Source organism: Pyrus communis, chromosome 15, assembly GCF_963583255.1.
Source record: "Pyrus communis chromosome 15, drPyrComm1.1, whole genome shotgun sequence".
In the NCBI taxonomy this organism is placed as follows: Eukaryota; Viridiplantae; Streptophyta; class Magnoliopsida; order Rosales; family Rosaceae; genus Pyrus; species Pyrus communis.
Window position 1 is genome coordinate 11647695 of NC_084817.1, and position 60948 is coordinate 11708642.

The 60948-nt window shown below is 37.4% G+C and overlaps 5 protein-coding genes and 1 pseudogene across 7 annotated transcripts in view; all 6 read right to left on the reverse strand.

Annotated features, from left to right (window-relative positions):
• Positions 1–2742, reverse strand: part of LOC137717334 (topless-related protein 1-like) — a 6954-nt gene extending 4212 nt beyond the window's left edge. Inside the window, exons 1-9 of one of the 3 annotated variants that reach the window (XM_068456652.1) lie at positions 2518–2742; positions 1924–2032; positions 1643–1822; positions 1403–1516; positions 1154–1312; positions 742–919; positions 524–641; positions 323–393; positions 105–249 (exon numbers count right to left, since the gene is read on the reverse strand). In XM_068456652.1, coding sequence (XP_068312753.1) covers positions 105–249; positions 323–393; positions 524–641; positions 742–919; positions 1154–1312; positions 1403–1516; positions 1643–1822; positions 1924–2006 — 1048 coding nt within the window. In that variant the 5' untranslated portion in view covers positions 2007–2032; positions 2518–2742. The remainder of the gene's footprint in view (positions 1–104; positions 250–322; positions 394–523; positions 642–741; positions 920–1153; positions 1313–1402; positions 1517–1642; positions 1823–1923; positions 2033–2517) is intronic. The other 2 variants (XM_068456653.1, XM_068456654.1) reach the window with 2 other exon arrangements.
• Positions 2743–21854: 19112 nt separating this feature from the next.
• LOC137718242 (major strawberry allergen Fra a 1-3-like) lies at positions 21855–22586 on the reverse strand (annotated as a pseudogene).
• A 2683-nt stretch (positions 22587–25269) lies between these two features.
• On the reverse strand, positions 25270–37165 carry LOC137717069 (uncharacterized). Its single transcript, XM_068456383.1, has 5 exons — positions 36052–37165; positions 35637–35780; positions 35278–35546; positions 34096–35145; positions 25270–25437 (listed from the first exon to the last, which is right to left on the reverse strand). The coding sequence occupies exons 1-5, from the start codon at positions 37163–37165 to the stop codon at positions 25270–25272; spliced, it is 2745 nt and encodes a 914-aa protein (XP_068312484.1).
• Positions 37166–41367: 4202 nt separating this feature from the next.
• On the reverse strand, positions 41368–42125 carry LOC137718255 (major strawberry allergen Fra a 1-3-like). The gene has a single exon (XM_068457772.1). It carries the CDS (start codon positions 42067–42069, stop codon positions 41590–41592), a length of 480 nt encoding a protein of 159 aa, XP_068313873.1. The 5' UTR covers positions 42070–42125; the 3' UTR covers positions 41368–41589.
• A 3281-nt stretch (positions 42126–45406) lies between these two features.
• Positions 45407–46142, reverse strand: LOC137717937 (major strawberry allergen Fra a 1-3-like). The gene has a single exon (XM_068457447.1). The coding sequence runs from the start codon at positions 46049–46051 to the stop codon at positions 45572–45574; it is 480 nt and encodes a 159-aa protein (XP_068313548.1). The 5' UTR covers positions 46052–46142; the 3' UTR covers positions 45407–45571.
• A 2662-nt stretch (positions 46143–48804) lies between these two features.
• LOC137717070 (uncharacterized) lies at positions 48805–58540 on the reverse strand. Its single transcript, XM_068456384.1, has 4 exons — positions 58049–58540; positions 57384–57824; positions 56819–57247; positions 48805–48978 (listed from the first exon to the last, which is right to left on the reverse strand). Exons 1-4 carry the CDS (start codon positions 58538–58540, stop codon positions 48805–48807), a joined length of 1536 nt encoding a protein of 511 aa, XP_068312485.1.
• Positions 58541–60948: the final 2408 nt, after the last annotated feature.

Here is a 60948-nt window from a genome sequence, read left to right on the forward strand (position 1 = left end):
TACTGCTTAAATCTAAAAAGTAATATTTTTTTCTCTTTGGATTGAAAAAATGATCGTCTTGTGTTCCAACAACATCAATTAAAGGAAAGCTCAAAGAAACCAACCTAGAAATAGTGTATGCTGAACAGGATGGAAGTCCATGCTTGTGGGAACTGACCCCAGATTCAAGGTCCGAGCAACAGTCTTTGGGAAATCTGCTGCGCTGAATGCGGTGCTACTTTGTCCTAGATTGATCCCTTGCAACATACCCTACAGAGTGTATAAACAAGTATGGCCCAAATTCAAATTCTGTGCTCATCATGTAGACGGACTTTAAGCTTACCGTTTCCGAAACCTCGGTTAATCGCGTTTTGAACAAATCATCAGAATCCCCAGGACCCCTCACCGATGAAGCTTGACCAGACAATAGAATATCATCAGAAATGACAATACAAGCTTATTCCTTCTCCAAAAAGCATAATATAATAGTGGCCATTACTCCGAGCCTTAGAGAAAAAACTTATAAATAAAAAAGAAAAACTACCTGGATTTGTTAGACCACCAAAACCATTACCTCCTCCCGAAGCAGCTGGATAGTTTGGGGGAATAGATATCCATGTGGATAAAGGTGGGTGAACCAGTGCTGGTTGTTGTTGGAAGGGCTGATAGGAGAAATTCAAATGATAAATAAAAACAATTTTTCAGTTCAAAAATTCAGCACTCTGAAGCAAAATCATGAATGAAGTAGTCTAAGGGCAGTACCCCATTTGCATCCACAGGAAGAATACCAACAACTTTCGGTACAGAACCCATCAGCTGACTGTTTGCGGTTAATTGAGCGAGTGAATCATTGGAATTCTTACAAGAGTGATCCACAAATAGGGTGCTTATATCAGGATTCTGTCTAGGATTTGGACAAAGGGAATGCTGCCAATTGAAGCTGCCATATTCATTCTGAATTCAGTTCAATTACAATTTAAAAATATAAAAATAAAAATAAAGAACTGGTAAATGATCGAAAACATCAAACTCGAAGCTGGATATATGAGAACCTTTTTCTTTTTCTGGCCGTACACAAACCAAATTCCATAAAACAAATCACAGGAAAAAAAATCCGCCCACTTGAAGGAAACACAAATTCTCTCATTTTTCTTATGGCGTACTACTATTGTACCTTTGGTTAATGAGAATCCGCAACCTTGAATGTCTTAAGTGAGGAAACTGTGTTTTATCACGGAAAAGAGGATTGGCCTCAATGAGCTTCTTAAGTTCCATGACCATAATTGTTCTCGCAGTTTTCGCATCTCTGTAACTAGCGAGTTGAGCGTTTTCCCTGCATAACCCCAATCAATTCCATAATCCCAGTTGAGAGAATCACACTGCAAGCGACTCGAGGCTCACAAAATTTGTGCAGAACACATACCTAAAATTATTTAATGTGAGGAGTTGAGTGATTTCCTTGAACAATTCTTCATTAAAACCCGCAAACATCTTCAGATCCTTAACTAGGATATCCACTGCTGTGGCTCTATCTTGCCTGATGAATTCCAAATGATTAAACCAGATACAATGTCATAACAAATTCAAGAAAAAGAAGGAAAAAAAACAAGGCAGTGCAGCTGTTTATAAACAAAGCGTAAATCTTAACGATTCAAATGCTTACTTATCCAATGCCTCAAGGTACTTCTGCTTACGAATTTCAAAGAAGACCTTCATTGAGTATCGGTTGTCATCTATTTTCGTGAACCCCAAGAGATAACGCTCTACCTCATCCCACTTCCCATCGAGCACCAATTCCTCAAAATACTTCATATTGAAGTACAGTCCAGATTCTTGCTCAAGCCTATAATTAAAATTAAAAAAATTAATTAATTTTAGAGAAAAGCATGAGCTGCAAAAACATTTACAAATATGAAGACACGGTAATTCAGATCAGTAAATTACTTATGACGAGCTTCTTGGAAATTTTCCTCATCAAGTAACTGCATGATCAAGAAGATAAGGTCCTTACTGAGAGAAAACGTCATCGCAACGGCTTCTTCTTCTCTTCAACCTTCGAATAGGCCAAGGAAACAAAAATTATACATATAACAAGGAAAATGTTTAGAAAAACAGTCATGGTCCATGCTAGATTATAAAAAAAAAACAGGTTCAATCCTTGCAAAAATTTGATATTTCTCTGAAAAATACAAGGCTCTACATCAACAAAAATATACTCTAGGTGCAGCAAAATCACATAAAAGCATCAATATTTCGGGTAAAAAAAAAAAAATACTCGTTTCTGTAGTAAAATCGGGTTAAAAGATATGGGTTTTTTTTATGACAGCTCGGAAATCATTTTTCATCCAGATTTAAGAACATGCAAAATATGGCAAAATTAGGGTTCTCACAGAACAAAAACAGTAAAGTAGCCATAACCCAGTAAAATTCAAGAGGGTAGAAAGAAGAAGGTGAAGGGGATGAAAAGCAGGCATAAATGAAGCAAAAGATTAAACCCTTTTCAGAGGTGAAGGTAACAAAAAACACACAAATATTTACCTGCAAAACAGAGAAGAAACAGAGCCAGTGATGGAAACAGAGGACTGAAAACTCTCTCTCTCTCTCTCTCTCTCTCTCTCTCTGAGAGAGCTCGTTCCTCACGCTGCCGATAAATGGTAATGGGAATAAGCGGAGGGGCAGAGAGATATTATATATAATTGGGCGGACCGAGGTATACGCTACTGTACTTATCATAAATCCCCTCTGCGCCAGTTTTGAGAGAGTGTTTGTCACTCTCTCAAACACACACTCTCTCTCTCTCTCTCTCTCTCTCTCTCTCTCTCTCTCTCTCTCTCTCTCTCTCTCTCTTACTTAAAAGCTAAGATTTCCAGATAAAATTCTATATAAGATACTACCTTTTTTTATTTTAGAAACCTATTTTAGATGAGGAATGGTACACGGTTTACATTCTTCATACCATATTTATATTATTTTTAATGAATTATGTGTCTCATATATTTTTAAAAAGTTGTACGAATATGAAAAATGTGGTAAAAGTAGTATTTTTGGTATTCAAAATATAAATTGTTGCCTTTACCGTATTTTTCATACCATATTTGTATCATCCCTAATAAAAAGGGACTCACGGATGTTGGTGACCTCTACCTTTGTTAGAAAGATGATACAAATGTAGTATGAAAAATGTGGTACTCCTTGAATTCATAATTAAGTAAAACATTCACCACAAATATGTATATTAACTAAATACGAAAAAGGGGTAATTCTCTTTTATAGAATTTTATTGGGAAAAGGGTGAGTAGGCATAATAAGTAAAAAAAAAAAAAAAAAAATCACCGCTTGGTGTTATGACATTCAAAAATATATAAAATGTTAATGCATCGTCATTTTTTACTCCTCAAATAGTATATGCTAAGAAAGGCACAATAAAGGCTAAAAAACAATCCAAAGAAGGAAAGAAAGACCAAGGCCCAAAGAATGAAAGGAAAATCAAGGCAAGAAGGGAAAGAAAACCAAGGCCTACAGAAGGAAGGGAAGACCAAAGCCCCCAATAGAACTAGAAAAGGCAACTCCGAGCACCAATAAAGAAGTCGATCACTTTCCAGTAAAGTACATTCCAACCGCTAGTGGCAAGTTAACATACTGACAACTTTATAACACGAAGTCCCAGGGGCAGGCCTACACCAACACCAACCTAAGCCACGTGTTCGCCATCAGAGAACATAATCCTATAAAGGGACATAAAGGCTGTCAGATCACATGCTCGGGCGTGGTTTTCCTCAATCCCCAAGACCGAGTAAGGCACTCGATACTTGTTGGCCCAGAAAAACATGCAATTAGACCTAAATGAATGTTAATTTGTTACCATGTGTAGACTATAGAATGTAGGAGTAGCTAGCTAGTCATGTCTACATAGTTGGTTCTTTAAATGTGAATACGGTGGAGTATTAGAGGCCAGGAATTTTGGGGTTCACTGAGGGCCTATATAGTATGTAAAGGGTGAGTATCTCTTATGTAAGGTTGGACGCAAGGAAAAAAAAGAGATTAAACTACACCAAGCCTTCATTCTAACCTTCATTCAGTATATCTAAGCACGTCATTGGATGTAGCTCAATTTTTAAGAGTGAACCACTTAATCCTTATTGTTAAGTCATTAAAGCTTTGTCCCCAGCTCACCAATGGTTGATCATTTTGGTCTTTGTGAACCTCCCATTTTTTAGGTTAACAATTTTGCACCGTATATGGGAACTGCATACAATTTAGTTGTTTTTTCTACCAAGCAAGCATAAAAACAACCTGTGCCAGGAAATCATACACACTCCCTCTAAGTATCACGATGAGCAGGAGAACGAGAGAGAGGTCTTCCTCCTGTGGCCTTGAGGGGGGAGGAGAAGATAAGAGAAGGCCAGGTTAGCCAATCTGGAGGAAAAGATGGAAGCCATTTTGGCAGAGTTGGAGAAACGAATGAGGTGGGAAACTTCCTCCATGCCCATAACACTCTCCTCTAGGAGAAGCACGCTGACCTCTTGGAGTAGATCAAACAGACCAACGAATGGATAGAGAGCACCTTTTGATAAGAGGCAGACCACCCGAATGGCCAAACACTTGCGAATCCTCCCCACCTCCCATTGAGGAGAGGTGCGCCCTCAAAGTCATAAACCAATGAAAGATCCTAGTAGCGGATAACACTCAAGAGAAGGAAACACAAACTGTCGAGCCAGCAATCCAAGGTCCAAACGAGAACCCTCACAACCGACCTGATCTACAGGTCATTCTGAAAGAAGTAATGGGTAAGGATATGAAGAGCGTTTGAGATAGATTAGGGGATATAGAGAATGCCTCTAAGCCCAAGAATCTCAATTACTCAGAGTTGCAAGTTCCTCTCACTTTCTCTAAAGCCCTACTCGACGAACCAACGAGCGGTGACACCCAGGTCTCAAAATGTAGATCTATGAAAGACTTACCGACCTGTACGACCACCTCGACAACTTCATCTATGTTGTGGAGGGCAGGGGGAACAACGACACCACCAAGTTTCATCTCTTCCTAACCACCTTGAGAGGAGCAGTTCGAGACTAGTTCAAACAAATCACTTCGAGATCAATCATCTCCTTCTTCGGACTCAGGCAAATCTTTCTTGACACTTATATGATTATTTCTAAAAGGCAATACACATCGACCGATCTTCCAGTGTTACGCTCATCTAATCCTCATCTCTTTCAATCACATCTTGTTCTATCTTTGTACTAAATTTCTCAATTTGATCAATAATACATTATCAATCTTTTCTTAAAAAAATTAAATAAAAGTTGTATTACATCGTTATCATCACTACTTAGATCACCACTATTTATCACTACCCATCATCACACTAAACTCATTGTTACCCGTTTAAACCTAATGGGTTTAATTTGACAAGTCTTTGACGTTTCACTTAAAGCTAATTAGTAACTAGGAAGCGGCCTAACTTTTTTTTTGGTATCGCAACATTTTTTAGTTTCCTATTATGGGATACACACATAACCAACAATAGATAAACTCTTCAATTCAACAACCAATATGACAAGGGCCATCAATAAGATCGGCCACAAGTCAACATAACCTGACAAATCACTTGGTAAATTAAACTCGCCTATAACAAGAACACAAAATTCGCCTGAAGTGAGACTAAACAACACAAACAACTCAACATGTACTTCTAAACTTATGAATAGAGAACATGATTGAAAAGGCTCTCGAAATGTTCATCAGGGATGCATTTAATTAAGCTAGATATTGTAATTAAAAATCGTATCCAAATAGATAAGTGGCATTAAACACAAAGATCCAAAAGAAAAGTGTATAATAAAAATGTATTTACCTTTTTTTTTTCTTTTTCTTTTCTTTTCTGTGTTTGTTAAAAAGAAATAATTACCTTTCTTTTCTTTTTGTTTTTTCAGAAAGAGTATTTACCTTTCCATTTAAGGTTTTTGTTTCCATTCCTCCTTTTCTACAAGTCAAATGCAGCCAAGATGTAGAAGATTGGTCCTTTTTTCCCACACAACTTTCCACATAAATGAGAGTAATGCATGTAACACAATTGGCCGTGCGTTTTATGAATACGATCTGCAGTTCTTAATTAGTGGCACAATTTGCAATTTGCAACTAATTTGAACCTAATTAGTGACATGGAAACCCTTGTGGTAGGTGAAACACAAAGCCACATTAAGGGCCTTCACGCGCCAAGCCAGTTTAATTTTTCCTTCCGTTACAGTGTCCACGTGGGCCGCAACTGTGTTGCGTTCACACTAATATGAACTTTTTTTAGATTGACATATTCTTAACATGCAGGCCAAGAGTTAGCAGCTTTTTAGCCTTTTATTGGCAAAACAAGTAAAGCGTATTAGCAGTTACACGTTGAAAGAGTCAAATTTTTACCTCAAAAGAAGATAAAATATTAGTGAATGTTGCACTGTGGTTGGACTCACAAAAATCCAATTTTGAACTCCATTAGTTTCTTTTTCCTTATTTTTTTGTTTCATCATTTATTTTTCTTATTAAAGCAACATCAAGTGTATATTACGGATACAAGAATAAAAGATTTTTTTTTTACACATACAAGTAGCTTAGTTGGTTAATTATTTGTTAATTTGTAACTTATGTAATATGTGTCAAATTACATAAACTAATGTTGAATTTGATTCCAATAAAGAAGTTCATGTGTTATTTTTTTAGTATGTACATATATAGGTGGTTTTAGCCCTGAAAAATACAAATGGTTTGAAATTGAGCTACTATGAGAGCAATTCCAGTGTTTACGGGCTTCTCATGGCAATTGGCAATTGAATCCCCTCCAGTAAATAGTAACTACCCTTAATGAACTGTAATTGTCTTTTGCATCTTCACCCCTAAACTGAATAGTCATGGCAATAAGTAATAAAATAATAAAAAATAATTTAAATTTCGAATAAGATTTTTAACCAATTCTATCACACGACATGTCCTTGTCTATTTAGAATTGTTGAAAATATTGAAATGTGGTATGAGGTGGGAGAAAATGGCAAGGTATTTATATTAAATAATAATAATAATAATAATAATAATTTATATTTTAACTTTTTCGGATTTTTAATTAGTTTAAAAAAAAACTTTAACTAATTAATCTGGACTGTCATATTACAAAAAAAATTGAAATCCAACAGTCCAAAATGAGACATGTGGCCCACCCAAACTGTCATATCCCCGCTCGAGCCCCCACCACATTCTGGGCTCAATTCCGCCATAGCACGATTTTATCCGCTTTGGGCCCTGACCACGCCCTCACAGTTTTGTTGCTGGGAACTCACGCGAGCAGAACTTCCCAAAGGGTCACCCATCCTGGGAATACTTTGGCCCAATCTCGCTTAACTTCGAAGTTCCTACAGAGCCCGAAGCTAGTGAGCTCCCAAAAGGTATCGTGCTAGGTAGAGATGAGAATATACATATAAGGTTTACATGATCCTCACCCTTGGGCGTACAATCCACCCCCCTTAGGGGCCCGACGCCCTCATCGACACACTTACGGCTAGGGATTGGCTTTGATACCAAATTGTCACATCCCGCCCTGGGCTCCCACCACATCCCGGGCTCGACTCCGCCGTAGCACGATATTGTCAGCTTTGGGCCCTAACCACGCCTTCACGGTTTTGTTTCTGGGAACTCACGCGAGCAGAACTTCCCAATAGGTCACCCATCCTGGGAATACTCTGGCCCATTCTCGCTTAACTTTGGAGTTCCTACAAAACTCGAAACTAGTGAGCTCCCAAAATGCCTCGTGCTAGGTAAAGATAGGAATATACATATAAGGCTTACATGATCCTCACCCCTGGGCGATGTGGGATCTTACAACAACCGGCACACCCCGACCCGAAATATCCACTAGGACTCCGAATCTAGCTGTGCTGGCCGACACCTGGAAGGTAACGAAGCCATAAAGTGTAGTGATGTGGAAAATGTGAGTGAATTTAAACCTAAAGGGCATGGTCGGGGCCCAAAGCAGACAATATCGTGCTACGGCGAAATCAAGCCCGGGATGTGGTGGGGGCCCGGGCTAGGATGCAACACAAACATTTATGATTTTTTTTCTTTTTCTAAAATTTTTTTAAAGTCGAAAAAACTGGACCGTTGATCTGGAAATCAAATGGTCCATATTCAAAGTGACTGGGTGGGGGTGACACAAAGACCCCATCGTCTGGAAAATATGCCCGAGACGCGCCCCTACGTGTTGCCCACGCACCTGACACAATTTTTTTTTAGAACGTGGCTGACGTCGTGATGATGTCAGCCTAATGTCACTTCCCCTTAGGCACTCAGGCCTTGGACTCCCGCCTACCCTTTCCCACAGGCTCCCTCCTTAGCCCAATAGCCCGAATGGGCTTGAGGTAGCTAGTTTGGGGGACAATTGGATTGGATTTGTTACCAATCCCCATGGCTAAATACCATAGTGAAGCTGCTCTAATAGCATCATTTAGTAAAAAATTCAATTGTCAAGGGAAAGTAAATATAGAATAGATTACAAATTTGCCAAGTTTTAGCAATGCAATTATGTTAAGTTTAGCTAAAATAAAAGAATAGTCATCATATGTAAGTGGTGGATTGCCCTGGTGGTTATGACTTTTCTCTTCAATCCACTGCATTTTAAGTTCAACTTCTCTCCTCTCCTAATGTAGAATATTGCTTGCAATAAAAAAAAATACTTGTCAAAAGAGATGGAAAAACTAACCAGCCGTGTCAAGAACATAGCCTATTTTTAATCGTTACAGGCCTAACAGTAGACTAACTTAAGGTATAGTGCGCCCACATAACTAATTACAAATCTTGCCCAGTTGAAAAGCTACATCTTGTACCGGACCAATGGAAAGCTATGTCCAGTACTGGCCCAATGAAGGTTACATACAGTACCAATGATTTAATTGATGTTTATTTTTTTAAATATAAATTTACATTAGCCCAATAACTAACTACTGACTTGAATTGGCATGCCTACTTGTGCACGATTTGAAGTGTGTTTCCATAACTTTATCAGCGAACTTAATATTTGTTTCTTTAAAAGCAGTGGCGGATCCAGAAAATATTATTGGGGGGTGAATAAGAATAGCGCGCAAAATTTTTTGGACAGAAAACATCTAAATTAGTATTTCATCGAGCCTTGGTAGACATAAGGTCATTTGCTAAGTCATACTGCACATCTGTCAACATGTGCCAATAGCTTACGAGTGAGCATGTTGACTAATGTCAATAAATTTCGAACGAGCATGCCGACAACTGCCAACATATGTCGAGTAAGCCTATCAAAAGATGCACATAACAACATATACAGAGGCATGAGGCTAGCAGCTACTCTACTTAATACCTATAGAGGAAATTCATCGAGCAGTTGGAGGTCAAAGGGCGTCACCCAATTTTCCATGAAGGGGGGCAGAGGTGTCAGCTAACCCACATTGCCCCAAGGTGGATCCACCCCGACTTAAAAGAAATTTTCTTATTACTACACAAAGATGTATGAAATACTAGTAATCTTGAAAATGATTAGTCACTAATTTAGCAGATTATGAATATTTAAAATAAACTATTTTTGGCAAAATTATTTAATAATTTAATGAAGTATTACTAATAACCGATTGACACGCTACTTAATCGTGAACTTCACGTGAGGCCTAATACTAATATTCAAATGTAATATTTATATATTTATTAACGAATAAATGTAAATATTTGTATGATTAAATAGGAGGAAGATCTTAAATTTATCACTCTAGTAATATTCATCTAATTGATAATTCATTTTTAAATTTATTAAACAAAAATCTATGCAGCGATTTCACTTATTATAATATTTTTCACTGTATTATATAAGTTCACATTCAACTGATTTTTTTTTTTTTGTGTTATGTCAACAAAAATGAAGAGAGAGAGATTTACATTTTGTACTGATTTAATATTTAACCAATTGGTTCTAATAGAAGAGTGCATGAGATGAGTGTAAGAACGCTTTCACCTTAGTCTTTTACCATTTTTACCTTTTGTAGAGCGTGTTTCACAGACCCCCTTCTTGAGTCTGGTGGTGGATAGCCAACAAAGTATGCTCAAGTAAAATGACCAAATAGTCCCTGCTACCCTTAAACCCTGACAAACGTGGCCATGATATCCCATTTATATAACGACATGTGATATACCACGTGTTTTTATGTAAATGGTGGAAAATTTTATTTTTTAAGTTATTAATTTTTTAACACACATATCTCACTATTTATATAACGACATATGATATACCATCCCGTATGACGATTACATTGAAAAATCTCTCGATACCCCTCGCCATTCGGCCTCTACTATAAATTCAGGCCTCTCCTAAGCCATTTCATGCAGTCAGTGATAATTCGAGCTTCAGAGTAAATCAAGGCAGACATCAAGTTCAGAGAGTTTAAGAAGTGAGAAACATTTTACTCTCTTCTTCTAATTAAGAAAGTTTGCTCCTTTTATGTAGAAAATTATGAGTTTCTTTTTAATTACCTTTCCTAATACAATACATGTCTAGATCTACACCGTATTCATCTATCCATCTACACTAGTTATTAAATTCATACTCTTTCCTTAAAGTTCAATTTTTTATTTATTTATAATTTTTTGGATTCACCAAATCCTACTGATTTTAATTCAAGGGATGGTTGGTAAGGTGAATTGTTGTTGTAAACGCAGTATAAAGTGCTTCGGTACTAGAGCATAAACTCACACAAATCTTATTTATTTTGGTTTAATTCTAGGCTTCAAGCTTCTCTTAAAAAAATAAAAATAAAACATTCCAGGCTCCTTGCCAGCTTGCATGTAGATGTCATGGTATATTTTATGGTGGATGTCATCATTTTACATGCATGTGTTTGGTTGTTGATAAATTGATTTTGAATGTTTTTTGCTGTGTATGACATTATTTACTAACCTCTCTAACTTATTTTGACATTTAGGAACCAAAGAAGAGGTGCTGTATTGACGATATGGCTGCTATTTCACAAAGAGATGCGATTTACTCCATTTTGCACTACCTTGACCTCAACAATCTTGGAGAAACAGCTCGAACGTGAGTTTTCTTTCTCAGATTAATTTCCCCTCAAGCCAAATGCCAGGAACGACAATCTCTATGCATAAGAGATGACTGTTAGCCATGCGTCTGTGGATGACTGTCATGGTCTTTGTTTTTGGGGTTGATATTTTTTTACTGGTCTTTCCTTTTTATTTATCAACTTTTATGATCGTAATAGCTACTTTATTCTTTATACATGTAGACTTGAGAGGGAATCCGGCTTGTTCTTCAGCTTGCCATACTTTGAAGAATGTTTCATTCACGGAGAGTTTGACGAGGCAGAAGAGTACTTCAACGGCTTCACCACAGTGCATGACAACATCTACTCTACGAAGGTCATTTTTGAGCTTCGTTGGCACAAATTCTTGGAGGCATTGGAGGAGTAATTAACAAAAACTTTACATTTAATGAAATAAACGAATTATTAGTTCTTTTTAGCAATGTTAATTACGTTTACTTATGCTTCTGTGACCATGCAGTAATAACTATGAGGAGGCAAATGAACTTGTCCATGAAGAACTCACAACCTTCCAACCGTACAATCAAAATTTGATTGCACAGGCGACCGAGATTATGAACCTACATGACGTTAGGTAAAGAAAACGACCACTTCTGCTATTTGTACCATCTTAATTGATTATCTAATGAGGGATATATTCCCAATGTAATTTTTGTTTTATTAGAGAGTGATAGCCAGTTGAGAAGGTTTGTACGAATAATTTTTTTTTTAAATGAACAATTTTGATCGTTGTGATTGCACATACACTACTTCAGTTACTGCTTTATAAGGTGATGTACTGACTGAATTTTTATTTTTCATATGTCGCGCTTTGGTTGCTGCATGCAGTATCTACCTACGACTTCAGGGCTATGGAGACCTTATTGAAGCAAGAACTGCGGCAATGATTAATATAAGGAGATGTTTAGGGGCCAATCCACGTCTGGTTGGGAAAATCCGATATCGAATTCCAAACCACTACAGTAGTGGTGGCCTTGCCAATCTAGCACTCCCTCCTCCACCCGTAGTTCTGCAAATTCCACGAGCATCTCCAGCAGCATTGCAACCTCCAACAACTCCATTGCTTGTACAAGTCCATTTCAGGCTTGTTCCAGGCTTCGGATATTGGGTTGTTATTAATGTAATTAGGAGGCAGGACATTGTTTGATGTGATCATGTCTTGCTAATTAGTGTACATGGAACATAAATGTATTTTCTGTCAATTAATTCAATTTAGTCATTTGCCAATTGCCATATGAAAGCATGAGTTATCTCCTTCTCCTTCCGTTTCCTCACCCTTCTCTTCCTTACCCTCTCCTATTTTCTCGTTTACAGTTTTCCTTTTTCGTATCTCATCTGGCAAACAAAAGTGCCGATCCATTTTTTTTTCCCTGAAATAAATCTGCCCAAACGGAATTTAGGAAAAAATTCTGGAGTCATAAAGCGTTTTCAAGTTTATTGGATTCTGTAATTTCCGAAAAAGAGATAAAGCAAACCGAATTAAGTTTCATCTCCATACATAATTATTGTTGCAAAGAGAGGGTGAGAAAGATGAACTAAAAAAAATAGGAGGAAGACTGTTAGACAAATAAGGAATATGGTTGGAGTTCTTGTGTAATTGTATATAATATTATTATTGGAAGAATAAGCCGTCCTACAGCCGTCAAGCCGTCCTACAGCCGTCCTACCTTGTCCTACCTACACACTAGGACGGCTACCTTGTCCTCTACAGCCGTCCTACCTTGTCCTACCTACACACTAGGACGGCTACCTTGTCCTACCTACACACTTGTATCATGTATATATATCCTTGTAATCTTGTAGAGAAACACAATGAGAAAAAAAGCATTCTCTTCCATTTTTCCACATTTACGTATCAATATATTTTTTAGCCTACATACCTTTTTCTACATGGTATACAGAGCAGGTTTATAACCCTAGCCCTAATTTTTTTTCGGCAGCTTTCTCTGCCGTTCCCATGGCTGACTCTTCTTCTTCCGATGGTGTTTTTTCCCTTCATCATTCCGACCACCCGAATCTTGTCCTTGTATCCAAGAAGTTGAATGGTGATAACTACACATCCTGGGCCCGTGGCATGCAGCTTTCCTTGAGTGCCAAGAATAAACTTGGTTTCATCACTGGCGATATCCAAGAACCTTCTTCCTCCGACGACCCTGATGCTCACGCGGCTTGGCGTCGTTGCAATGACATGATTCTCTCTTGGCTTCTGCATTCCTTAGAACCTGACCTTCAAGAATCTGTGCTTTTTTCCACCTCTGTCCAAGCTGTATGGGATGATCTTCGCGAACGCTTCTCTCAGAGTAATGCTCCACGCATCTTCCAACTCAACCGGGAACTTGCTATAATTTCTCAAGGTTCTTCTATCTTCGCCTATTTTACTCGCCTGAAAGCTCTCTGGGATGAGCTTGCTTCTTATAATGATGGTTGCACGTGCTCTTGCAACGCCAAGCATGACCGTCAACAACTCATGCAATTTTTAATGGGCCTCAACGAATCCTTTGTTGCTGTTCGTGATCAGATTCTTTTAATGAATCCCCTTCCCACTGTTTGTCAGGCCTGTTCCTCGGTGTCTCAAGCTGAAAAACAACGCTCTCTGGGCGTCCTCCGCTCTGTCGATCAACCTGCTGCCATGGCTGTTCGTGGCCAGTCCTGTCCCTCCTCTGCTCGTCCTCCCCTCCACTGCACCTACTGCAATTTTGATTATCATACCCGAGACACCTGCCATAAACTTCATGGCTATCCCGTTGGCCATCCCCTCCATGGCCAACCGTGGCGACCACGGCGCCGTGCCACTGCTTCCAGTTCTTCCCGCAGCCATGCACCTTCCAGTCCTCCCCGGCAGCCACGGTTTTCTGCTTCCCGGCCCCATAATTTCACCCAGGCCCATCACGTGCAAGGCACCCAGGCCCCCACCTCCTTTTCTACTCCAGCGACCCACCAAGTGCACGGGGCCCAGCCCACTTTGCATGACTTGTAGCTTGCCATGTCTGACCTTTCTGCCGAGTAGCATTCCCGTGTTCTAGCTGCTCTACGTGACACCACCACCCTCCTCAGGCCAATGCCGTGCTCACTATTGATTTTGCACAAGGTTTGTTACCTGTCACCTCTCGTCATGGTCAATGGATTCTTGACAGTGGTGCTACGGATCATATTACTTCTTCCGCTTCATATTTGGTTAATCGTTCTCCTTCACATTTGCCGCCTGTTTCTTTGCCTAGTGGTGCTTCAGCTCCCATTACTTTTACCGGCACTCTTCCTTTAAATTCATCAGTTACTTTGAAGGATGTTTTATGTGTCCCTAATTTCCGAGTGGACCTTTTATCGGTTGGTAAACTTACAGATGGATTATCGTGTTCCATAACCTTCTTTCCTTCTTGGTGTGTTTTGCAGGACTTGGTTTCGAAGGCAATGATTGGTGTGGGTAAGCGACGTGGCGATCTGTATTACCTTGTGGCCCTTACCTCTTCTCTCCCCACCCGTCAACCTCTCTGCAACATCATTACCATCCCCTCCTCCCTCTGGCATAGGCGTCTTGGTCACCCCTCCTCCACTCGTTTGCAAGCTTTAGCATCTAGCTCTCTTAATTGTCCTTTTGATTCTAGTCATATTTGTGATGTTTGTCCGTTGGCAAAACAAACTCGTCAACCTTTTCTTTTGAGTTAAATTTCATCAACTTTCCCTTTTGCTTTAATTCATTGTGATATTTGGGGCCCGAATCGTCAATCTTCTCTTTCTGGTGCTCATTATTTCTTAACCATTGTGGATGATTTTTCTCGCTTTACGTGGGTCTTCCTCATGAAACATAAATCCGACACTCAACAATTAATTAAGGATTTTTTTGCTTATGTTACTACCCAATTCCGCACTACCATCCAATGCATTCGTACTGACAATGGTGGTGAATTTTTATCTCTTCGTAGTTTTTTCTCTGATCATGGGGTTCTTTTACAAACTTCTTGTGTTTATAACCCCCAACAAAATGGCGTTGTTGAAAGAAAACATCGTCATCTTCTTGAAACCGCTCGCGCCCTTCGTTTTCAATCCCATCTTCCTATCAAGTTTTGGGGGGAATGTGTTCTTACCGCTTGACTATTCATTGTTTACTAAAAAGTCTGGTATTTCTTTCACAGCTTTGCTCATTTATGTGGATGATATTGTGATTACAGGCAATGATGCTAGTGCCATTAATTCTCTGAAGTCTTTTCTCCGTGATCATTTTCGGATAAAAGACCTTGGTGATTTAAAATATTTTTTGGGTATTGAGGTTTCTCGTTCCAAACAAGGGATTTATATTTCTCAACGCAAGTATGCATTAGAGATTCTCAAGGACTATGGTTTTTTTGGGAGCACGACCCATTGCTTTTCCTATGGATGACACAAAATTATCTGATAAAGGAGAACTTCTCAAGGATCCTGAAAAGTATCGACGAATAGTAGGTCGGTTAATATATCTCACTATCACTCGGCCGGATATCACCTATTCTGTGCATGTTCTAAGCCGTTTTATGCACGAGCCAAGGATATCTCATATGGATGCTGCGCTTCGTATTGTTCGTTATTTGAAGGCTACTCCAGGTCAAGGTTTATTATTTCGTTCTGACAACCAGACCAAGTTAACTGCGTTTTGTGATTCTGATTGGGCAAGTTGCCCTATCACTCGCCGTTCGACTACTGGGTATTGTGTATTCTTGGGCGGTTCTTTGATTTCTTGGCGGACGAAACGACAGAAAACCATTTCGCTCTCTTCAGCAGAGGCGGAATATAGGGCCATGGCAGGTGATTGTTGCGAGATAGTTTGGCTTCGTTTTTTGTTGAAGGATTTGAACATTCCTTTGGATGGTCCTTCCATTTTGTTTTGTGATAATCAAGCAGCGTTACATATAGCTGCCAATCTTGTTTTTCATGAACGAACTCGTCACATTGAGATGGATTGTCACTTTATACGAGATAAGATTGTAGATGGCACAATAGAGACCAAGCATGTGGGTACGACACAACAGTTGGCAGACTTGTTTACCAAACCTCTTGGGAAAGAAAAGTTTTCGGGTATGTTACGCAAGTTGGGAGTTCTTGACATCCACTCTCCAACTTGAGGGGGAGTGTTAGACAAATAAGGAATATGGTTGGAGTCCTTGTGTAATTGTATATAATATTATTATTGGAAGAATAAGCCGTCCTACAGCCGTCAAGCCGTCCTATAGCCGTCCTACCTTGTCCTACCTACACACTAGCCGTCCTACAGCCGTCAAGCCGTCCTACAACCGTCCTACCTTGTCCTACCTACACACTAGGACGGCTACCTTGTCCTCTACAGCCGTCCTACCTTGTCCTACCTACACACTAGGACGGCTACCTTATCCTACCTACACACTTGTATCATGTATATATATCCTTGTAATCTTGTAGAGAAACACAATGAGAAAAAAAGCATTCTCTTCCATTTTTCCACATTTACGTATCAATATATTTTTTAGCCTACATACCTTTTTCTACAAAGACGACCTGATGCAATGAATTATTAAGTTATAAATTAATGGTATTATCCATGACAAAATAGTGGAGGCCGTGATTTATTCATAGGTTTATTGGATTTCAGGTTTGATTGTTATGAATGTTGTTATGAATATGATATAATCATAGAACATAAGGGAAAAATCGCAGGAGATTGGGAAGGATTAGCAAAGGGAGAGAGGGCAAGATGGGTGAGTGATATTGTGTAAATGGTTTAATACAATTATGCTGACGTGGACCGATTGAAATTCGGTAGATAAATCTAACGGGTAAGATTTTACTAAATGCGAATAAATACACCGATGTTAAATGCGGAGACTCGGGATCCAATACTTTTCATTACAATGTTACCTATAAGCAAGGTTGAAATTGAACCTATATATAGAAATGAGAGTTATTATTAACCTGAACAGGGGATGATGATTCATAGTGACTCTCCCATTGAAATTGACAAAGACAAAATAATTTTGAATAACCGTAAAATTGTTTGTCGAGGCAGAGTGACATCATAAACCAGTTAATAATAACTTCAACTTTTATGTTACTTCTCTATTTAACCTTTAATGTGAAGATGGTGATATTTGAAAATTATGAAGACAACACTTTCATTTTTTAACTTATTTCTGTATCTATACCCAAGATTTAAACAATCAAGAGAAAATTGAAATATATATGCTCAATTAAATAAAAAGTTAAAGATTTTTTAATTAAAAAATGAAAAGAAATTGGTTTGCAGCCATGAGAAAAGAAATTTTAGAAAATAGAAAGCAAATCTTGCTTGTAGCGATGAGAAGAAGTTGAAGTACAAAGCAATTCTTACTGAACTTCGGCATGACAAACAAGCGTGTAAATTTCTTTCAGCCACATCTCCAACCGCGCCAAGTGGGGACCCACCACTTTGGACAGTAGCCTGGAGAAAGCTGAGCCTCTGTAACGTACTTATATAAGTCCTCGGTCTAATCAATGCCACTGTCATGTTCTCTGTTGTATAAGTCGAACAACTTATCCCCTTGTTAAATTCTCTACTCTTTATCAGTTAATTTAACGTAATTTGGATAAAAGTCAATAAAAACTTTACCATTAAGCCATATATCAATGATATATTTTTGTTTGCACTTAATGTAGAGAACTTTAACGAAAAGCTAACAGTACTGTTCATTTTAACAAAAATCATATTTTTACACTAAAAAATCAATTATGGTATTATTCATTTTACCCTTTATTTTGTCCTTATCATTAAAACTCAAAGTTTTCAAGCACTTTTATTGGTTTTCCTCTTAATCAATGATATATTTTTATTAATTAGACATAGGTCAATGATGAATGTCACATAGGTTTTAAGTCATTTATAACTACTTAGAATTTGATTATTCTATCATTCTCTTTTTCTCTCTTTATAAATGTCATATGGGCTTAAGCTATTATAAATACGGATTTAGATCACGGGTCTCATCCATTGATACAAATCCAACGGTCAAAATCTCTTATCTTTCCTTTTTTTCCCCTCAGCTCTTCTCTTTCTCCTTCACTTTGAAGCTCTCAACCTCAAACCACCAACTCCCCAAATTCCAAATTAAATTTAACCCCACCTCAAAATCAAGCGCAACACCACCACAATCCACCCAATCCACAACCACTAATTGCAGGCCCCTCACCTTAACCTCTCAAAAATTAGCCCCAACACTGCCACATCCCTTAATTGCAAATCCCTTAACCTTAAAATCTTAGCTGATGTTAAGAAACAACAAAGAGAGGGGTTGTGCAAACCAATGTCTTTTCGTTGCAGAGATCTTTTTCATAACTATGGAAGAATTATAGAAAGAGAAATCTCAAAAATGAAGAAGAAGAAAGAGATATGACAAATAAAAAGCTAAAAAACAATAAGGGTGTAAACACAAAAATCCTACGACAAATGAGACAAGAACACGCGTACAAAGTATATGTTTGTATTAATGAATTTGTAAGGTTAGAATCTCTTTACTACTTGATCCTCTGATTCGATCTCCGAAATGTGTAGATGTGTAGTGTTATTGATCCAAGGGTCGCGATGACTTGATCTTGGATGAACAAATGTCGTAAGGTTTTGGCTCTTAGCAATGGAGGAACCGACATGTGTAGGGGTGCTTGGTAGTTCTTCACAGGATTTGACGAAGAACACGAATGATTTTTCAAGTTTTCTTGAGTGTTTGAGTGTTTGCGGGGTTTGAGTGCTTGAGAGCTTCAAAATTTCAAAGCTTCAGTGTCTGGGTGTGAAATGATTTCTAGACCCATTTCTTTGTCTTGGAGCCTCCTAGTTATAGACCTTCCAAGCCTTGACTACGGATGGATATTGGGACTTCTCATAATTCAATTTTCGTTGTCTACTACTGTATAGTTGACAATTTTGAGTCATTTTTCATTTGGCTGTGTGCTTAAATAGGTTAACAGGGACGAGGACTGTGCATTGGGATAACAGCATAAATCATACTTGTTACAGTTGAAATTATTTTGAGCCATTTCCATTTGGAGAGGTGAAAGCCTAAAGGAAAACGGTGGCCAATCAATGTTGACAAATTGCAACTAGCTAATGCTGAAATGCAAGTCAAGTCGCCCTAATTTGAACGTCTGGAGTTTGACGAAAAAAAAAATTGAACTTCTAGAAGTGCATACTATTTGTAAGATACGTACTAATATTAACTAATTAACCTCCGTAAAATTTATTGGAAAATCTAAACAACTTGGTTCGTTTTTATGTTAGGGTGTTTTTGATATGGTGTGTATTATGGTTTTGTAGTCGGATAAGAATTATGATTACTTTCCCATCTTTAATAAAGGTTTAAGATTGCTTTATTATTTTTTAGTATATTAAGTCTTTATAAGTACATCTGTTGTCACCTTGGAGGTATCAAGTCTTAGCAAGACTAATGTTTTCGTTACGTAGCATGCTTGTCAATTTGGAGTGTTTTTCTTTCTTGTAGGTCTATGGAATAATCTTTATTTTTCAATAATTTTTTTTTTTCGTCCTTTGATTTGTAAACTAAATTTCCTATTCTATTGCCATTCCTTTATGCAATGCATGTGCCTATTGTTGAAGAGTAAATCTCGCCTAATCATTTTCCACTATAAATATATATATATATATATATATATATATATATATATCAACAGCTAATTACGTGTGTGAAGCTTTTACAATGTTGCGATTACTAATATATATGTTGAAGGTAAAAGAATTATCACTTAAGTCTTGTGCAGTATAAGGGATTGGGTTGCAATGGATAAACCACTATTGTCAAGGTATGTTGAAGGAATAAATGAAAATTTTGTAGCAAACTTGGAGTAGAAGATGAATTACTTAGAAGAAAACTCATCTATTTTAATCCTCCTCAAAATGGTATAGAAAGGAGAAGTTTTTTTTCCATTTCTAACCTCCTTATCCCCTTAAAAAAAAAAGTAATAATAAATAAATAAATGAAATCATTATTCTCTACCTTCATTGTACCTTAATTTGTTAGTTATCATTCGAATGAGGCCTTAAAGTAATTGCCTTGTTGGAACTCCATTGTAGTGAGTATGTTTGGCAGAACTTTACCAAGGACAATTCAAACAGAGTCTATTAAATTAATAGAGTATATAGGTAGCTGAGAGCAAGGATTCTTATTCAAATATATATGATAATATATTATTTTTGAAACTCAACGAGACCAGACCGATACATTTATTAGTCTACAAATATAAAGGTCGCCGAGAGCAAGGATTCTTATTCAAATATAAAGGGTTGGGTCAACTCATGCAAAAAGACTATGGCATATGTATATTCATTTGTCATACCATGATAACTGTAAATGTTAAATATGTGTGGTCAACTCGTGTAGTTAGAAAATATGATGCTTTAAATTAAGGGAATTTTAACGAAAAGTTTCCGGTGCTGTTCATTTTAACAAAAAATCATATTTTTACATTAAAAAGTTAATCCTAATACTATTCACTTTACCATTTATTTTGTCTTTATCGTTAAAACTCAAAGTTTTCAAGTTTCATTGGTTTTTCTTTAAATTGATCACATATTAGGTGGTAGATAAGATTCATTTGTTTTCTTAAATTAGTTAGGCTTTTTATCCAAAATGGTCCCTGAGATTTACATCACACATGACTTTGGTCCCTGAGATTGAAAATCAATAGAAATGGTCCTTGAGATTGTCCACTATTCATTATTTTAGTCCTTCCGTTAAAAACTCTTATAAGTGTCCTGAATCTCTTGGCCAGAAGTTTGGGCAATCTTCAAAGTTTCGTAACTCAATCGTTTCATAACCAAATTCAACCCATAATATATCACAATGAAGATAGGAAAGTGTAGAACAAGATTCTACCTATTTGGAAGCCCAATGTTTGACGAAGATAGCCGAAAAATAGCCTGAAATGTGACTGGTCCGCGGAAAAACTGGAAAACTCGCCTGAAATTAGGTAAATTTTAAACGTTCATAACTTCTTCAATACTCAACAAAATCGATTGATTAAAAATGAAAATCATACTCCTCAAAGAGAGGAAGATAATGGTACCTTTTTCAAAGGCTAACTTGCCGTATTTTGGCCGGTAAACTGATCGAAAGTGGCTAACTCAACAACCAAGATAGCCACTTTCAAACTGTTTTTGGGCCAAACCACAGCTAGTTAGCCTTCGAAAAAGGTACCATGCTCTTCGTCTCATCGAGAAGTATGATTTTTGTTTTTGAATCACTTGATTTCATTGAGTATTGAAGAAGTTATGAACGTTTAAATTTTACTCAGTTTTCAGCAAGTTTTCTAGTTTTCCATTTTTCCCACGGACCAGTCACCCTTCAGGCTATTTTCCGGCCATCTCCAACAGCCATTAGGCTTCCAAATGGTATAATCTTGTTCTACACTTTCCTATCTTCATTTTGATATATTATGGGTTGAATTTGGTTAAGAAACGATTGAGTTATGAAGCTTTGAAAATTGTCCAAACTTTCGGCCAAGATCTCCAAGACACTTAACGGAGTTTTTAACGGAATGACCAAAATAATGGATGGTGGACAATCTCAAAGACCATTTCTATTGATTTTCAATCTCATGGACCAAAGTGAAGTGTTATGCAAATCTTAGAGCCCATTTTGGCTAAAAAGAAAATTAGTTATCATGTGATCTTTTGGTGTGATTGACATGACATGTCACATGAAATAATAGAAGTCAAGTTAGAAAAATGAAAATTGAAAAAGAAATTTGAAAATATATCATCAAATATGATTTCTTCTTATTTATTTGTAAATGAAGGGAAACACAATATTCACTCCACTCAAAAGCTTCAATTACAAGCCAAAACACTGTTTCAAAACTTAAAGAAAAGGGAATGAAAACCACACCAATACATTGTTTGATGCCAAAAGAGGACACAACTACTTAATAATACTTCTTCTGGCAGTAGACAACATTAATTTAGTTGTAGGCATCCTGGTGCTCCAAGAGGTAGTTCTCAATCAACTTGAAGAGGTGGGAGGCCTTCTCTTTACCAGCCTTAACGTGCTCTTCCTTGATCTCAATGTCACCTTTGGTGTGGTAATGGCTAGTGCTCTTGATGACAGAACCGCTGCTAGAAGCAACCAACTTAGTCTCATAAGAGATCTTCTAAATCGTCTCAGAGATAGCATCTCCTTCAATCACACTGTACTTATAGACAAAGTTGTCCTTGTCAACCCCATCAATTCTGTGCTTCACATAGCTGTATGTGCTACCTTCACCGAAGTTGATCTTCTTAATGGTTCCAACTCCGCCATCTCCTTCGAGGATCTCAGTGCTCTTCACTGCTTGTGGTGCAATCTTGGGGATGAGGTTGTCAGCATCAAGAACAAAGGCATTGAACAACCTAGCAGGAGGAATGGCGGAAGTGAACTCAGATTCATATGTGAATACACCCATGATTCTGAGATGCGTTTGGGAAGTGTGAAATAACTAATTGATAAAGAGGAAGACTGAGGAAGAAAGATGATGTATTGGGAGGTTTTGAGGTGTGAATAGCTGAAGAGGAGGTATGGTATTTATAGGCGAGGCTGCCTGAAGGGTGGATGGATGGGATTTATGTCATTTCCCTTTTCTTTTCTTTTTTTTCTTTTCTTTTTTTTTTCAATTGGTTCTATTCATTGTGACGTGGGAACCATTACTTTTCTACATGGAATGTTTGTATTTTGGTCAAGAGAAGAACCATCTGCTAATTGAATAAAATAAAATAAAAATAGCCATTTAATCCACGAGCTCAATTATTTCTATCCCACTGGAGCTACTTTTACACTTTCTGTGAAACCAGAGCATGGAAATTGGAATTCCGTTCAGTAATTGATTAAGCTTATTCCTTTCTATCTTTTTCAGTCCAAAACTGATACTTGGGTCTCAACCAACAATGACTGCCATGGCCCTTGAATTCAATAATCCTGATAAAGTGAACACTTCACATTCTCTTCCATTCCAGTTAGCCATTCTGATGGTAAAAATTTCAATTAATCTGCTGACCATCTCACCTTAATTGTGGCAGGGCTAGCTTACCCTCTAATCATTTCATATCGTATAACTAAAAATATTTATCTATTTTTGTAGATTCACAATCAACATGGTCATTGGCTGTGTACATAAAATAGTTAATAGATACGAGGACGGTGTATTTTGACTTTGTTATAATTGAACATTTTGATCTTGCCTTTTCCGTTTGAATATGTAAAAACTCCATAGAAAATTATGGGCAATCAATGTTGACTCAATGCAGCCATATGTTTGGAATGCAAGTCAAGTACCCTAATTTGAACTTCTGGAAGTGCATACTAGTTGTGATGTAGTAGGGACAACAATATATGAAGCAAATAACAATTTTGTCAAACAAGGTTTCATCAATTGGGCATTAGACACCAATTCATTTCGGATAATACTTGGGTACTCACCTTTTAATTTTGTCCAATGATATTTTGAATTATTTTATTGTTTTGAAAAATAATGGACATGTTCTTTAATTTTTCTTGGCCTTTTAAAAAAAGAAACATGTGACATTTTTTTTATTGAATCAAGTCAGAAAGTGAGTACATCAATACTCACTAGTGAGTATCTCGGTATTATACATTCATTCCATCGCCATCAGTGTACTAATTAACCTCAATAAATTAAATTCATACTGTTTCATAAAAGCTTTAGTTGTGAGGACTCTCAACTGAACAGTCTATACATGATATCACTATAACAAAATGGTCTTTTAGTGAGGAAATCTCTAGCGAGGAAACTTAGTTTTCTCGCTATACAATACTTTTTACAAGGATATTATTTGTTCTTTACAAAAACAGACCCAATTTTGATTACAAAACTTGTCCTTGCTCTAGCGAGAAATTCAAATATTTTGCAAAAAAAACATTTCCTCACTGTAGATGGACTCTTAGCGTGGTAATCTATCTTTACTCACTATACCGAGTAAAAGTTTTAAAGTTTAACAAAATGGAAACTTTGAGCGAGAAATTTTTTTTTCTTTCTAAAACATCTTTATTGTTGTAGTGAATGCACAATTGGATTCACATACATCAACAATAAATAATTCATCATGTGCGTGCAGGTAGAAGACTATGCATAATTAACACCTTTCCAAAAGTGTTAATTACACTCAATATTCTTGTGGTATATGTGTGGGAGTTTAGGTTAATTGTTGGTCGTGCAAATTTTCCTCAAGATCAAGAAATTTGTCACATAAGATGAAATGAAGCCAGATTTAATTATATTGGTATCATTGTCTTTGTTATAGACTTGGGGTGTTATGAGGTATTTGTCACATAAACGCATTTGTTTTCTCCTTTAGATTTTCAAATTTGGCGTGACCTATAGATATGAAGAAATTCATTGCACTACAAAAAACACCAGGATTTGTCGGGCCATATAGTGTTTCGTCACCTATAATTTTGCTCGTGAAAATTTTGTGGGTCAAAGTTTGTCATGCAAAACCCGTTGCTCAAATGTCTACCTGACAAAATATCAGCATTCGTCTGGCGAACACTGTTGACCAAACTAAATAAAGTCATCGGGCAAAAGAGCATTGACCGACCTGACCCGACAAATATAGCTTGTTTGACGACAAAAATTTTGTTGAGTTTCTGGAAACAAAGTAATAATAAAAATTTAGCTCAACGCATATTAGTCAAGCAATTATTTAAAAGGAAAAAAATACAATAAAAGTCTACTCGACGAATATATTCGTTGGGCAAAGCTTTTCAATATCTTTTTTTTAATTCAAAATTAAAAAAAATATTTGATTTAAATAATGTATTAATTCTAATTATATTAGTCTAAAAGGCTAAAATAAATCACAACATTAAAGAAATTAATTTAATTACATAAAAAAAATATTCGTACAATTGTATGTAACAAAAAAACTAAGTACAACTACTGGAGTTACTGCTGAGGTGGCTAGTGGAATGGCTCCTAAAGGTCGCTTGGAGGATTGGAAATGCGAATGCTAGAAGCTGACATTGCTTGCACTATCCTAACAATGTACCAAAGGCCCTCCACTCGTCAACGCACGGTTTCTTGCTTGTGTGGAGCTTCTTCTTGATGGCTCACTAGCTCCGTCTCCAACTATTTGCAGTTTGGAAGACGTCTTGCTTGGAGGATGAGAGCTAGATTAATAATAAGTTTCCCCAAGGTCCTAAACCTAACCCACTCCTAGGATGCCGAATTCTTTGCCTTTCTGTCCGCCAACCACGTCCATCAGCAACTGTAAGGACACCTCTAGATTAGATGTCATCTCCTCCATTACCATGTCCAGTTTCTGCTGGGAAAGGTTGGCTACGTACTCGTCCTTATTCAGCAACATAGAAGCCTACAGATAAAATAAAAAAATAAAAAAAAGCATGTTACCTAATCCTTGAAAGTTTATTTTGGTGATTTTTGGCGTATACAGTCTCAGAATATATATATATATATATATATATATATATATAAAAGTTTGAAGGTTGAATCGTTGAAACTAGTTTCGTAGAATGTGTATCCCGTCAAAACAATTGATTCAACAAACACTTAGAATTTATTTTATACTTCCGTTGAATAGAATGGAAGATTTTGTGATGTCCACTAGTGTAAATATTTTAAATTGATGATCGGGTTCGTTCATTGTCTTCTTCTAGGGTAAAAAATTATCAAAAGTATTGCTAAAATAACCGTTAAATCGTGATTTTTCATTTGTAACCGTCGAAGGATTCCATCCCGTTACCTAATCCTTAAAGGTTTATTTTTGGGGTTTTTTGGTTTATCCAATCTTGAAGTATATACAAATAATTTTGACAGGAGGATCATTGAAATTAGTTTTATAGAATGTTCATCCAATCAGAACAATAGATTCAACAAACAATTAAGAGTTTATTCTATATTTTCATTAAGTAGAATGGAAGCTTTTGTGGTGTCCACTATAGTTTAAATTGATGATCGGGTTCGTTTATTGTATTTTTCTAAGGTCAAGGAGTGCATTTGTAAAAAAAAATATCAAAACCAAAGCTAAAATAACCATTAAGTCATGATTTTTGTTTTGTAACTGTCGGAAGATTTTGTCTCATTACCTAATCTCTTTGAATGTTTGCTTTTTGAATTTTTGGTTATGCGATATCGGAGTATATACAAACAAGTTTGACATTTGGATTGTTAAAACTAGTTTTGTAGAGTGTTTATCCTATCAACAATAGATTCAACAAACAATTAGAGTTTGTTCTATTTACTTCCACTAAGTAGAGCATAAATTTTTGTGGTATCCACTATTGTAAGTATTTTAAATTGATGATCGGGTTCGTTCATTGTATTCTTCTAGGGTCGAGGAGTGTAGTTGTAAAAGATCATCAAAATCAGAGCTAAAAGAACCATTAAATCATGATTTTTTTTGTTTGTAACCGTTGAAGGATTTTGTCCCGTTACCTAATCTCTGAAAGTTTGTTTTTGGTGATTTTTGGTGTTGCGATCTTGGAGTATATACAAACAAGTTTGATAGTTGGATTGTTGAAATTAATTTTGCAGACTATGAAAATTAGCGAAGGAATTAAATATGCCAATCATGTCTCTCACCTTTCTCCGTATATATTTGGCACGAAAAGTATACCCGATACCTAAAGCTTTGCCTTTTGAACTCTATTCGTCGGGTAAAAATCCTCTTCAAAAAACCTAAAATGTTGCGCCTTTTTGCCCAACTAATGTTTGTATTCTATCAGGGGCTAGGCTTATGTGTAATCACGTTTATCTAATCAGACTGCTTTTTTGTATGCACCCGAAATTGAATTTCATTCTATCTATTTTAACGGGAGCACCATATTTCATCAGGATTCATAATGTTTGTTTTCTGTCAGGGGCATAGGCTTATGTTTAATCACATTTATTTAATCGGATTGCTTTTTTGTATGCACCCGAAGTTGAATATCATTCTATCTATTTTAAGGGGAACACCATATTTCATTAATGATAGGAGAAAATATATGATTCATAATATATAGATGAAGAACATGAACACATGAACAACTTGCAAACAAACATCTGAAAATGCAAAAGAATAATTAAAGATGTTGCAAGACAATGCTAAAAGAGACAGAGGATCCATATAAACGATTCATCTAGTACTGAGATCATGAAATAGATGAACAGTCTCAATGCTCCCTTTGTAATTGATATATGTCCTGATAAATGAATATATATCATCTATTATCCAAATAATAGATGATACATACACAGAGAGAGAGAGAGAGATATATATATATATATATATATGTATGTATGTATGTATATGTATGTTATAAACATCTTATTTAAGTGTGATTGTATATATCTTAGATTAGATTTGTTTCTAGTTATTCTTCCCTATTAAGACTTGTATTCCTTGGAGGAGAAGGATTTCTTCTCTTCCCTATTACTATAAATAAAGGCATGCGTAGGGGAAATAACACATCCTCTACACAACCCTACAAACACATCTCTCTCTCTATATTTTCTTTGTGCCGCCGGCCCCCCTTTCCTTGTCAGTTAAATATAGGCCACAACACATTATCAACACGCTCCTACCAGTACGCTTATGAATCTAACGTGGAAGTTTTTTGCATCATACCAGTTCACCAATATCATCAGCAATGATGTTCTTTCAAAACAACGGTTTTTATCTCGATATTTTTGCAGCCTTGATAGCATGAACATTCACCACAATGCATGACCCAACTTTACGTTTTTTCAAATTTTAGATTCTACATAAATTGTGTATGCATTCTATTTATAATTATTGAATTATGTGAATTTGATATTGCGATTAATTGCATCAAATATATGTCCATGCATTAAATTATTTATATGAATATGCATTGAGTTAATCTGGAATTGAAAAAAATTATAAAGAATTTTTTAGGGTTTCGTTGAAAACCCATCTATGTTGATGGGCTCCTTTTTTTTCCCCTGAGCTGAGAACCCAAACCTGGAGTCACGGTTGTAGGCCTAAACCCTAAACTTGATGCCCAGATAGTGTCGCCTCCCTTGAACCGTCGAGTAGCATGGCCTGCAACCATGCCCAACCACATTCGCTTACTTCCTCGACGACCTGAAGTCGTCACTGATGAGTCCTTACTTGAAATTCAATATTTTTTATTCTTTGAAATTAAAATCAAAAAATTTTAGGGTTTTACAACATTGAGAGTTTTTCACTATCAGTTCAAATTAATGGGTTGCCGTTGAACCCACGGCCTCTGCCGTGATTTTTTGCACCACGACTTCACTGTATTGGAAGTCTCTCAAAGAAACTACCCTTATGTGGGTCCAAGATGTGAAGCTCCACCTCACTGCAAAGAATTTGTGTCCCGCAATTGAAGATGAGACGGACAACCTGGTTAGCGAAGTTGAGAAAGTCACTACCATGATCTTCATTCGAAGACACATTTATAATGCATTATAAACCGAGTACCTTGCTGAGGAGGATCCACAAGCACTATGGGTTGCTTTGGTTGATCGTTTTGATCACCAAAAGGACATCTTCTTGCCTGAGGCAAGACATGACTGGCAACATTTGCGCTTCCAAGACTTTAAGTCTGTGAATGAATATAATTTTGAAGTTTGTCGAATCTAATCACTTCTCAAGTTTTGTAACGATACCTTGATCGAAAAGGATCTCCTGGAGAAGACCTATTTGACCTTTTTTGCTACTAATATTGTCATGCAGCAACAATATATAGCTCAGAAGTTAACTAAGTTTCCAGATTTGATCTCTGTTTTGCTTCTCGCTGAAAAGTAGAATCAGCTGTTGATGAAAAATCATTAACCTCGACCTACTAGGGCAACTGTTGTGCCTGAAGCAAATTAGAGCACAAACTAACGCCCATAACGCCAACATAAGCATGGTAGGGGTGGCCAAAAGCCACCCCATCAAGGTTAATAGAGCCAAGGCTTACCTAAGGGAGGAAACCGAGCCTAGAAGTACCCTAACCTCGCTCCTAAGGCCTCAAACTTCAAGAATAAAGGCAAAGCACCTAAAACCATGGATACAGACAAGTGTTATTCAAAAGGTTGTAGCTGAATATCATTCTCGTTGTAAGAAGTTTGAATCAAACTTTGTGTAAGTGGATGAACCGAAAAATACCAAGATGGAGATTTCTAACTTTTAGGAGGATACCACCCCTATGGAAGATTAGCATCTTAGACATGAACTATTTCTAGTTAAATTTTAGAATAATAGTGCCAAATTCCACATAGTGGCGAACCCCCCCTGCCCAGTTTTGTGTGAACGCATCTATTTCACTAACTTCATTCCTAAGAATGCACCTCTGACAACCCTTTCAGGCCCATCTAACCTGATCGAAGGATACGATAAGGCACGTATAATGTTGTCAATGGTATTTTGACCATTGACAAGGCACTCTATTCTCCACATTCCAAAAGAACATTATTGAGTTTCAAGGACATTAGAGATAATAATTGCCAAGCTAAAACCTATGTAGAAAATGAAGTTGAATTTATGTGCATCACTTCCTACGAATATAGCAAGAAGCGTATTTTAGAGAAGATGGAGCGTATCCCGAGTGGTTTGTATACTACGACCATACGCCCTATAGAAAGCCACTATTTGGCCGGCCCTACCACTAGGACCGTGCACGAAATTACACTTTGGCATGATCCTTTGGGACACCCTGGATGAACAGCGATGTGCCATACCCTCAAATCATCACATAGGCATCCACTAACCCAAAATTCAGGTTCAATTCAAGGAATCGCATGTCAAACCTGCTACATGAGAAAGCTTATTATTAAGCCTTATTATGATAAGATTCATTTGAATCCTCCTATTTTTCAGGGGGGAACATTTGTGGATCGATTCACCCCTCCTTGCGGACCATTTAGATATTTTATGATTTTGGTTGACGCTTCCACACATTGGTCACACATGTGCTTATTGTCCATAAGGAACGATGCATTCTCCAAACTATTGGCCTCAGGTTATCAAGCTCAGGGCGCACCATCCTGATTATCCGATTAAATAATGCAAGAGAATTCACATCTAAAACTTTTGATGACTATTGCATGTTGGTTGTGGTTGAAGTTGAACATCCAGTACCTCATGTTCACACTCATAACGGCCTGGCAGAGGCATTCATTAAGCGCTTACAAATAATTGCTCAATTGTTGGTCAAACGTACCAGGCTCCGAATCGCTGCTTGGGGTCATGGAATACTACACACAGCCATGTTGGTCTGTCTAAGGCCTGTTGCGACCCAACCATATAACACCCTTCAGTTGGTTACCAGATACAAACCCAACATATCGCATCTGCACGTTTTTGGTTGTGCAGTCTATGTGCCAATTTTGTTGCCCTTACTTACAAAAATGGGGCCTCATCGAAGGATGAAAATCTATGTCGGATATAATTCTCTTTTAATCATTCGTTACTTAGAACCTTTGACAGGCGATCTATTTACCGCGCATTTCATAAAGTTTCACTTCTATGAGACAATCTTCCTATCATTAGGGGAGGTAAAAACATCAACGTTCCTAAAGAACGATGCGATTTATCGTGAACGACTCCCACTTTGTCTTATTTAGATCCCTGCACTGCTCAATCTAAAACTGAAGTGCAGGGCATATTAGATCTTCAGACCATGCTAGATGTTTTCACCGGTCTAGAACGAGTGACAAGATCACGTATTCCAGCTACGAATATGCCTTCAAAGATGGATGTACCAAATGTACAACGGACGATCTCCTAGAAGCCCGAGACGCCATTTTGGCTGATCCACGTACATTAGCGGCTAGCCAATCATCTGCCCCTACACAAAAGCGCGGCAGACCTCTTTTCAAAGGATTCACACCCTCAGAATAGGAAACTCACGACACAGGCCCCCGAAGAGCCTACCGTGAATTCGACTGTCCCCTGCTCATTTTATCCAACTCATAAGGAAATTCTAGATTACGGAAGCGTCCTTGAAGAGACGAATCTATCTCCCGAGAATCGTGAGATTTCGGTCCATTATGCTAGCTTGGATGATGTTTGGTGTAGAAATGAGATGATCATCGACGATGCATTAGCGTATGTAGTAGCTATTGAGATCATGTTGAGCGATGACATTGAACCCCATTCTGTTGATGAATGTCGACATAGAACTGATTGGACAAACTAGAAACAAGCAATCCAAGTCGAACTCGATTCGCTTGCGAAACTTAAGGTGTTTGGACCTGTAACTCCTACTCCTCCACATGTGAAACCCATTGGCTACAAATGGGTTTTCATTCGGAAGCGTAATGAGAAGAACAAAATTGTGAGTTACAAAGCTCTTCTTGTTGCGCAAGGCTTCTCACAATGCCTTAGGATTGACTATGACGAAACTTATTCACTCGTTATGGATGTGATTACTTTTCACTACCTTATCAGTTTGGTAGTTTCCGAAAAACTAAGTATGCAACTGATGGATGTAGTAACTGCATATCTCTATGGGGATCTTAATACGGAAATTTATATGAAAGCTCTTGAAGGACTTACATTAACTGGATCAAATATTTCCAAACCCCAGAACACGCTCTCGATTCGGCTGAGGCATTCACTCTACGATTTGAAGCAATCCAGAATAATGTGGTATAACCGTCTGAGTGAGTATTTGACTAGTCAGAGATATGTAAACAACGAACTATGTGTGTTCATTATGAAGTCACATTCCAGATTTGCGATAGTTGCAGTTTATGTCAATGACATAAATCTCATCGGAACTCCTGAAGAGCTCGAGAGAACTACCACACACCTGAATTCGGAATTTGAGATGAAAGATCTAGGAAAGACTCGATCTCGAGATAGAGCACCATTCAGATGGAATCTTAGTACATCAATCGAACTACACCCAAAAGATGTTACACCGCTTTAATGAGGATAAAGTGAAGCCTTTGAGTACTCATGTGGTCGTTCGATCGTTAGATACAAAATTTCCCTCCCGATATATATAAGATGAGTAGAAAGTCATTTTCTGGATATGGTCCAAACAAATAAACCATTACGTATGAAAAGCCTATGGAGGATCAAAATTAGACGATTGAAGAGCAGAAATAACACTAAAGTTGTCACTTTCCACCATGACAGTTCCTGAAAATGACCACGACAGTTCCTGAAAACTCCTCCACAAGCAACAGGACCGGATTTCCTTTAGATAAACCATATGTATTAAGTTTAATACAAGGAAACCAATGAGGAGACCAAACGACAGGAAGAATAGTAGGCGCCTTGCAATAGATAGGTCGGATCCCTATTGAAGAGATGATTCGAGTGTCAAAACCCTGAGAGTAACCAGGAATAAACTTTCCACCATGAATAATCGCAAAATTGATAGACATGCAGAAACGATGGAAACTAAGTGGTCAGCCATAAAAAATAAACTTATTTCGAGCCTTCCAAATAGTCGCAATAGTAGAAAGACCCGCAAAAATCTAAAGCTTGTGCAACTGCTGGGAAAAGGGCTTACACACATAGATATCCCAGAAAACATCCAAAGAATTTGAAGGAGGCAAATAGGTACCAAAATGGCAAGCTAACCACCTCCAAAGCTGCCTAGATATCTGACAACCGAAGAAAAGATGAGCAGTAGATTCTTCAGAATTACGACATAAACAACAAATGGATGCCAAGGAAATACCACATCGTTGAAGCGTACCTTCGGTATGAAGTTTATCATGAAAAAGCCTCCAAACCAAAATAAATAGTCATGGCGGAATAAAATGACACCAAATAACCTTAGCCTAAGCACAATCATTACGTTTCCGTTGAATAAGTTGATAACCAGAAGAAAAGGAAAACTTCCCGATACGTGAGGGCTCCCAAATCAATTTATCATCCTCGACATTTAAAGGCAAAGGTTGACGTAAAATTTGTTGCACCACAGAAGGGAATAAATTTATAAAAAAATATGGGAAAGATCAATTTTGTGCTTCAATAACATCTGAAACCCCAGGAAGAACCTTAGGTGAAATGACCAAAGATAAACAAGGGCTAATAATATATTCATCCAACCATTTGTCAAACCAAAAGGAAACGGACTTCCCATCACCAATAATCCAACGACTATTATTATTCAGAATGGGCAGAGCACGCTTTAGACCATGCCACATAGAAGACCGTAAATAGATATTTTGTTTTTTGGATGGCGAAAGAGGAAAACGCTGACGAGCAAAAGAACCCCACAAAGAAGAGGATTGTAAAGCATCCTATCCGAAACTAAGCAAAGCCGTCAAGTTCAAGGAAGCTAAATCACGAAACCAAGCCCACCTTCATTTTTAGGTCCACACACCATGCTCCAATCAACAGTTACCAACTTCCGGGAAGCTAAATCCCCTGACCAAATAAAATTCCTTGCACAAGCAGAAAGATGTTTTAAAAGGCAAGATGGCAATTGATAAACTGAGAAACTATGAAGGAATAAGCTTTGATAAACAGACTGCACTAATTGAAGTCGTCCAACCTTTGAGAGAAGTTTACTTTTCCAACCTGAGAGGTGGGCTAGCCTTGTCAACCAAAGCTTGAAAGTGAATTCTCCTTGGCTTACCACGAAAAATGGGTACCCCAAGATAAGTGAAAGGAACAACACCCAAACGAAAGCCAAGGTGTCTAGATACATGAACTCTACGATGAACAGAGGAGGAGCCGAGATAAAAAGTACTCTTAGTTGCATTAACAAGTTGCCCTGATGCACGCCTATACTTATCCAAGAAATTTCGAAGAGATTGAAGAGATCGAACATTCCCACGACAAAAAAATGAAAAGATCATCAGCATATAACACATAAGTAGGAGGGCAACAACCTCATGGGGCTGAAATAGTAGTAATCCGTCTAGTAAAGAAAAGCGAAGATAAACCTCTGCTTAGAGCTTTCTCCGCTAAACAAAAAAGAAGAGGAGAAAGATGATCACCCTGATATACCCCCTAGGAGTAAGAGAAAAACCCATGCAGTGTGCCATATACCAAAATTGAAAGGCGAGCTGATTGTAATAAAACATGTACCCAGTCCACAAAGATGTGTGAAAAACCAAAGCTAGAAAGCACATGGAGAAGAAACTTCCAATTCAAAGTATCAAAAGCTTTAGCAATGTCGACTTTTATGCCTACATTACCACCAAAAGCCCTTTTGCCCATAAAATTGAACCCTTCTGAAACAAGCCCAATACAATCAGAAATACGTCTACCTTTTAAAAATGTCGTTTGGTGAGGAGAAATAATGCGAGTGGCAATTGGGCCGAGGCGATCAACAAGAATCTTTGGAATAATTTTGAATAGAAAATTAGTAAGAGCAATGGGCTGATACTGAGCAATAGTGGCAGCCCCATCAACTTTAGGGATAAGCACCACAAAGTTGCAATTAGCATTCGGATAAAGCCAACCACGCTTAAAAAAAACTTGTACAAAATTAATAACATCTAAACCAACAATATCCCAGCAAGACTGATAAAAGGAACCAGGAAAACCATTAGGTCCTAGAGCACTGGAGGGATCCATAGAAAAAACAGCACTTTTAATTTCTTCAACTGAAGGTAAACAAGAAAGAGAAAAAATTTCCTCTTCCTTAACCATAGGTGTAATTACACCACAAACATCCTCAATTCCAATTGGTACAAATGGAGAATTATATAAAGATCGATAAAAGTTTACCACATGATCAACAATAGCAGTATGAGAAGAAAGTACATTATCACCATCCAAAAGAGTAACAATCCTAGAAGAAGAATGCCTACCTCGAGCATAAGCATGGAAAAAAGCAATATGACGATCACCCTTAGTAAGCCATTTAACTCGGACACGATCACGCCAAAAAGCTTCTTGCATACGAAGAGCATCAAGGACAGCTATCTTAGCCACAACTTCCTTATTAAACCTCTCTTCAGAATTCCCATCAGAACAAATAATATTTTGGATATTATGAAGTTTTTCCTTAGCAATAGTGACATTTTTGTGGACATCACCAAAAGTATTAGAGTTCCAATCACGAAGGCAATGCTTAAGGGCTTTAAGCTTTTCCAACATAACAAACATAGGACACCCATATGCAATAGTTGACTACCAACACTTAGCAACCAAATCAGAGAATCCTGAATGTAATATCCACATAGACTAAAATCGAAAAGGGCACGGTCCTCCAAGAAAAATAGTAGAAGCCGAGAAAACTAGACAATTATGATTCGAAACAACCCTGGGCAAAGCTGAACAACTAGTATGAGACCAAGATTGTAACCAGCATGTGTCACAAAGAGAGCGGTCAACACGCCTCTCCATGTAACCACGAACACTCCAACCATTAGTCCAAGTGTAAAAAGCACCAATAGAATCCATATGAGTAAAGTCACAAAGCTTAGTTGTACTGCGAAAGTCCTCGCACGAAGTTCGAGCAGGTAAGTGACCACCCATTTGCTCATGTGCTCCAAGAATAGCATTAAAGTCACCAATTGCCATCCACGGTACTATAGTATTAGAACGAATATTTAAAAGATCGCACCATAAAGCATGATGAAGAGTCGAAGTAGTAACCGCAAAGACAATAGTAAACTGACAAAGAACACCATCATAAGAAGCCTGAAAAGTAACTTGTTGCCCTGAAGAAGAAATCATAGTAGGAGAACAATAACTCGTAGAATGCGAAACCCAAATATTAGGCATTAAATCACCCCTATTATTAACAGCAAGCAAAGATAGACCTAATGAATTCCAATAAGCAAAACGAATAGAATCAAAAGTAACCATAGGTTCAGATATGCAAACCAAGTCGGGATGATGGGAATGACAAACATTAGAAAGCTCTGTACGCGTATCAGAATTCCTAATACCGCGAATATTCCAATAAACTAACTTCATTTAGAGGTAGAGACAACTTGTCTTCCTACCCTCGTAACATAGGGTTCTTCTTGCCTACATACGTCAACTTTTTGGTTTTTTTTTTTCTTTTCTGTTTCTTCTGCTGAGATTTACTAAGAACTAGGGTAAAGTCATTGGAGACCTTCCCTGAATCCACAACATTGAACTCATTCCTCAGACCAAAACTAGGTGGAACATCTCCATCAACATTAGAATAAATATGGGCAATATTATTTTCTTTAATAGGCTCATCATCGGTCTCCCTTGAAAGAGTGTCATTCAAGTTACAAGAAGGGGTATCATCAATATTATTGGTTGGTTGTAACTCTAGAACCTGTCTATTAGAATTTGTCTCTAACTGACCATGAAGATCTGCCGACGAATCAGTAACCTTGTCAACTAACACACTTAACTCGGTATTCACAACACTGATTAATATTTGAATTGCAAAATCGTTAACTTGTTCAACATGTCGTTGCTCAAGAGAGCTACAAGGTGGAACCTCCATATCATTATTAAGTCCAGGAGAACGCTCATTATGAATAATTTCAACTAAAGGAGAACGTTCCTTGTGTATAGCACCTGAAGGAGAAACAGTCTTAGTAGATGGTTTTGGACAATAAACCTGAGGAGTTGGTAAGCGTCTGCGACGGTGAACCTCAATATCTAGTTGCATCCCATCTGAATGATTGCCCTTTAAATGCCTACATTTGTTTGTATAATGGCCAATTGCACCACAATTTCCACAAGTTGAAGGCAAATTCTCATAAATAATATCAACAGAGAAACCATGTTGTTCTCGCTCAACCATAATAGATGAAGGCAAATCAGCAGAAAGATCCACATCCACCAGAATTCTAGCATAATAACCATATAACTTTTCACGTGTAGCATGATCCAACTGAAGTGGGGTACCCACCCCACAAGCAATTTCCATAAGAATGCGAGGGTGCCAATACTCTTGACTTAACCCATATATTTTGATCCATACCTGTGCATGAGTTTGGGGAAGGACGACACGAGGCTTGAAGTCCGGTTGCCATTGGGACAACCTAAAAAGACCAAATTGAAGTGTGCAGGTTCCACCACCCCACACTCTTCTCATGTCTTCTTCGGTGGAAAAATGAAGATCAAAATATCCTTTGCCTAAAGGCACTAGTTTCCAAGAATTCTGAAGCTTCCATAAAGAAGCCAAGGCATTCTTGAGAGACTCAGTCTTCATTAGCATCGTTCCTTTTTTTAACAAAAGTCTACCAATGAGGTTTGTGCTGCATGACGGTAATTGTTCTTGATAAAGGTTCTCACTAATCTTGACATAAGTCGCATCGCCTCGAACAGTAGGAATAGGAAATTGACTTAAATTAACTGAAGTTTATGCACCATTTGTGACAATGGAAGCAAAGGTCCTTGCTTTTGGGGATTGTCCGGATAATGAACCAGTGGCAATATTCAATTTGGAGGAAGTGGCAAAGTCAAGGAAGCCCCATGGGCATAGGACAGTGGGTGACTTGTCCATGAAAACCAATCAACCTAAAACAAAATGCATTCCAAAAGAATATTAAAAAAATTAGAAATTAACCTGTTGAAAAGTGTGTAGATGTGGGCAACAATGGAAGTCTTCTCTAAAGGAGAGCCCAAGTCTGCAGGTGCAGAAGACCTCCTCAAATTGCAGAGCTTAAAACCCCAATTTCAGCAATAAGTTACTGCTACGACAGCAGAACGCAAAGAGCCAATACCCACTTCGGTGCGGAACACAAGGACCCAATACCCAAATCGGCGCTGGGACGCTGGGATGACACCGGCAGTGACACCGACAAAGCCTAGAAACACGAACCCGTCGGCGCGTTCATTTCCTTTTTTCGCAAGCGCGTTCTTTTTCTAAAAGCGCGTTCCTATGTCCTATGCCTTGCTAATCTGGCACACCCTCCTACTCTTCGACGAGCACCTCTAGCAGCAACATTAAAGCGTCCAACACCTACGTTGTGCGGAGAAGTGCATTTGAGGCTTATTCTAAGCTTTGAATATTGGTTCATAATCATGTGTAATTAGTAGGCAGGATGTTGTTTAATGTCGTGCTAATTACTAATTAGTGTACATTAGACACAAGCTTATGTTTACCATGGTCAGAACGAACCTACGCGTGGTTAAACCATGCTTGTTTGAGAGGCATTCCGTCCTTTCGCTCCCCCTTCTGTTGGATGTGATCTAGAATGGGTGTCGGCATTGATTAACATTGACTCAGCATCATGGAATGTCGACTTGATTAATTCTTTGTTTTCTCCTGGTGAGGCGGCCATGATACACTCTATTCCTCTAAGCGGCATGCTTCCCCCAGATCAATTAATGTGACACTATGATGCTAAAGGCGCTTTCTCGGTCAAAAGTGCCTACAAAGTTGCTTATGACATGCGGGATCAACCGTCCACTTAGAATCAAAGTATCCCTGCGGCTTTGATGTGGAATTCTATCCGGAAAGCCAATGTTCCAGGAAAGATTAAAATGTGTGTTTGGAGAGCTTGTAATATTCTCCATACCCATTCTAAGGTGATGTCAAAAGGAGTGGAGGTGGACAACACTTGCGTTTTTTGTAGTTCCTCTTAAGAGTCAGCGCTACATGTGTTTAGTTTTTGTCCATTCGCCTATGCAGTCTATCTCTCTGCCAACATGAATTTTGATTCCCAACATGGAGTTCTCACCTCTTTCTGCGACTGGTTTTCTCAGTGTGCAACCTCTATTTCTCCAGGTCAGCTCAATTACTTTTTGGTGCTTCTTCATTCAATATGGCGTGCTAAAAACTCTCTATTGTGGGATGGCCAACTTGAGAACCCTGCCTTAGTGAGCTATATGGCTAGTCTCCATTTGAACGAGTTCCTTAAAGCCTCTGAATTCCGTTTGGTTAGAAAATTTGGTTTAACGTGCTTATTTTCTCTTAATGACACATTATTTGATTTGCAAATTGATTTAAAACACTGTTGTTTGGGGCCCTAATCCCAATGGAAATTTCTCGGTGAAGTCCGCGACTTGGCTCCAATTAGAGGAATTAACACATCTCCAACGCAAATGCTTATTAATAGGATCTGGAAGCAAATTATGCCTCCTAAGATTAAGTTATTTGCCTAGACTCTGGTCAAGGGTAGATTACAAACTAGTAAACGTCTTAGCAAGTTTTTACCCAATGTAAATAACCAGTGCCCGATGTGTCATAACCAAGAGGAAGATCACGACCATCTTTTTCTTCATTGCCAGCATGCTAAGCAGGTATGGACCTGTTCAAATGAAATTCATTTAGCTACTATTGCCGACAACCTCAAAGTAAATGATTGGTTGAGTACCTTGCCACACGAAGGAAAAAAATGAAATTAGCTGTTTAAGTAAAGCTCTGGCTATTTGCTGGCAAATCTGGAACGATAGGAATGCATGAGAAACCTATACAATACCGATCTGTTCTTAGAGCCCTGTCAACGGCTAAAGATTATTTCAAAGAGAATACTAATCTCGCTAAGCAATCTGAGGCAGGCATCAAAGAGATATTGATTAAATGGCAATGCCCTCCTCCTCCATATGTTAGAATAATTTTGATGGGTATGTTTCAAACTCTATGGCTGCTGGAGGATTCGTAGTTAGAAATTGAAGACTGATATCATTTTCTTTGTTGTCAACAGATTTGGGTGTATTACAACTTTGTTTTTGTCACAAAAACACTTTGTTTTTGTCACAAAAATGCATTCTTTTTTTTCTTAGAATTCTAATTTTGACGAGACCTAAAGATATGAAGAACTTCATTGACATTATTGTCACATCCCGGTCTAGCGGGAATCACTTCCCGGGCCGGGATGTGACAATTGGTATCAGAGCCTAACCCTGGTCGCGTGTGTGCCGACGAGGACGTCGAGCCCCTAAGGGGAATGGATTGTGACATCCAACATCGCCCAGGAGAGTGATCCTTAAATGTATATTCCCATCCCTACCTAGCACGAGGCCTTTTGGGAGCTCACTGACTTCGGAGTTCCACTTCCCGGGCCGGGATGTGACAATTTGGTATCAGAGCCTTACCCTGGTCGCGTGTGTGCCGACGAGGACGTCGGGCCCCTAAGGGGGGGTGGATTGTGACATCCCACATCGCCCAGGGGAGTGATCCTTAAATGTATATTCTCATCCCTACCTAGCACGAGGCCTTTTGGGAGCTCACTGGCTGTGGGTTCCATGGGAACTTCGAAGTTAAGCGAGTAGCGCGCGAGAGCATTCCCAGGATGGGTGACCCACTGGGGAGTTGCTCGTGAGTTCCCAAAAACAAAACCGTGAGGGAATGGTAAGCCCAAATCGGACAATATCGTGCTACGGTGGTGGAGCGGGCCCGGGAAGTGGTCCGGCCCGGGTCGGGATGTGACATTATTGTGAGCGTAGTCATATCTATTAATGTGGTTGTGCTCACTTCTATGCATTTGAGGTCAACTAATTTAGGTCTACTTAGGTCATCGTCAACCGAAATGTTTAAATATAGCTCTATCTAGAGGTATAGCCCCGCAAAAAAAAAAAAAAATCTATATATATATATATATATATTTATTTAAATGAATACTGTCAGGTCATATTCATAAACCATCTCCAACCGAATAGGCTAAACATAGGCCCTCAATGCTTTATTAGTTTTAAGAGTGTACTTTAAATTTATTAATTAATTTAGTTAAACTACCATCGAATGTTTTCAAATTTAATCATTGAATTTAAATCAATTATTGCAAATGAGAAGCTAGACCCCAAAAAATGGGTTAAGAGCCACACTAAATTTGGCCAGCCTAATGCCTCTTTGGCCAAATAATAGTGGACTCTATAAAATTATAACCTAATCATCGGTTGAAGATAAGTCTTTGGACAAATTATATCATTTTTTTGGCTTTTAAACTTTTAACACTCTCCGGTGGAAATGTCAAGATTTACATACAAGAAGGAGCAAATACATACAAGATTTACATAGATCAAGAACTTGACCCAAAAGGGGGTACTAACGAAGATCTAAAATATATACACAAAAGAATAATCCTATGTTGCAAGACAACGTTGGAAGAGACAAAGAATTCACAGAAACCAATGCATGAAAGGTCCTGCCAACTCAAGTAGTTAGAACTAAAATCGTTAACATTATTCATTAGTAGTTTGGGTCAACACATGCAGAAAGATCGTATGACATATATACATGTATTCATTTGTCACACCAATGATAATTGTAAAATGTTGTATGCGTTTTGTCAACTTGTGTAGTTAGAAAATATTATGCTTTAACCTGAACGCGCATTAGGTGGTAAATAAGATTCATTTGTTTTCTTAAATTAGTTATTGTGGGATCTTTTGGTGTGATTGACTTGACATGTCATATAGAATAATAGAGGTCAAGTTAGAAAAATGAAAATTGAACATTATTCATTACCACGGTGAAACTTGCAAATATATCAACAATGTGATTTTCTTCTTATTTATTTGTAAATGAAAAGAAATACAATATTCACTCTTTATTCAGAAGCTCCAATTATAAGTCAAAACAATGTTTCAAAACTTAAAGAAAAAGGGAATGAAAACCACACCGATGCATTGTATGAAGCCAAAAGATCACACAACTACTTATTAATGCTTTTTGCTGCAACAGGCAATATGAATTTAGTTGTAGGAGTCTTGGTTCTCCAAGAGGTAGTTCTCAATCAACTTGAAGAGATGGGAGGCCTTCTCTTTGCCAGCCTTAACATGCTCTTCCTTGATCTCAACGTCACCTTTTGTGTGATAGTGGCTTATGCTCTTGATGACGGAACCGCTACCGGAAGCCACCAACTTGGTCTCATAAGAGATCTTCTCAATTGTCTCAGTGATAGCATCTCCTTCGATCACACTATACTTGTAAACAAAGTTGTCCTTGTCAACCCCATCAATTCTATGCTTCACATAGCTGTATGTGCTACCTTCACCGAAGTTGATCTTCTTAATGGTTCCAACTCCGCCATCTCCTTCAAGGATCTCAGTGCTCTTCACTGCCTGTGGTGCAATCTTGGGGATGAGGTTGTCAGCATCAAGAACAAAAGCATTGTACAACCTAGGAGGGGGGATGACGGAGGTGAACTCGAATTCGTATGTGAAAACACCCATGATTCTGAGAAATGTTTGGAAAGTAAGAAAATAGATATTGATGAAGAGGAAGATGATGTAATGGGAGGTTTTGAGTTGTGAAGAAGTGAGGGAGGAGGTATGTATTTATAGGGTGAGGCCGAAGGTTGATCATATGGTTTTATTATGCAAGTTCCTGCTTGGTTCTATTCATTTACGTGTGGGAACCATTACTTTTTCTACGTGGAATTTTGTATTTTAGTAAAGAGGAAGGGAAGGACCATCTGGATATATATTGAATAAGAAAATACCCAATTAATCACGAGGTCGACTATAACCTCAATTATTTCCCATATATAACATGGGTTTGTACTATGAGATTCCATTTGATGATAAACAATAGTATGAGAACATGCATGAACCATGCATGTGGGACTTCTAATAATTCAATTTTCGTTGTCTACTACTGTATGTTGACAATTTTGAGTCATTTTTCATTTGGCTGTGTGCTTAAATAGGTTAACAGGGACGAGGACTGTGCATTGGGATAACAGCATAAATCATACTTGTTACAGTTGAAATTATTTTGAGCCATTTCCCTTTGGAGAGGTGAAAGCCTAAAGGAAAACGGTGGCCAATCAATGTTGACAAATTGCAACTAGCTAATGCTGAAATGCAAGTCAAGTCGCCCTAATTTGAACGTCTGGAGTTTGACCCAAAAAAAAAAAAAAAAAATTAAACTTCTAGAAGTGCATATAGACTTTTTGTAAGATACGTACTAATATTAACTAATTAACCTCCGTAAAATTTATTGGAAAATCTAAACAACTTGGTTCGTTTTTATGTTAGGGTGTTTTTGATATGGTGTGTATTATGGTTTTCTAGTCGGATAAGAATTATGATTACTTTCCCATCGTTAATAAAGGTTTAAGATTGCTTTATTATTTGTTTTAGTATATTAAGTCTTTATAAGTACATCTGTTCTCACCTTGGAGGTATCAAGTCTTAGCAAGACTAATGTTTTCGTTACGTAGCATGCTTGTCAATTTGGAGTGTTTTTCTTTCTTGTATGTCTATGGAATAATATTTATTTTTCAATAACTTTTTTTTTCGTCCCTTGATTTGTAAACTAAATTTCCTATTCTTTTGCCATTTCTTTATGCAATGCATGCGCCTATTGTTGAATAATCAATCTCGCCTAATCATTTTCCACTATTAAAAAAAAAAATATATATATATATATATATATATCAACAGCTAATTACGTGTGTGAAGCTTTTAAAATGTTGCGATTACTAATATATATGTTGACGGTAAAAGAATTATCACTTAAGTCTTGTGTAGTATAAAGGATTGGGTTGCAATGGATAAACCACTATTGTCAAGGTATGTTGAAGGAATAAATGAAAAATTTGTAGCAAACTTGGAGTAGGAGATGAATTACTTAGAAGAAAACTTATCTATTTTAATCCTCCTCAAAATGGTATAGAAAGGAGAAGTTTTTTTCCATTTCTAACCTCCTTATCCCCTTAAAAAAGAAGTAATAATAAATAAATAAATAAAATCATTATTCTCTACCTTCATTGTACCGTAAATTTGTTAGTTATCATTCGAATGAGGCCTTAAAGTAATTGCCTTGTTGGAACTCCATTGTAGTGAGTATGTTTGGCAGACTTTACCAAGGACAATTCAAACAGAGTCTATTAAATTAATAGAGTATATATAAGTAGCTGAGAGCAAGGATTCTTATTCAAATATATGTGATAATATATTATTTTTGAAACTCAATGAGACCAGACCGATACATTTATTAGTCTACAAATATAAATGTAGCTGAGTGCAAGGATTCTTATTCAAATATAAGGGATTGGGTCAACTCATGCAAAAAGACTATGGCATATGTATATTCATTTGTCATACCATGATAACTGTAAATGTTAAATATGTGTGGTCAACTCGTGTAGTTAGAAAATATGATGCTTTAAATTGAGGGAACTTTAACGAAAAGTTTTCGGTACTGTTCATTTTAACGAAAAATCATATTTTTACATTAAAAAGTCAATCCTAATACTATTCACTTTACCATTTATTTTGTCCTTATCGTTAAAACTCAAAGTTTTCAGTCATTTCATTGGTTTTTCTTTAAATAGATTGCATATTAGGTGGTAGATAAGATTAATTTGTTTTCTTAAATTAGTTAGGCTTTTTTATCCAAAATGGTCCCTGAGATTTGCATAACACATGACTTTGGTCCCTGAGATTGAAAATCAATAGAAATGGTCCTTGAGATTGTCCACTATTCATTATTTTAGTCCTTCCGTTAAAAACTCTTATAAGTGTCCTGAATCTCTTGGCCGGAAGTTTGGGCAATCTTCAAAGTTTCGTAACTCAATCGTTTCATAACCAAATTCAACCCATAATATATCACAATGAAGATAGGAACGTGGAGAACAAGATTCTACCTATTTGGAAGCCAAATGGTTGCCGAAGATGGCCAAAAAATAGCCTGAAATGTGACTGGTCCGCGGAAAAACTGGAAAACTCGCCTGAAACTGGGTAAATTTTAAACGTTCATAACTTCTTCAATACTCAACAAAATCGATTGATTAAAAATGAAAATCATACTCCTCAAAGAGGAAGATAATGGTACCTTTTTCACAGGCTAACTTGCCGTGTTTTGGCCGGTAAATTGATCGAAAGTGGCTAACTCGACAACCAAGATAGCCACTTTCAAACTGTTTTTGGGCCAAACCACAGCTAGTTAGCCTTCGAAAAAGGTACCATGCTCTTCGTCTCATCGAGAAGTATGATTTTTGTTTTTGAATCACTTGATTTCATTGAGTATTGAAGAAGTTATGAACGTTTAAATTTTACTCAGTTTTTAGCGAGTTTTCCAGTTTTCCATTTTTCCCACGGACCAGTCACCCTTCAGGCTATTTTCCGGCCATCTCCAACAGCCATTAAGCTTCCAAATGGTATAATCTTGTTCTACACTTTCATATCTTCATTTTGATATATTATGGGTTGAATTTGGTTAAGAAACGATTGAGTTATGAAGCTTTGAAAATTGTCCAAACTTTCGGCCAAGATCTCCAAGACACTTAACGGAGTTTTTAACGGAATGACCAAAATAATAGATGGTGGACAATCTCAAATACCATTTCTATTGATTTTCAATCTCATGGACCAAAGTGAAGTGTTATGCAAATCTCAGAGCCCATTTTAGCTAAAAAGCCAATTAGTTATCATGTGATCTTTTGGTGTGATTGACATGACATGTCACATGAAATAATAGAAGTCAAGTTAGAAAAATGAAAATTGAAAAAGAAATTTGAAAATATATCATCAAATATGATTTCTTCTTATTTATTTGTAAATGAAAGGAAACACAATATTCACTCCACTCAAAAGCTTCAATTACAAGCCAAAACACTGTTTCAAAACTTAAAGAAAAGGGAATGAAAACCACACCAATACATTGTTTGATGCCAAAAGAGGACACAACTACTTAATAATACTTCTTCCGGCAGTAGACAACATTAATTTAGTTGTAGGCATCCTGGTGCTCCAAGAGGTAGTTCTCAATCAACTTGAAGAGGTGGGAGGCCTTCTCCTTACCAGCCTTAACATGCTCTTCCTTGATCTCAATGTCACCTTTGGTGTGGTAGTGGCTAGTGCTCTTGATGACAGAACCGCTGCTGGAAGCAACCAACTTAGTCTCATAAGAGATCTTCTCAATCGTCTCAGAGATAACATCTCCTTCAATCACACTATACTTGTAGACAAAGTTGTCCTTGTCAACCCCATCAATTCTGTGCTTCACATAGCTGTATGTGCTACCTTCACCGAAGTTGATCTTCTTAATGGTTCCAACTCCGCCATCTCCTTCAAGGATCTCAGTGCTCTTCACTGCTTGTGGTGCAATCTTGGGGATGAGGTTGTCAGCATCAAGAACAAAGGCATTGAACAACCTAGCAGGAGGAATGGCGGAGGTGAACTCAGATTCGTATGTGAATACACCCATGATTCTGAGATGCGTTTGGGAAGTGTGAAATAACTAATTGATAAAGAGAAAGACTGAGGAAGAAAGATGATGTATTGGGAGGTTTTGAGGTGTGAATAGTTGAAGAGGAGGTATGGTATTTATAGGCGAGGCTGCCTGAAGGGTGGATGGATGGGATTTATGTCATTTCCTTTTTCTTTTTTCTTTTTCTTTTTTTTTCTTTATTTTTTAATTGGTTCTATTCATTGTGACGTGGGAACCATTACTTTTCTACATGGAATGTTTGTATTTTAGTCAAGAGAAGAACCATCTGCTAATTGAATAAAATAAAATAAAAATAGCCATTAATCCACGAGCTCAATTATTTCTATCCCACTGGAGCTACTTTTACACTTTCTGTGAAACCAGAGCATGGAAATTGGAATTCCGTTCAGTAATTGATTAAGCTTATTCCTTTCTATCTTTTTCAGTCCAAAACTGATACTTGGGTCTCAACCAACAATGACTGCCATGGCCCTTGAATTCAATAATCCTGATAAAGTGAACACTTCACATTCTCTTCCATTCCAGTTAGCCATTCTGATGGTAAAAATTTCAATTAATCTGCTGACCATCTCACCTTAATTGTGGCAGGGCTAGCTTACCCTCTAATCATTTCATATCGTATAACCAAAAATATTTATCTAATTTTGTAGATTCACAATCAACATGGTCATTGGCTGTGTGCATAAAATAGTTAATAGATACGAGGACTGTGTATTTGGACTTTGTTATAATTGAACATTTTGATCTTGCCTTTTCCGTTTGAATATGTAAAAACTCCATAGAAAATTATGGGCAGTCAATGTTGACTCAATGCAGCCATATGTTTGGAATGCAAGTCAAGTACCCTAATTTGAACTTCTGGAAGTGCATACTAGTTGTGATGTAGTAGGGACAACAATATATGAAGCAAATAACAATTTTGTCAAACAAGGTTTCATCAATTGGGCATTAGACACCAATTCATTTCGGATAATACTTGGGTACTCACCTTTTAATTTTGTCCAATGATATTTTGAATTATTTTATTGTTTTGAAAAATAATGGACATGTTCTTTAATTTTTCTTGGCCTTTTAAAAAAAGAAACATGTGACATTTTTTTTATTGAATCAAGTCAGAAAGTGAGTACATCAATACTCACTAGTGAGTATCTCGGTATTTTCCATTCATTCCATCGCCATCAGTGTACTAATTAACCTCAATAAATTACATTCATACTGTTTCATAAAAGCTTTAGTTGTGAGGACTCTCAACTGAACAGCCTATACATGAAATCCCTATAACAAAATGGTCTTTTAGTGAGGAAATCTCTAGCAAGGAAACTTAGTTTTCTCGCTATACAATGCTTTTTACAAGGATATTATTTGTTCTTTGCAAAAACAAACCCAATTTTGATTACAAAACTTGTCCTTGCTCTAGCGAGAAATTCAAATATTTTGCAAAAAAAACATTTCCTCACTGTAGATGGACTCTTAGCGTGGTAATCTATCTTTACTCACTATACCGAGTAAAAGTTTTAAAGTTTAACAAAATGGAAACTTTGAGCGAGAAATTTTTTTTTCTTTCTAAAACATCTTTTTTGTTGTAGTGAATGCACAATTGGATTCACATACATCAACAATAAATAATTCATCATGTGCGTGCAAGTAGAAGACTATGCATAATTAACACCTTTCCAAAAGTGTTAATTACACTCAATATTCTTGTGGTATATGTGTGGGAGTTTAGGTTAATTGTTGGTCGTGCAAATTTTCCTCAAGATCAAGAAATTTGTCACATAAGATGAAATGAAGCCAGATTTAATTATATTGGTATCATTGTCTTTGTTAATAGACTTGGGGTGTTATGAGGTATTTGTCACATAAATGCATTTGTTTTCTCCTTTAGATTTTCAAATTTGGCGTGACCTATAGATATGAAGAAATTCATTGCACTACAAAAAACACCAGGATTTGTCAGGCCATATACTGTTTCGTCACCTATAATTTTGCTCGTCAAAATTTTGTGGGTCAAAGTTTGTCATGCAAAACCTGTTGCTCAAATGTCTACCTGACAAAATATCAGCATTCGTCTGGCGAACACTATTGACCAAACTAAATAAAGTCATCGGTTAAAAGAGCATTGACCGACCTGACCCGACAAATATAGCTTGTTTGACGACAAAAATTTTGTTGAGTTTCTGGAAACAAAGTAATAATAAAAATTTAGCTTGACGCATATTAGTCAAGCAATTATTTAAAAGGAAAAAAATACAATAAAAGTCTACTCGACGAATATATTCGTTGGGCAAAGCTTTTCAATATATTTTTTTTAATTCAAAATTAAAAAAAATATTTGATTTAAATAATGTATTAATTCTAATTATATTAGTCTAAAAGGCTAAAATAAATCACAAAATTAAAGAAATTAATTTAATTACATAAAAAAAAATATTCGTACAATTGTATGTAACAAAAAAACTAAGTACAACTACTGGAGTTACTGCTGAGGTGGCTAGTGGAATGGCTCCTAAAGGTCGCTTGGAGGATTGGAAATGCGAATGCTAGAAGCTGACATTGCTTGCACTATCCTAACAATGTACCAAAGGCCCTCCACTCGTCAACGCACGGTTTCTTGCTTGTGTGGAGCTTCTTCTTGATGGCTCACTAGCTCCGTCTCCAACTATATGCAGTTTGGAAGACGTCTTGCTTGGAGGATGAGAGCTAGATTAATAATAAGTTTCCCCAAGGTCCTAAACCTGACCCACTCCTAGGATGCCGAATTCTTTGCCTTTCTGTCCGCCAACCACCTCCATCAGCAACTGTAAAGACACCTCTAAATTAGATGTCATCTCCTCTATTACCATGTCCAGTTTCTGCTGGGAAAGGTTGGCTACGTACTCATCCTTATTCAGCAACATAGAAGCCTACAAATAAAATAAAAAAAAAAAAAAAAGCATGTTACCTAATCCTTGAAAGTTTATTTTGGTGATTTTTGGCGTATACAGTCTCAGAATATATATATATATATATATATATATATATATATATATATATAAGTTTGAAGGTTGAATCGTTGAAACTAGTTTCGTAGAATGTGTATCCCGTCAAAACAATTGATTCAACAAACACTTAGAATTTATTTTATACTTCCATTGAATAGAATGGAAGATTTTGTGATGTCCACTAGTGTAAATATTTTAAATTGATGATTGGGTTCGTTCATTGTCTTCTTCTAGGGTAAAAAATTATCAAAAGTATTGCTAAAATAACCGTTAAATCGTGATTTTTTATTTGTAACCGTCGAAGGATTCCATTCTGTTGCCTAATCCGTAAAGGTTTATTTTTGGTGTTTTTTGGTTTATCCGATCTTGAAGTATATACAAATAATTTTGACAGGAGGATCATTGAAATTAGTTTTATAGAATGTTCATCCAATCAGAACAATAGATTCAACAAACAATTAAGAGTTTATTCTATATTTTCATTAAGTAGAATGGAAGCTTTTGTGGTGTCCACTATAGTTTAAATTGATGATCGGGTTCGTTTATTGTATTTTTCTAAGGTCAAGGAGTGCATTTGTAAAAAAAAATATCAAAACCAAAGCTAAAATAACCATTAAGTCATGATTTTTGCTTTGTAACTATTGGAAGATTTTGTCTCGTTACCTAATCTCTTTGAACGTTTGCTTTTTGAATTTTTGGTTATGCGATATCGGAGTATATACAAACAAGTTTGACATTTGGATTATTAAAACTAGTTTTGTAGAGTGTTTATCCTATCAACAATAGATTCAACAAACAATTAGAGTTTGTTCTATTTACTTCCACTAAGTAGAGCATAAGTTTTTGTGGTATCCACTATTGTAAGTATTTTAAATTGATGATCGGGTTCGTTCATTGTATTCTTCTAGGGTCGAGGAGTGTAGTTATAAAAGATCATCAAAATCAGAGCTAAAAGAACCATTAAATCATGATTTTTTTTGTTTGTAACCGTTGAAGGATTTTGTCCCGTTACCTAATCTCTGAAAGTTTGTTTTTGGTGATTTTTGGTGTTGCGATCTTGGAGTATATACAAACAAGTTTGATAGTTGGATTGTTGAAATTAATTTTGCAGACTATGAAAATTAGTGAAGGAATTAAATATGCCAATCATGTCTCTCACCTTTCTCTGTATATATTTGGCACGAAAAGTATACCCGATGCCTAAAGCTTTGCCTGTTGAACTCTATTCGTCGGGTAAAATTCCTCTTCAAAAAACCTAAAATGTTGACCCTTTTTGCCCAACTAATGTTTGTATTCTATCAGGGGCTAGGCTTATGTGTAATCACGTTTATCTAATTAGACTGCTTTTTTGTATGCACCCAAAATTGAATTTCATTCTATCTATTTTAACGGGAGCACCATATTTCATCAGGATTCATAATGTTTGTTTTCTGTCAGGGGCATAGGCTTATGTTTAATCACATTTATTTAATCGGATTGCTTTTTTGTATGCACCCGAAGTTGAATATCATTCTATCTATTTTAAGGGGAACACCATATTTCATTAATGATAGGAGCAAATATATGATTCATAATATATAGATGAAGAACATGAACACATGAACAACTTGCAAACAAACATCTGAAAATGCAAAAGAATAATTAAAGATGTTGCAAGACAATGCTAAAAGAGAGAGGATCCATATAAACGATTCATCTAGTACTGAGATCATGAAATAGATGAACAGTCTCAATGCTCCCTTTGTAATTGATATATGTCCTGATAAATGAATATATATCATCTATTATCCAAATAATAGATGATACATACACACATAGATATATATATATATATATATATGTATATGTATGTTATAAACATCTTATTTAAGTGTGATTGTATATATCTTAGATTAGATTTGTTTCTAGTTTTTCTTTCCTATTAAGACTTGTATTCCTTGGAGGAGAAGGATTTCTTCTCTTCCCTATTACTATAAATAAAGGCATGCGTAGGGGGAATAACACATCCTCTACACAACCCTACAAACACATCTCTCTTTCTCTATTTTCTTTGTGCCGCCGGCCCCCCTTTCCTTGTCAGTTAAATATAGGCTACAACACATTATCAGCACGCTCCTACCACTACGCTTACGAATCTAACGTGGAAGTTTTCTACATCATACCAGTTCAGCAATATCATCAGCAATGAAGTTCTTTCAAAACAACAGTTTTTATCTCGATATTTTTGCAGCCTTGATAGCATGAACATTCACCACAATGCATGACCCAACTTTACCTTTTTTCAAAATTTAGATTCTACATAAATTGTGTATGCATTCTATTTATAATTATTGAATTATGTGAATTTGATATTGCCATTAATTGCATCAAATATATGTCCATGCATTAAATTATTAATATGAATAGGCATTGAGTTAATCTGGAATTGAAAAAAATTATAAAGAATTTTTTAGGGTTTCGTTGAAAACCCATCTATGTTGATGGGCTCCTTTTTTTCCCCTGAGCTGAGAACCCAAACCTGGAGTCACGGCTGTAGGCCTAAACCTTAAACTTGATGCCCAAATAGCGTCGCCTCCCTTGAACCGTCGAGTAGCATGGCCTGCAACCATGCCCAACCACCTTCGCTTACTTCCTCGACGACCTGAAGTCGTCACTGATGAGTCCTTACTTGAAATTCAATATTTTTTTTTCTTTGAAATTAAAATAAAAAATTTTTAGGGTTTTACAACATTGAGAGTTTTTCACTATCAGTTCAAATTAATGGGTTGCCGTTGAACCCACGGCCTCTGCCGTGAATATCATTCTCGTTGTAAGAAGTTTGAATCAAACTTTGTGCAAGTGGATGAATCGAAAAATACCAAGATGGAGATTTATAACTTTTAGGAGGATACCACCCCTATGGAAGATTAGAATCTTAGACATGAACTATTTCTAGTTAAATTTTAGAATAATAGTGCCGAATTCCACATAGTGGCGAACCCCCCCCCCCAACCCAGTTTTGCGTGAACGCATCTATTTCACTAACTTCATACCTAAGAATGCACCTCTGACAACCCTTTCAGGCCCATCCAACCTGATCGAAGGATACGATAAGGCACGTATAATGTTGTCAATGGTACAATTTTGACCATTGATAAGGCACTCTATTCTCCACATTCCAAAAGAACATTATTGAGTTTCAAGGACATTAGAGATAATAATTGCCAAGCTAAAACCTACGTAGAAAATGAAGTTGAATTTCTGTGCATCACTTCCTACGAATATGGCAAGAAGCGTATTTTAGAGAAGATGAAGCGTATCTCGAGTGGTCTGTATATTACGACCATATGCCCTATAGAAAGCCACTATTTAGCCGACCCTACCTCTAGGACCATGCACGAAATTACACTTTCGCATGATCATTTGGGACACCCTGGATGAACAGCGATGTGTCATATCCTCAAATCATCACATAGGCATCCACTAACCTAAAATTTAGGTTCAATTCAAGGAATCGCATGTTAAACCTGCTACATGAGAAAGCTTATTATTAAGCCTTATTATGATAAGATTCATTTGAATTTTTTCAGGGGGGAACATTTGTGGATCGATTCACCCTTCCCTGCGGACCATTTAGATATTTTACGATTTTGGTTGACGCTTCCACACGTTGGTCACACATGTGCTTATTGTCCATAAGGAACTATGCATTCTCCAAACTATTGGCCTCAGGTTATCAAGCTCAAGGCGCATCATCCTGATTATCCGATCAAATTTATTCGATTAAATAATGCAAGAGAATTCACATCTAAACTTTTGATGACTATTGCATGTTGGTTGTGGTTGAAGTTGAACATCCAGTACCTCATGTTCACACTCATAACGGCCTGGCAGAGGCATTCATTAAGCGTTTACAAATAATTGTTCAATTGTTAATCAAACGTACCAGGCTCCGAATCGCTGCTTAGGGTCATGCAATACTACACACAGCCATGTTAGTCTGTCTAAGGCCTGTTGTGACCCAACCATATACCACCCTTCAGTTGGTTACCAGATACAAACCCAACATATCGCATCTGCACGTTTTTGGTTGTGCAGTCTATGTGCCGATTTTGTTACCCTTACTTACAAAAATGGGGCCTCATCGAAGGATGGGAATCTATGTCGGATATAATTCTTTTTTAATCATTCGTTACTTAGAACCTTTGATAGGCGATCTATTTACCGCGCATTTCACAAATTTTCACTTCTATGAGACAATCTTCCTATCATTAGGGGAGGTAAAAACATCAACGTTCCTAAAGAACGATGCAATTTATCGTGAACAACTCCCACTTTGTCTTATTTAGATCCCTGCACTGCCCAATCTAAAACTGAAATGTAGGGCATATTAGATCTTCAAACCATGCTAGATGTTTTCACCGGTCTAGAGCGAGTGACAAGATCACGTATTCCAACTACGAATATGCCTTTAAAGATGGATGTACCAAATGTACGACGGACTATCTCCTAGAAGCCCGAGACGCCATTTTGGCCGATCCACGTACATTAGCGGCTAGCCAATCATCTGCCCCTACACAAAAGCGCGGCAGACCTCTTTTCAAAGGATTCACACCCTCATAATAGGAAACTCACGACACAGGCACCTGAAGAGCCTACCGTGAATTCGATTGTCACCTGCTCATTCTATCAAACTCATAAGGAAATTCTGGATTACAGAAGCGTCCTTGAAGAGACGAATCTATCTCTCGAGAATCATGAGATTTCGGTCCATTATGCTAGCTTGGATGATGTTTGGTGTAGAAATGAGATGATCATCGACGATGCATTAACATATGTAATAGCTATTGAGATCATGTTGAGCGATGACATTGAACCCCATTCTGTTGATGAATGTCGACGTAGAACTGATTGGTCAAACTAGAAACAAGCAATCCAAGTCGAACTCGATTCGCTTGCGAAACTTAAGGTGTTTGGACTTGTAACTCCTACTCCTCCACATGTGAAACCCATTGGCTACAAATGGGTTTTCGTTCGGAAGCGTAATGAGAAGAACAAAATTGTGAGTTACAAAACTCTTCTTGTTGCGCAAGGCTTCTCACAACGCCTTAGGATTGACTATGACGAAACTTATTCACTCGTTATGGATGTGATTACCTTTCACTACCTTATCAGTTTGGTAGTTTCCGAAAAACTAAGTATGCAGCTGATGGATGTAGTAACTGCATATCTCTATGGGGATCTTAATACGGAAATTTATATGAAAGCTCTTGAAGGACTTACATTAACTGGATCAAATATTTCCAAACCCCAGAACACGCTCTCGATTCGGCTGAGGCATTCACTCTACGATTTGAAGCAATCCAGAATAATGTGGTATAACCGTCTGAGTGAGTATTTGACTAGTCAGAGATATGCAAACAACGAACTATGTGTGTTCATTATGTAGTCACATTCCAGTTTTGCGATAGTTGCAATTTATGTCAATGACATGAATCTCATCGGAACTCCTGAAGAGCTCGAGAGAACTACCTCACACCTGAATTCGGAATTTGAGATGAAAGATCTAGGAAAGACTCGATCTCGAGATAGAGCACCATTCAGATGGAATCTTAGTACATCAATCGAACTACACCCAAAAGATGTTACACCACTTTAATGAGGATAAAGTGAAGCCTTTGAGTACTCATGTGATCGTTCGATCGTTAGATACAAAATTTCCCTCCCGATATATATGAGATGAGTAGAAAGTCATTTTCTGGATGCGGTCCAAACAAATAAACCATTACGTACGAAAAGGTTATGAAGGATCAAAATTAGACGATTGAAGAGCAGAAATAACACTAAAGCTGTCACTTTCCACCATGACAGTTCCTGAAAATGACCACGACAGTTCCTGAAAACTCCTCCACAAGCAACAGGACCAGATTTCCTTTAGATAAACCATATGTATTAAGTTTAATACAAGGAAACCAATGAGGAGACCAAACGACAGGAAGAATAGTAGGCGCCTTGCGAGAGATAGGTCGGATCCCTATTGAAGAGATGATTCAAGTGTCAAAACCCTGAGATTAACCAGGAATAAACTTTCCACCATGAATAATCGCAAAATTGATAGACATGCAAAGACGATGGAAATTGAGTGGTCAGCCCATAAAAAATAAACTTATTTCGAGCCTTCCAAATAGTCGCAATAGTAGAAAGACCCGCAAAAATCTAAAGCTTGTGCAACTGCTGGGAAAAGGGCTTACACACATAGATATCCCAGAAAACATCCAACGAATTTGAAGAAGGCAAAGAGGTACCAAAATGGCAAGCTAACCACCTCCAAAGCTGCCTAGATATCTGACAATCGAAGAAAAGATGAGCAATAGATTCTTCAGAATTACGACATAAACAACAAATGGATGCCAAGGAAATACCACATCGTTGAAGCGTACCCTCGGTATGAAGTTTATCATGAAAAAGCCACCAAACCAAAATAGATAGCCGTGGCGGAATAAAATGACACCAAATAACCTTAGCCTAAGCACAATCATTACGTTTCCTTTGAATAAGTTGATAACCAGAAGACAAGGAAAACTTCTCGATACGTGAGGGCTCCCAAATAAATTTATCATCCTCGACATTTAAAGGCAAAGGTTGACGTAAAATTTGTTGCACCACAAAAGGGAATAAATTTATAAAAAAATCTGGGAAAGATCAATTTTGTGCTTCAATAACATCTGAAACCCCAGGAAGAACCTTAGGTGAAATGACCGAAGATAAACAAGGGCTAATAATATATTCATCCAACCATTTGTCAAACCAAAAGGAAACGGACTTCCCATCACCAATAATCCAACGACTATTATTATTCAGAATAGGCAGAGCACGCTTTAGACCATGCCACATAGAAGACCATAAATAGATATTTTGTTTTTTGGAAGGCGAAAGAGGAAAATGCTGACGAGCAAAAGAACCCCACAAAGAAGAGGATTGTAAAGCATCCTATCCGAAACTAAGCAAAGCCGTCAAGTTCAAGGAAGCTAAATCACGAAGACCAAGCCCACCTTCATTTTTAGGTCCATACACCATGCTCCAATCAACAGTTACCAACTTCCGGGAAGCTAAATCCCCTGACCAAATAAAATTCCTTGCACAAGCAGAAAGATGTTTAAAAGGCAAGATGGCAATTGATAAACTGAGAAACTATGAAGGAATAAGCTTTGATAAACAGACTGCACTAATTGAAGTCGTCCAACCATTAAGAGAAGTTTTCTTTTCCAACCTGAGAGGCGGGCTTTAGCCTTGTCAACCAAAGCTTGAAAGTGAATTCTCCTTGGCTTACCACGAAAAATGGGTACCCCAAGATAAGTGAAAGGAACAACACCCAACTGAAAGCCAAGGTGTCTACATACATGAACTCTACGATGAATAGAGGAGGAGCCGAGATAAAAAGTACTCTTAGTTGCATTAACAAGTTGCCCTGATGCACGCCTATACTTATCCAAGAAATTTCGAAGAGATTGAAGAGATCGAACATTCCCACGACAAAAAATGAAAAGATCATCAGCATAAACACATAAGTAGGAGGGCAACAACCTCATGGGGCTGAAATAGTAGTAATCCGTCTAGTAAAGAAAAGCGAAGATAAACATCTGCTTAGAGCTTCCTCCTCTAAACAAAAAAGAAGAGGAGAAAGAGGATCACCCTGATGTACCCCCTAGGAGTAAGAGAAAAACCCATGCAGTGTGCCATTTACCAAAATTGAAAGGCGAGCTGATTGTAATAAAACATGTACCCAGTCCACAAAGATGTGTGAAAAACCAAAGCTAGAAAGCACATGGAGAAGAAACTTCCAATTCAAAGTATCAAAAGCTTTAGCAATGTCGACTTTTATGCCTACATTACCACCAAAAGCCGTTTTGTCCATAAAATTGAACCCTTTTGAAACAAGCCCAATACAATCAGAAATACGTCTACCTTTTAAAAATGTCGTTTGGTGAGGAGAAATAATGCGAGTGGCAATTGGGCCGAGGCGATCAACAAGAATCTTTGGAATAATTTTGAATAGAAAATTAGTAAGAGCAATGGGCTGGTACTGAGCAATAGTGGCAGCCCCATCAACTTTAGGGATAAGCACCACAAAGTTGCAATTAGCATTCGGATAAAGCCAACCACGCTTAAAAAAAACTTGTACAAAAGTAATAACATCCAAACCAACAATATCCTAGCAAGACTGATAAAAGGAACCAGGAAAACCATTAGGTCCTGGAGCACTGGAGGGATCTATAGAAAAAACAGCACTTCTAATTTCTTCAGCTGAAGGTAAACAAGAAAGAGAAAAAAATTTCCTCTTCATTAACCATAGGTGTAATTCCACCACAAACATCCTCAATTCCAGTTGGTACAAACGGAGAATTATATAAAGATCGATAAAAGTTTACCACATGATCAACAATAGCAGTATGAGAAGAAAGTACATTATCACCATCCAAAAGAGTAACAATCCTAGAAGAAGAATGCCTACCTCGAGCATAAGCATGGAAAAAAGCAATATGACGATCACCCTTAGTAAGCCATTTAACTCGGACACGATCACGCCAGAAAGCTTCTTGCATACGAAGAGCATCGAGGACAGCTATCTTAGCCACAACTTCCTTATTAAACCTCTCTTCAGAATTCCCATCAGAACAAATAATATTTTGGATATTATGAAGTTTTTCCTTAGCAATAGTGACATTTTTGTGGACATCACCAAAAGTATTAGAGTTCCAATCACGAAGGCAATGCTTAAGGGCTTTAAGCTTTTCCAACATAACAAACATAGGTAACCCATATGCAATAGTTGACTACCAACACTTAGCAACCAAATCAGAGAGTCCTGAATGTAATGTCCACATGGACTAAAATCGAAAAGGGCACGGTCCTCCAAGACAAATAGTAGAAGCCGAGAAAACTAGACAATTATGATTAGAAACAACCCTAGGCAAAGCTGAACAACTAATATGAGACCAAGATTGTAACCAACATGTGTCACAAAGAGAGCGGTCAAGACGCCTCTCCATGTAACCACGAACACTCCAACCATTAGTCCAAGTGTAAAAAGCACCAATAGTATCCATATGAGTAAAGTCACAAAGCTTAGTAAGTCCTCGCACGAAGTTCGAGCAGGTAAGTGACCACCCATTTGCTCATGTGCTCCAAGAATAGCATTAAAGTCACCAATTGCCATCCACGGTACTATAGTATTAGAACGAATATTTAAGAGATCGCACCATAAAGCATGACGAAGAGTCGAAGTAGTAACCGCAAAGACAATAGTAAACTGAGAAAGAACACCATCATAAGAAGCCTGAAAAGTAACTTGTTGCCCTGAAGAAGAAATCACAGTAGGAGAACAATAACTCGTAGAATGCAAAACCCAAATATTAGGCATTAAATCACCCCTATTATTAACAGCAAGCAAAGATAGACCTAATGAATTCCAATAAGCAAAAGGAATAGAATCAAAAGTAACCATAGGTTCAGATATGCAAACCAAGTCGGGATGATGGGAATGAGAAACATTAGAAAGCTCTGTACGCGTATCAAAATTCCTAATACTGCGAATATTCCAATAAACTAACTTCATTTAGAGGTAGAGACAACTTGTCTTCCTGCCCTCGTAACATAGGGTTCTTCTTGCCTACATACGTCAACTTTTTGGTTTTTTTTTTTTTTTCTGTTTCTTCTGCTGAGATTTACTAAGAACTAGGGTAAAGTCATTGGAGACCTTCCCTGAATCCACAACATTGAACTCATTCCTCAGACCAAAACTAGGTGGAACATCTCCATCAACATTAGAATAAATATGGGCAATATTATTTTCTTTAATAGGCTCATCATCGGTCTCCCTTGAAAGAGTGTCATTCAAGTTACAAGAAGGGGTATCATCAATATTATTTGTTGGTTGTAACTCTAAAACCTGTCTATTAGAATTTGTCTTTAACTGACCATGAAGATATGCCGATGAATCATTACCTTGTCAGCCAACACACTTAACTCGGTATTCACAACACTGATTAATATTTGATTTGCAAAATCGTTAACTTGTTCAACATGATGTTAAAAACCAGAAAGATCTTTGAGAAACTGAAAGAGAAGGAAGTTCAATACACACTTGGTTTCTGGGAGAATAATTTTATTGAATTCAAAGATAACACAGGCTACTTATAGCCTTACAAGATAACTGAATGAAAGTAACAACCCACGATTTTACAGCACCTAGAATCGTGGTATCTGACTAGGGTTAAAGACTGAACGTGAAACAATACTGGTTCCTTAATAATAGGAATTATTAACGACTACAAAGTTGACCTAGAAACTAGGAAGCTTAACCCTAATGGTTAAAGGACTCCTAACAAGTTTAACATCCTCCCTTAAACTGAATGTTATCACCATTTAGTTTATTCCCGGATAAGCACAGATGCCCAACAAGCCTCGCATCTTCAAGAAATCTTCAAGCTTCAATGGTTTTGTGAAAATATCTGCAATTTGCTCCTGGGTTGAGCACTGAACCAAATCTACAACTTCTTCCTTTGTAAGATCACGCAGGAAGTGAAAGCGGACATCAATATGTTTGCTTCGACCATGCAAAACTGGATTTTTTGAAAGTTTGATAGCTGATACGTTGTCACATAGTAGCACCGTAGCCTTGCACTGATCATGACAAAGTTCCTTTAAGATTCTCCTTAACCAGACAACTTGACAAGCACTAGATGCAGCGGCAATAAACTCGGCCTCAGTGGTGGAAAGAGTGACCACTGGTTGTTTCTTTGAAGACCAAGACACAACTCCTGAACTCATTAGAAATACATAACCTGAAGTACTCTTTCTGTCATCTTGATCCCCTGTATAATCACTGTCCGAGTATCCCAGAAGCTCCTGATTTCCTCCCTTCCTGTAAAACACCCCAAGGCCAATGGTTCCCTTCACATACCTCAACGCTCTTTTTGCCGCCTGTAAATGCATTACAGTAGGGCGCTCCATGTACCTGCTGATCAAGCTTACAATAAATGCCATGTCAGGGCGTGTAGCAGTTAAATACATGAGGCTTCGTACAATTTGTTTGTAGAAGGTGTTGTCCACCCTTACTCCACCTTCATCCTTCCTTAACTTAAACCCTGGAACTGCTGGATTATCCACTGGATTGCATTGATCCATGTTGAACCTGTTAAGCACCTCCTGTGCATATTTACGTTGGCCAATGAATACCCCATCTGACCGTTGCAACACCTCAACACCCAAGAAGAACTTCATTTTTCCAAGATCAATCATATCAAATTCTATTATCATGGATCGTTTAAATTCTTCAAACATAACTTCATTGTTTCCAGTAAAGATTAAATCATCTACATACAGACAAACAATCAAAACTTTACCTCTATCCGCTGCTTTGATGAACAAAGTGTGTTCATATGGACACTTCTTGAAACCTTCATTGACAAAGTAAGTCTCTATCCGGCTGTACCAAGCTCGAGGAGCTTGCTTGAGACCATACAAGGCTTTCTTAAACTTGTATACTTTGTGTTCATGTCCTATTCTCTCATATCCAAGAGTCTGAGCAACGAAGACTTCTTCATTTATCTCTCCATGCAAAAACGCAGACTTGACGTCTAGTTGATAGAGCATCCATCCCTTTTGAGCAGCAAGTGAAATCACGACTCAACTGGTGTCGAGTCTAGCCACCGGTGCAAATACCTCAGCATAATCTACCCCATACTCTTGACTGTACCCTTTTGCAACGAGTTGCGCCTTATACTTATCTACTTCCCCATTCTCATTGAGTTTTGTCTTGTAAACCCACTTAACACCGATAACTTTGCCTCCAGGGGGTAACGTAGTAAGTTCCCATGTTTCATTCTTTTCGATAGCCTCGATCTCTAAGTT

Bases quoted from the DNA above. Each gene is read 5' to 3' on its own strand.
- LOC137717069 (XM_068456383.1), bottom strand. From the start codon at position 37,165: ATGCTAATGAAGACTGAGTCTCTCAAGAATGCCTTGGCTTCTTTATGG. The intron at 35,781-36,051 runs GTAAATCTCAGC...GGAATTCATTAG, and splicing joins TGACTTTACCCTAGTTCTTA to GTCTATCTTTGCTTGCTGTT. The intron at 25,438-34,095 runs GTACATGTTTTA...TTTTATCTGTAG, and splicing joins CACACATCTTTGTGGACTGG to GCTTCTATGTTGCTGAATAA.
- LOC137718255 (XM_068457772.1), bottom strand. From the start codon at position 42,069: ATGGGTGTTTTCACATACGAATTCGAGTTCACCTCCGTCATCCCCCCT.
- LOC137717937 (XM_068457447.1), bottom strand. From the start codon at position 46,051: ATGGGTGTATTCACATACGAATCTGAGTTCACCTCCGCCATTCCTCCT.
- LOC137717070 (XM_068456384.1), bottom strand. From the start codon at position 58,540: ATGGTTACTTTTGATTCTATTCCTTTTGCTTATTGGAATTCATTAGGT. The intron at 57,825-58,048 runs GTTGGTTACAAT...ATGTTGGAAAAG, and splicing joins CCGCTCTCTTTGTGACACAT to CTTAAAGCCCTTAAGCATTG. The intron at 57,248-57,383 runs GTTAATGAAGAG...CAGTCTTGCTAG, and splicing joins GTGGTGGAATTACACCTATG to GATATTGTTGGTTTGGATGT.